Below are 72,089 nucleotides of genomic sequence, written 5' to 3'. Positions count from 1 at the left end.
CATGTTTAGTGTTAGGATGGCCCTATTGAATACAACTGTTTAAAATATGAAATAAGTGTGCGATCTGCATTACCTTCAGTGTGAGGTGAAGTACATTAAAAAAATACATGAACCTCCACTGAGGCCTGAAGAAAACCAGTAATTGCAGCAGAATGGCTAAAGATTTGTTTTACAGATAGGTAAACTGAAGGAAGTGATGTGGCTTGCCATGTCTGAAATACTTAGCTGAGGTGTCACAATTCTGCTGCAACTCTCCACTGCATATGCATTTTACATTCCTTGATGCAATACAAAATAGAGTTTATAAATATACTCAAAGAATAAATATAGATTAAAAAAGACAATTATTTGAAAATCAAATCCAAGCATTACTTGAAATTATGATAGCTAATAACTAATAATAGAATCCATCATAAGCTGTACAACTGCCACAGGAAGCCTTTCATGAGGACAAGCTGATTTGAATTAAGTATATGGGCTTAAATTGTATGGGCTTGGATTTGAATTAAATAAGTGTATGGACACATTGAAAAAGAGCTTGCACTAAATCTTTATAAATCAAAGATTAGGTCTCCTCTCAATGTTCTTTGAAGTTCATGGTGGTCACTTCAGGAAGGATGTCAAGTTGCAGAGGATTTGCTAAAATTATACCAGGGATATTGGACTTAATTTATTCAGAAAGATGGAAATGTTGGTAAGAGGCCACAAGGCATATAGATAGGTTAAATAAGCAAGCAAATCTGGCAAATGAAATGCAATGTGAGGTAATGTGAAACTGTCCACTGTGGCAGGAAAAATATAAAGTATAGATTGCAGAGTTGTGAAATGTGGAGGAATTTGGCTAACCTAGTTCATGATTCACAGTAAGAGGGTAAACAATTAATAAGAAAGCTAACAGAAGTTATCACTAATTTTTTGAAGGGAATTGAATACAAAAGTAGGGAAGTTATGCTTCAGTTGTAAATGGGAGAACACATCTGGAGTATCATGTATAGTAATTTTTTTTTAAAAAAGGGAAGGACATTAAATGCTTTGGAAGTAGTTCAAAGAAGGTTTACAGGTCCAAGGACTAATAAAAAAAATTCTGCTGGGGGAAGGAACTGATGACATTTCAGGTCAAAACCCTGCGTTTACAAGACTAATATCTGGAATGAGCAGGTTGTCTTGTGAGTGATAGGTTGGATAGGCAAGGCTTGCATCTGTAGGAGTGTAAAAGATCAAGTGATAACTTGATGAAACATATAAGATCTGGAGGGTTCTTAACAAGGTGGATATGGAGTTGACTCTTGTGGAAGAATCTGAAAGAGCTCACTGTTTAAAAAAAATACAAGTCACCTATTTAAGGCAGAGATAAATCAAAATTGTCTACAGTTATGAGCTTTTGTAACATTCTTGCTCAAAGGGTGGTGGAAGCAGAGTCTATAATACTTGTAAGTCAGAGTAGATACATTCTCGATGAAGGGTTGAAATGTTACTAAAGGTAGACAAGAATGCAGAGTGGAGATTACAGTCTCATGAGTAATTTATTGAGTGGTAGTACAGGCTCGGTCTGGAATGGACTTACTTCCTGCTTCTCATCTGCATGTTTGTAGCATTAGAGCAGAGAAGGCCAAGGCAAAATTCAAAATGGCTTGTGAAATGGTAAGGAAAGGGGAAACCATTTCCATTGATAAGGTGGTTAAGATAATTAGGAAAAGAAACAAGGGCAGATGAGAATTTTTCTGAACATATTTAACACAGTCTGTAAAAGGTATAAAGTTAACATTCAATCAGAACTTTGCAAAGAAAATTAGATAATTATTTGAGCTCAACAAAAAAAATTACCAGATTATGGGAAAGTGCAGGGGAATTAATTGGAGAATTTTTCAGAGTCAAATGGCCTATCTTGGAAGATACCATAATCTAAAATGTCAGCTGTATTGCTATCAAATTTATTGCTCTTGATTAAAAATCACAAAGCTAAAAACCATCAAATTCATTACAGAGTTTCAGTAACAAAGAAATTATCAAGCATTTCAGGTAATGATTTCATAATCAGATAAATAGACATGTCACTCAAAAGCAACTAATTCATTCACAAAATGTAAAAGGTTAGCGATGGAGTAAACTTCGCGGCATGGACTTTTGGCCGATTTATCGTAAAGACCTATTCTTATTCTAAGTCTACACCGCAAATACTTCGAAGACCCGTGATAAGTTAGAAATCTGGGTGAAACTGTTTTTGTTTTGACGAGACCAGTTCCACGTTAAACAGGCAGGCAGGGAGGGAGGGAGGATCGGTCTTTTCGGAGCAGGACTCGCTAGGCTGATCTTAGGGAGTTAACTCCGGCGCAACGGGCTGAGTAGCCCCTTCCTGAAGCCGCAACCGGAGGCACAGATCATGCGGCGTGCAAGGAATGGGTGGCGGGGGCCACTGGGTGGGTCCCGCGTTGTTGCCCTCACCCCCGGGGACAGGAGCTTCGGCCTAGCCCCGGCTCTAGCGCAGGGTCCCTCCCGCCGCGCCGCCTGCTCCAACCCCAGCGGCGGGCACCGTGAGGGGGGTGAGGGTGGGAGACACCCGGGCCGGAGAGCGCGCCGGACTGCGCCGGCCCGGCCCCTCCCAGGGCCGCCGCTCTCCAGCCCGCCGACAACCAAGGTGGCTGGCCGTCCGTCCGTCTGCACGCCCGCCGGCTGGCCAGCCCTCCCCGTTTCCCTCCGGAACCCGGAGCGGTACTGAGCGCCCAGCTGGGATCGGCGCCGCACGCCCTCCGGGACGCAGCGCCCGCCCGCCCACAGACACCACTCACCCATGCTGGCGGCCGCAGACCTGTCACAGCCCGACATTGTGCTCTACATCACCGCCCGTTGCCAGATCTCGCGACACGTCCACCGCGCGACGGGAGCTCTGCCGCGAGAGTCCGCGCTCCCGCGAGAGCCCGCGCGCGCAGGGCCTGGTGGGTAATGTAGTCATCTTCTGGCCGATGTAGCCCTCAATCCCAGCCTGCTTTGCGGCAGCCCGCCAAACTCCGTAGCTCTGCGCTTGCGCATTGACGTGGGGCACTCACCGCAAGTTGGTCCGCCGTGAGGTGGGAGTGTCCGCGGAGTGGGGTGGGGTGGGGCGGACAGGTGGCTCTTCCGGAGGGGCTGTAGCAGGTTTGCGACCGCTGTGCGCGTCGTCGCCTCAGGACAGCGCACAGCAAGATCCCATGGACAAATCGGGACCGCCGGCTCCCCACCGCGACTTTTCTTCGGCACCACCCCTCTGACGGCGCGGCGCTCCCTCGGCACTGCCCTTCCCACAGTGTTGGATCCATTTCAGATGGAACATCAAAAACTTCATACCTTCTCCAGTGGATACAGAAGCTGCAACAGCATCATTTGGGAGAAGAGCAGGGAGTTGTCCCTGTGGTGGTGGCGGCATACTTATTCCTTGGTCAAATCACTGAAGCAATATCTCGTCATTATTATATTGTTGGGATCTTGCAATTTAAAATTACATCATTATCTTTACAACACTTTGGAATACCTGACGTTGCACAAGGTACTGTAAATGCAAAGCTTTCTTCCATTTAACTCAACAGGATTGCTCTGTTGTTTGCAACACTATGTAATATCTACCTCCAAATAATCTAACTTTTTGGTGCATTTGCTGATATGTTACCATCCAATCTAACAGTCCAGGAGATATGGGATTTCCGAGCCACGTTTTCCATACTTTAATGGGTGACGATAATGCCTTATGGCAGCAGTGACAGCAAGCAGGCTGTTCTGACCTTGGTCTCACCCAGGGTAACAATCGCACACTACTTTGTCCTTGACACAACTCATTTGCACAGAATTGCCAAGTCTTCCAGCATGTTTGATGTCCAACCTGCTGAAAGATATTTGATCTCAACACTGCCTTGTTCGTTAAATGAGCCATTGGAAAGCAGGGATACCATTGGCATTATTTAACCAGTTCCTGCTGGATTAGTAAGTATGACCTCCTGCAACCCCCATTTCCCTCCCCCCAGGGTTTTTTTTAAATATCTTTGATTAGGAAATCCACTCCCTATCAATAAATCTTCCTAAATGAATGGCATCCTTCCCCCTTAATACCATCATGTGCTGATATTTGCAGAACCCTTTTTGGCATGCCAATAACAAGCTTTCTCATTAATTCTTTGCTTCACGTGTGGACTGCCACTGCAAATAGCTGCATGACATGAAATAGAATTGTACTTTTCATTGCCTTTTAAATATAGACCTCCAACACTGATGTTATCGATTGGTTGGTCAATTGAGAAATCTTGTGAAATATGTATTGTTGCAGCTTGTCACTCAAAAAATCCATGAAATCCGTTCCAATTCTGGGTTTTGTTCTTATCCACTTCCTCTGGTGTTCTGCCTTTGTGTTTGTGTCTTGCTCTCTCATTACAGTTTCTTAATACTAGAAAGTGATATTGTGGGCACCCCTGTTGGTTGTCTCAAAGTACCCAGAAGGATAATGTGACCATGCACTTCATTGCCATAGACAGAGTTATACTGCGGAGCTTTCTGTGGCTGCAGCTGTTTCTGCAGGCATGATACAACTGCTACCTGATGGCCACTTCAACACAGCATTTATTTAGCAATTTCAACATCAAGATCAGGGAGTATGATAGTTTAATTACTGGTTAGGTTACTGGACCAGCAGTCAGAGGCTCTATTGATGTGAGTTACAATATCACAGTTAAAGCTGGGGAAACTTAAATTCACACAATTAAGTATGTATTGCAATTTAAAAGACAGCAATTAGTAACAAAGGCCCCAACCCCACTGGATAATAAAAATCCACCTGGTTCACTAATGCTTTCCAGAGGAGGATACACTCAGGCCTGACTCCACATAGGCGAGGTGGTTGAATCTTAATCACTTCTTGGGTCAGGGTTAATGAGGAATTGTCAATAACCACTAGCATTTCCAACGTTCAATGAATAAGTGAATGATAATTGTGCTACTCTGGAAATTAAAAAAGCAGAATACTGCATGCATATGCCAGAAATCTGAAATGGAAACAGAAAATGCTGGTGATAGTCAGCAGGTCAAGCAGCATTTGTGGAGCGAGGTGCTCTGAAAGCTTGTTTTATGGAGTGATTTCACAATAATGTATTTTAAACAACTTCAGGAATGTGAGCATTCAGAAATACATGTCACATTATGATAAAATGGTTCCCATGTGTTAGTCTGAAGGGGAAAACCATTCTCAAATTAGTGCCAAACTCTGTAGTTTAGCATGTGGCTTTAGTTGTTCAATACAAGGCTTATTGCACAGCCTGTTACTGTGAAAGGCTTGTGCGAGCTTCTGTTCCAGCAGGTCTAGCTGGGTTTGGTTTAACTGATCGAATGGTTGAACTTTATCCCCCTCTTGTGGTCTAAGTGATATTGAAGCTGGAAGGATTCAGTGATGAATGATTTTGTTGGTATCTAAGCGATTATCTGTTGACAGTTTTACAAAGCAAATTTTTCATTGCATTGCTGTGGAGACTTTAATGTTCCAGAAGCCTGTGTAAATGAGTATAGGAGGCCAAATGTAGACAAGGTGACTTATTTGCACAGTAGCCAATAACTGGATACTGATCATTTGAATTATCCACTCTACTCTGACCTCAGCATCCCACATAATTCCATCAAAGCTCAATGGAAATTTAAGGAATAGCATTTCAACTTGTTACAGTGCTTGACAGCCTTCCAGTCTCAACAATGAATTCATCAATTTCAGGTCAAAGCCACTGCTTCCATTTTCTTGGATACCAGATGCTGGTAATTATTCTGCTGCTGTAACTATTTACACTTCCTCTGGTTTCAGATGCACATTAATGTCTCTGGCTTACCAGACCACTATTTGTGCCATTACCACTAAATTGTCTTGTGTTGTGTGCTCAGTCCCCTGCTTTACTCCTTGTATACCTATGACTGTGGCCAATGCAGTGCCAACTCAATCTTCTTTTCTCAAGTTCACCAATGACAGCACTGTTATAGGTCAGATCAACAATGATGAGACAGTACAGGAGAGAGATTGTGAACCTTGTATCATGGTGTCAGAACCACATCCTAGCCCTTATCAGCAAGGTGAAAGAGCTGTTTGTTGACCCAAGGAAGAGGGAAGGTGGTGAACACAACCCTGTTCTCATCACTGGGCTGCTGTAGAGATGGTCAACAGTTTCAAGTTCCTCAGCATCCATATCCTCAGCAACCTCTCCTGGTCTCTCCATACTGATGCAGTGATCAGGAAAGCACATCAGCATATGTACTTTCTTAGTTGTCTGAAAAGATTCAGCTTGTTCACATGGATTCTTTCAAACATCTATAGATGTGCTACAGAAAGTGTCCTGACAGGTTGCACCTCAGCCTGGTACAGCAACAGCTCTGCTCTAGACCATTGGAACCTGCAGAGATGGTAAGCACAGCCCAGTCCATCACAGGCTTGTCATTTCCTTCCATCTAGTTCATCTGCACTAGGAAAGCTAACAGGCACAAGGAAGGTCAAGGATGCCTGCCACCCTGGGCATTCCCTTTTCTGTCTTCTGGGAGAAGATAGAAGAGCTTGAAAGCCTAGATACCTAGACTCAAGAACAGCTACTTCCCCACTGCTATCAGACTTCTGAACCAATCACCTTTTTCACACCCCTTTATGGTGGTGCCACCACATTCAACCCCCTTAACTCTACTTCTTCCATTGTCATTTCAGCTTTTAGCACTTATTGCACTTCAGATTGCACTATTGTACTTTGCACAATTCTGTTTATAGCTTGCTGTATTTATTATTAGTGTATACCTTACTCTCAGCTTCACAAGCAAGGAATTTCATTGTACTCATGTATGATAATAAACTAATCTGAAATCCTTTTCAGTCATTTAATTTTTTCTACACTATTATAAACTTTTCCTTCTGCTCTTTCCTGTCTGCTTTATGCATCCCTGCTTCCTTCATGTTGACACATTAGTATAAAATCTAATTTATCTGATGTATTCCAGTTCTGAAGAAAGGCCTCGACCTGAAAATTTACTTCATTTCTTAGTCCACCATGCTCAGACCTGTTCAATTTTTCCAGCACTGACTCTTTTGCTCTGTAATATAGATCCATTTTGATCAGTCTGACCATTACCAACAGGGTGTCTCACCAAACTCCTTTCTTTACAACTTTCAAAGTCAGCAGAGTGCAGAAACATTTTCATCACAGCAGCATATGACATGGCACAGTTGTGAAGTGAAAGCAGTGTACATCAATCATGGAGACTTCAGAAATGTGATGACAGCATTGCAGAGTGATAGAAAGGGTGAGCATTGGTGCAGGAATGATGAACTGGCCTTATGCACTAATTCCATTGCTACTTATTAACTGATTCTACTAGTCTACCTTGGCATTTCATTGAAGGGAGACATCTGTGCCGTACAGAAATACTGCTACCTTTGGAATCAGATCAGCTGAATGGGGCTTGGATCTACAGCCCTCTGGCTTAGAGGCAAGCCACAGCTGATGATATAAGGGATAGGAAGGTTAAGGATCGATTGCAGAGAAACCCCATTATTATTTTGATTTTCAGAAAAGCTCTCCAACTTTGCTGCTTGCATATGGTTTTCCCTGCACCTTTTACTCCTTGAGAAACTCTGCCTTTTGACCTGAGTCTTTCCTGAGCACCACCACAATATTGCTATTTGCTACTCAATTTACTTTTCTCCATTTAGTGCTAAGTAATCAATTGTTCAAGCTAACAGTAATACACCTAATCATTTGACTTCTCTCAGGCTAGAGTTTAACATTCCAACATTGATTGATTGCATTCTGATAGGCAGAAACATTAATATGTACCTGAAGCTTTGTCCTGTCATTTCAAGTGCTATTAATCTGCTGGTGGCTAGCCAGAACACATAAGCCACCATTGCAGAGTGTGCTAAGTAGATTGGCATACTGGATGGTTTCCAGGAAGTTTATTTGACAGTCAGGCAGAGGGAAGGCCAGTTACATTGAGTTCTGATGCCCAACATAAAATATGAACGATAACAATTGGTTCAAGGAACAATCCTATCCAGTCCAGAAAGACTGAGGTGTGAGAATTGCTTGGAATGCAGACAAGAGTGGGTTCTGTCTCACCAGTGCCAAGGCCCTCACTGCCATCAGTCCAAGTGCATCAGAAAGGATGAAGTAGTCAGGGGTCAATATAGTTAAACTACATTACAACCCTTTCCTGATCTGGAACTGACAAAAACAAACTTCTCACCTGATAACTTCAACAAACTACAAATCAAAAAACTACAGCTGGTGGAAATCTGAAGTGAAATAGAAAATACTGGAAGCATCAAGTCAGGCAGCATCTGTGGAAGGAACATAGAACATTACAGCTCAGTGCAGGCCCTTCAGCCCACAACATTGTGCTGACATTTTATCCTGCTCTAAGATCTATCTAACCCTTCCCTCCCACATAGCCACTTATTTTTCTATCATTCATGTGTCTGAGTCTCTTAAATGTCCTTCATGTATCTGCCCCCATAACCCCTGCCAGCAGTGTGTTCCACACCCACCACTTTGAAGTGCTTACTCCTGACATCCCCCTTATACCTTCCTCCAATCACCTTAAAATTATGTCCCCTCATGTTAGCCATTGTCACCCCGGGGAAAAACCCAACTGTCCACTTGATCTATGCCTCTTATCTTGTACACCTCTATCAAGTTACCTCTCATCCTCCTTCAATCCAAAGATAAAAGCCCTAGCTTGCTCAATCTATCCTCATAAGACATGTTCTCCAATCCAAGAAACATCCTGGTAAATCTCCTCTGTACCCTCTAAAGCTTCCACATCCTTTCTATAAAGAGGCAACCAGAACTGAACAATACTCCAAGTGTGGTCTGACGAGCTGCAACAACACCTTGCAGCTTTTGAACTCAATACCCCAACTAATGAAGGCCAACACCCCATATGCCTTAACAACCCTAACCACCTGTTTGGCAACCTTGAGGGATTTATGGGCATGGACCCCAAGATCCCTCTGTTCCTCCACACTGCTCAGAGTCCTGCCATTAACCTTGTATTCTGCCTTCAAATTAGATCTCCCAAAGTGCATCACTTCACTTTTCCAGGTTGAACTCCATCTGCCACTTCTCAGCCCAGTTGTATTCTATCAATATCCTGTTGTAATCTACAGCAACCTTCTACCCACAGCCAAGTTTCCCTGGATCCCATGCCTCCCGACTTTCTAAATGAGCCTTCCATGAGGAGCCTTATCAAATGCCTTACTAAAATTCATGTGCACCACATCCACCAGTCTACTTTCATGAATGTGCTTTGTCACATCCTCAATACCATCAGGCTTGAGAGGCATGACATGCCCCTCAAAGTTTGCTGACTATCCCTAATCAGCCTATGCTTCTCTAAATGCCCATAAATCCTGTCTCAAAGAATCTTCCAGTAATTTGCCCACCACTGAAGTGAGACTCACTGGTCTGTAATTCCCAGGGTTATCCCTACTCCTTTCCTTAAAGGAAGGAACAAGATTTGACACCCTCCAATCATCCAGCACTACTCCTGTGGCTAATGAGGACACAAAGATAGTCGCCAAAGGCGCAGCAATCTCTTCCCAAGCTTCCCATAATTCCCATCCTGCCCCAGTGACATCTATCCTAAAGTTTTTCCAAAAGTTCCAGCACATTCTCTTTCCTCACATCAATATGCCCTAGCATATCAGTCTGTCATATGCCATCCTCACAAATGTCAAGGTCTCTCTGGTGAATACCAAAGAGAAGTATTCATTAAGGACCTCCCTACCTCTTCCAACTTCTGGCATATTTCCTCTTTTAGCTCTGATCAGTCCTACCCTCACTTGTCATCCTCCTATTCTTCACATTGATCTAGAACACCTTGGGGTTTTCCTTGTTCCTACTTGCCAAGGACTTCTCATGCCCCCTTCTAGCTCTCCCAAGTCCATTCTTAAGCTCCCTCCTGGCTATCTTGTAACCATCCAGAGCCCTGTCTGAATCATGCTTTCTAAACCTTATCCAAGCTTCTTTCTTCCTCTTGACAAGATATTCTACATGTTGTGTCAACCACAGTTCCTTCACTCCACCATCCTTACCCTGCCTCAATGGGACAAACTTATCCAGAGCCCCATGCAAGTATTCCTTAAATGACCTCCACATTTCCACTGTGCATTTCCCCAAGAACATCTGTTCCCAATTTACACTCCCAAGTTCCTGCCTAATAGCATCATAATTCCCACTCCCCCAGTTAAATACTTTCCATATTCTCTGCTCCTATCTCTCCAAGGCTATGGTCAAGGAGTTATGATCACTATCTCCAAAAATGCTCTCCCACCGAGGGATCTGAAACCTGATCAGACATTTGCCTAGTACCAGGTCCAGTACAGCCTCTCCTCTAGTCAGCCTGTCCACATACTGTGTCAAGAATCCTTCCTGGACACCGAACAAACTGTTTCATTTAGCCCCCTTACATTAAGGGGGTGCCAATCAATATTAGGGAAGTTCAAATCACCCACAACAGCAATCCTGTTATTTTTGCACCTCTCCAAAATCTGCTTCTCAGCATCTCTGCTACTATTGGGGGGGTTCTGCAGAATACTCCCAATAGAGTGATTGCTCCCTTTCTGTTTCTGACTTCCACCCACACTGACTCAGTGGACGATTGCTCCAGGACATCCTTCCTTCCTACAGCTGTGACATTGTTCCTGATCAGCAAAGCCATTCCCCCACCTCTTACCTCCACCCCTGTCCCTTTTGAAACATCTGAATCCCAGAATATCCAGCAGCCTGATTCTTCTCACATTAAAGTAGACACACTTCAGCTCATCCACTGACTGCAATTTTGCCTTTTCAGCTGCCTATCCTTCCTCAGTCTTTCTACACTCTGCATTTACTTGTACACTAAATGAACCAAGCTCTGACTTATCATTCTGGTTCCCATCCCCGGGAAACTAGTTTTAACCCTCCCCAACATTTCTAGCAAACCTACCCACCAGAATATTGGTTCCCCTCCAGTTCAGGTGCAACCTGTCCCTTTTGTACAGGTCATACCTTCCCCAGAGGAGATCCTAATGATCAACAAATCTGAAACCCTGCCCCAATTTCTCAGCCACACATTCATCTGCCAAATCATCCTAATCTTACCCTCACTGGCACATGCAGCCATCCAGAGGTCCTGCTTTTCAGCTTCCTACCTAACTCCCTATATTCCCCCTTCAGGACCTCATCTCTTTTCCTACCTATGTCATTGGTACCAATATGTACTACAACCACTGGCTGTTCACCCTCCCCCTTCAGAATGCTATGGGCACGATCTGAGACCTCCCTGACCCTGGCACCAGGGAGACAACATACCATCCAAGAGTCTTTCACATCTACAGAATCTCCTGTCTGCCGCCCTTACTATGGAATTCCCTATCACATTCCTCTTCTCCCCCTTCCCTTCTGCACCACACAACCAGGTTCAGTGCCAGAGACCTGGTCACTGCATCTTTCCTCTGGTAGGCCATTCCCCATCTCTCTCCACAAACCCCACCCCCCAACAGTATCCAAACCAGTATACCTGTTGGTGAGGGGAACAGCCACAGGGGTAGTCTGCACTATCTGCCTATTCTCCATCCTTCTTCTGACAGTTACCCAGCTACCTGCCTCCTGCAGCCTTGGAGTGACTGCCTCCCTGTAACTCTTGTCTATGTACTCCTTGGTATCCCATAGGAGCCAAAGGTCATCCAGCTGCAGCTCCTTACACACCATATTAGGCAACTGGAGCTGCAGCTGGATGCCCCTTATTGCAGATGCAGTTATCAGGGAGACTAGATGTCTCCCAGAACTCCCAGATCTCACAAGCTGAACACACCACTGACCCTGGAGCCATTCTTACTTATCTTGCATCTTACACTACAGAGAACACCAAATCAAAGAAAAAACCTTACCTTCCCCTCTTCTCACTGAAGCATCTTAAACCAAAGCCTCAGCTCACCACTCACACAATAGCCACTCTGCTTATACTTGCTTTACCTTTATTTGCTGCTGTTGATAAGCCAATCAGCAGGTAACAATTTGCAAATGTACCTCATTTAGACTCTTGCAAGGTGAAACTCACCAGCTCAGGCACAAGAGACTCACCTTTTTTCAAAGGTCCCGCTCCAAATCTTGCTCCAACTCCCAACTCTGCAAGTGAAACTCAACAGCTCAAGCATAGAGACTCACCTCTTTAAGGAGTTAATGTTACAAGTCAAAGACTGTTCATCCAAACTGGGAAAAAGAGGGTGGGTGAGAGATGGATGGGACAAAAGGAATACGAGCCCAGGGTTGGCATGGGGATAGGCTGTAAATAAGGTCTTCTGGTTGATGGGAGCAGTTAGGGAGAGGGAATTTGAACAGAGAAACATGAAAGCTATGAGGTAAGGCCAGTAAAACATAAAATGATGCTGAATCCATGGTCCTGGTCCAGTACTTAACCACTTGCACAGCAACTCTCCATCTTCATGACATTAGCTCACTTTCAAATTGCAGGCAGTAACCTGCAGCACGACCAGGGTCTCTCATTCATCCATGTATCATCACTGGTACTTTGTCACGAGAGCAGGGGATTTCATCTATTTTTGGTATAGATGATTTCTAAACAATCCAAAATTACTACTGATTTTGTTCCTTGGGGGACTGAAGATGCCATTGACACAGCAATGTGACTTCAGATGAGGATGAGCAACAACATCCCCTCCTCGCTGACCATCAACACAGGTGCACCTCAAGGCTGCATGCTTAGCCCTCTGCTCTACTCTCTACACACACATGACTGTGGCTAAGCACAGCTCCAATGCCACCTTCAAATTCACTGACGACACTACTGTGGTTGGACGAATCACAGGTGGTGACGAGTCAGCTTACCGGAGCGAGATAGGACAGCTCGTTGAGTAGTGCCGCAAAAACAACCTCTCGCTCAATGTCAGCAAAACTAAGGAGCTGATTGTTGACTTCAGGAAGGGGAAGGAAGGCGAACATGCGCCAGTCAACATTGGGAGATTGGCTGTGGAGAGAGTCAGCAGCTTTAAATTCCTGGGCGCTGACAATATCAGATGACCTGTCCTGGTCCCAGCACATAGATGCAATCATAAGGAAAGCGCGCCAGCGTCTTTCTTAGCAGGTTCAGCTCGTCATCAAACACTATAATAAACTTCTACAGATGTACTGTTGACTGGTTGTGTCATGGTCTGGTACGGCAGTTTGAATGCGCAGGAATGTAAGAGGCTGCAGAGAGTAGTGGACTCTGCCCAATACATCATGGGCACATTCCTCCCCACCATTGGTAGTATCTACAGGAGGCACTGCCTCAAGAAGGCAACATCGATCATGAAAGATCCCCACCAACCAGGCCATGCCATTTTTTCGGACCTATCATTGGGCAGGAAGTACAGGAGCCTGAAGCCCCACTATACCAGGTTCAAGAACAGCTACTTCCCTTCAATCATTCAGTTCTTCAGCCAATCAGCAAAACCCTAATCACTACAGTTTAGCAACACTTTCACCACTTTCCACTAATATGGACTTTGGTTTTTTTGGTTCTAATTGTGTTTTCTTGTAAAAATTGTGTATAATTTATGTTTTTCTTGTGAATGCTATTTATATGATGCTATGTGCCTGTAATGCTGCTGCAAATAAGTTTTTCATTGCACCTGTGCACACATGTACTTGTGCATATGACAATAAGTTTGACTTTGATCATGAGAACTGTTTCCCAGATCTGTTCAGCAAAGATAACAGCCAGTTGGGATTCCGTGTGATGATGCACTCCCCTTCCTCCCAATTAACTGACATCTGAGCCAGCCTACTCACCCAGAAGATTGTGAAGACCCTGAAGGAAAGGTTCCAGTGTCCTAACGGCAACTGCAGTAAATGACAACTGGGTATCCCACTTTGTGGGCTCTTACTGTGCCCTACAGTGCTTTGCTATTCAGAAGACACAAAGTGCAATCCTCAGGGAGGAAGGCTCAGCTCTGTAGAATTTATATTGGGAACCAACATTGAGAGGATCCTGGCTTGGCCATCCCAGTTGCAGGAAGAATACATCACTTGATTTATAGTAAAACTTGTATATCACACTCACCCATATTTGGTGCAGAATAACTGGCCTCACCATGGATAACAGCTTTTGTGGAATGCCTCGACAGCAGCTGATGCCAGAGGAGCGTCTCACTCGTGATCTGCTTCCCCAGAGTGTTGTGTGCTGCATTCTCCTGGGATAAGGATAACAACAGCAGATGATGATAATTATTTGAAGACTAGGTTCCATGCACCTGAAGGATCTGTTAGCTTTTAACATGAGGAGTTGGAGATCCAAGGAGTCATTTGCAAGAAGGGCTTCTGAGCAAATTCTCAGTAGAAAATTGAACGGCCATGGAACCATAGCAACTACTCATTCATTAAGGTCAGTTTGGAAAAAGGAAGGTAGTTCTTCACTGAGAGTGCCCTAAATCTATTATGAAGGAAGTTGTAACAGGGCATTTAGAAAACACTGATAGTTTTGGGCAGAGTTAACAGATTTATGAAGGGAATTCACTTTTGACAAATCTATGTACACAATGGCGTACTCATCCTTTGTCATCCTCTGGTTTTAACTTCCTTTGTTTGATGATGTGCCACATGATAGGCTTGTCATCAGGATAAAGCCCAGAAGGAATAAAATGAGTTGTGCACTGCAGATCGAAACTTGGTTAAGTAAAAGGAAACCTAGTAGTAGCAAATGGTTGTATTTGGTACTGGAAGGCACTGTACAGCGGAGTTTTCCAGGGCATTGGGACCACTGCTTTGCTTAAGTTTGAGTTTATTGTCATGGGCATACATTCTCAGGGTATAAACGTGATGAAAATTAGCTTTTTGCAGCAGCAGCACAGTACATTACCACCATGACAAACACAAGTTAACATAAACTTAAATTAATATACAAGTCATTGTTAATCAAAATTAATATGAATCAATGACTTGGACTTGAAAGTACCAAGCAAATTTCCAAAATTGGCCAGTTCTTATCCAGACTGGGAAAGTTGGCTTCAAATGAGCAAAATCTACAAGTTTACAATGAAAGAAAACATAAAAGGTATAATCAACTGTATGGAGGATAGTAATAGACTTCATGGAGATACTAATGGGTGAGTGGAATGGGTGGATAGGTGGCAGATTAAATGTAATGCTGAGAAATTCAATGTGTTATATGTTATTGAGAAGAATGTGAAGAAACTGGAGAGATTCTAAATGGGGTACAAGGACAGAGATTTGGTGGTGTATGCATAGATTGGTTATAAACATAGTGTCACGAACCAGCAACAAAAGAACCACACTGAGCATGATTCAGTGTTAATAACTATTTTATTAATCACTACTTATGATAATACGTAAAATAAAAGTAAAAATGTTAGTATGTTAGAATTCAAAAATGTTAAACCTCGAACGTTAACCCCAAAACTAAACTCGTCGTGTGTGTGTGGGTGGCAAAGTCCAAAACTCCCAGTTCCGGAATGGTTCTTAAAGTTCAGTTCCGCAAGCCATAAGGTGAAACATGAGCAAGGGTTTCTTCAACAACCACCGTTGTCAGAAGATAAGACGTAGATGTAGAAAAACAGAGAGAGAGTACATACGAAATCCAAATGTTCCACGATGAAACCCAAACGACACTTCAGTGTTTACTCGGTAGTGACTTCCTCACCCCGAAAAGCATCCGAATCGTGGTCGTCCACACAAATACCTGTTTCCTTCTACAGGTCAGCAACAAAGTGAACTCCACCGGATTACTTCCAACTTCCATACATGGATTTCAGTGGCAGACACAGTTAGTGTTTCTCATCCATCGATAGAGAACACTAGCAGGCTGGTGTCTCTCTCCCTTCTCTCTCTCTCTCCTTCTTCTTCTGACTTCTTCAACAACGTCATTACGTCCTTTATCTTCTATTGACGTAAGCACGCCCCACACACACATACACACACACTCTCTATCTTAAAGGGACTTTCACTGAGTCTGTAACAATAGACACAGAGTACTAGAGCAAAGGCATGATGAAGCTTTATAAAACACTAGTTGCTCTACAATTGGAGCACTATGTCCAGTTCTAGCCACCACACTTTAGGAAGATGTGAAGGTCTTGGAGAGGATGTGGAAGAGATTTACAGAATGATTCCAGGGATGAGGGACTTTAGCTGTGGGTACACTGGAGAAGCTAGGGTTGCTCTGCTTGGAATAGCAGTGATTAGGTGGGGATCTAACATAGATATTTAAAATCCTGAATGGTTTAGACAAAATAGTTAGAGAGAAGCTATTCCCATTGGCAGAGGGGTTAAGAACCAGGGGATATAACATAAAGGAGAATGGCACACAAACCAAAGGAGACTATGAAGTGGTTAGAGTCTGGAATGTATGACCTAGGGAGGAGTGAAGCAGATTCAATTGTAGTGGTCAAAAGGGAGCTGGCCAGGTATTTGAAAGGAAATATGTAACAATCGAAACTTACCAGAGCCTAAGGGCTCTGGACAGAGTGGACGTGGACAGGGTAGATGTGGAGGTGTTTCTTCCTGTGGGAGAACCTAGAATGAGGTGTAATTGTTAAAAATAAGGGGGTACCCATTCTAGATCTTTTCTCAGCAGGTTCTGTGTTTTTGGAATTCTTCCTCAATGGATGATAGTATGGTTTGAATATTTGAAGGTAGAGCAGCTCGAAACTTGATAAGTAGGAAGGTGAAACATTGGTGTCAGATTTCTACAGCACAGAAACAGGCCCTTTGGCCCCACTTGTCCATGCTAACTGAGATGCCTAGCTACGTTAATACCATTTCCCTGTATTTGACCCATATCCTTCTATTCTATTCCTATCCATATACCTGTCGAAATGCTTTTAACTGCTATAATTATACCCACCTCTACCACCTCCTCTGGCAGCTCATTACATATACCCACAATTCTTTCTGTGGAAAGCTTGTCCCTTAGATCTCCTTTAAATCTTTCCACTCTCATCTTAAACCTATGTCCTCTAGTTTTAGACTACCCTTGTAAAAAGACCATGACTATCTACCCTACCTATGCCCCTCGTAATTTTACAAGATCACCCCTCAGCCTCTGCTCCAATGAAAACAAACCAAGCCTATCCAATCTCCCCTTGTAACCACAGCCCTCCATTCCAGGCAACATCCTGGTGAATTCTTCTGCACTCTTTCTAATGCTACCATATCCTTCCTATAGTGTGGTTAGCAGAACTACACACAAAAAGCCAAGTTTGGTCTAACCAATGTCGTGTACGGCTGCAACATAATGTTCCAACACTTACATTCAGTACCCCTGCCTACGAAGGTAATCAAGCTAAGCACCTTCTTAACTACCCTGTACACCTGTGTTGCCATTTTCAAGGAGCTATGAACTTGCACTCCATGGCCCCTCTGTATATCAAGGTTTCTCAGGTCCCTGCTGTTTACTGTACACGTCCAGCCAGCATTAGACAGCCCAAAATATATTACTTCACACTTGTCTGGATTAAATTTTATCTGCCACTGCTCCGCCCAACTTTCCAGCTGATCTATGTCCCTCTGAATCCTTAGACAACCATGCTCACTATCTACAACTTCACCGATCTTTGTGTCATCAGCAAATCTACTTATCAAACCACAGACATTCTCATCCAAATCATTTACATAAATTACAATTAACAAAGATCCCAACGCTGATCCTGGTAGTCCACCACTGGTTACAGACTTCTACTTGGAGAAATAACCCTCCACCCCTACTATCTGCCTTCTAGTACCAAGCCAATTTTGGATCCCATTTGCTAAAACACCTTGGATTCCATATGCCCTAACTTTCTGGACCAGCCCACCATGTGGGACCTTGTCAAAATCCTTGCTGAAGTCCATGTATATCACCTATACTGCCTGCCTTCATTAATTTTCTTAATAACCTTCTCAAAAAACTCAATCAGATTTGTGAGGCAGGATTTCCCATGCACAAAATCATTCCAGCTGCCCCTAATCAGTCCCTGCCTTTCCAAGTGATCATAAACCCTATCCCAAAGATATGTTTCCAATAGTTCCCCCTACTACTGACAAGAGGCTTACCAACCTGTAGTTTCCTGGCTTATCACTTCTGTCTTTCTTGAATGTGGGAACAACATTAGCTACCCTCCAGTCTTCCAGTACCTCACCCGTGGCTAAAGATGATGCAAAAAATTTCGTCAGAGGCCCAGCAATCTCCTCCCTTGCTTCTCATAGCATCCTGGGATAGATTTCATCCGGCCCTGGGGATTTTTCCACCTTAATGTGTGTCAATATCTCTGACGTTTCCTCTTTACTGATACACACATGTTCCGGACTATCAGTGTACACCTCTCCTAACTCTCTGTCCTCCCTATCCTTCTCCCTCATGAATACTGAACCAAGTATTCATTCAGGACACTATATGTATCCCCTGGCTGCAGTCAAAGACTTCCATTACCACAGGTATCTGGAGCTGAGATTACAGGAGCAGGTGTGAGGGGCTGAGTGGTTTACTCCTATTAATTCATAAATAATTGGTAGGACTATTAGAAGAGGGCAGGGGAGTGGAATTAGTTGGATTCCTCTTATACAGCACAGGGAAAGTAGCCTCTTTTTATGCAGTAACCATTCCCCTGATTCTGTAAGGTGGCTCAGAGTCTTGGCTGCAACATTTGTAGCTTAGACTGAAAGAAATGGCTTCAATCTGCCCAGAGTTTCACTGGCATAAATCCAAGGCTGGATGATGGATAAGCACTCTGATTATAGATCCAGCGAAGGGGTGAAGCAAGGTGATAACAAGATAGAGCTGGGTCTCATCAGTGAAGCCTGGCCAGGTGACCACACTGCCCGCCTGCACAAAGCTCTTGAAGGCTCCTTATGTTAGGTTTGTACACATCTGAAACAGTTTGGACAAAGGAAGAGGCAGGAAATATATTGGTTTATTATTGTCACTTGTACCAAGGTACAGTGAAAAATTTGTCTTGCATGCCGTTCTTACAGATCAATACACAGTGCATTGAGGTAGTACATGGTAAAAACAATAACAGAATACAGAGGAAAGTGTCACAGCTACTGAGGAAGTGCAGTGCAGGTAGACAATAAGGTGCAAGGTCATAACAAGGTAGTTTGTGAGGTCAAGAGTCCATCTCATCATATAAGGGAACCGTTCAATAGTCTTATTACAGTGGGATAGAAGCTGTCCTTGAGCCCGATGGTATGTGCCCTCAGGCTCCTGTATCTGAGGAGAAGGGAGAATGACCTGGGTGGGCGGGGTCTTTGATTATGTTGACTGTTTCACCAAGGCAGCGAGAGGTATAGACAGAGTCCATGAAGAGGAGGCTAGTTTTCGTGGTGTGCGGGGCAGTGTTGACAACTCTCTGCAGTTTCTTGCGGTCCTGGTCAGAGCAGTTGCCGTACCAAGCTGTGATGCATCCAGATAGGATGCTTTGTATGGCACATCAATAAAAGTTGGTGAGTGTCAAAGGGGACATGCCAAATTTCTTCAGCCTCCTGAGGAAGTAGAGGTGCTGGTGAGATTTCTTGGCAGTGGTGTCTACGTGGTTGGACAGGACAGGCTATTGGTATCAACTCTCCTTTGGAGGGACATTATGGGAGGGGCCAGGGGAGCGCAGTGGTTCCTGGGGAAAATGGCAGGGTGAACGAAAACTACTTTATATTTCTTTTCTATTGTCTTTAAGCCCATGTCAAAATTCCCTTATATTATGCTTATTCACCATAAAAGATTGCCTTTAAGCACCTATTGGTCCATTGGATCTATTCACTCAAATGCCAGTGGACTTGGCATACGCTGTCTCTGTTACTTCACCAGTACATTGGGATTCTGCTCATGTCAGAAAAGGCTGCATGGCAAAACTAGTGATGCATCTGCTTTTAGGAGTTACTTGTGCAGCCTGTTTCAACAGACTATTCCAAATTGGTGGAAGCCTGTGGATCAGAGGGACATCAGACAGTATGTTGATTCTTATTACCATTCAATGTCAAGGGGATGAGATTCAGGTCAGTTGTTTGTAACCACACATGGTTTTTACCACATTAATACAACTGATGAGCTGACTAACTGGTTACTGAAGGCAGCATTGAATTTAGAAACATTGCAAAGAGGATAGCTAAATTGGAGACCATTGGCTGATCATCCTTGATGATATGTAAAAGTTATTTCTGCAAATGTTCACAAAAGCAGTGTGGGAGATACCTGGTAGTGTAATTGATGCAGTTTACCTATAAAATATTTTGAAATCCTCCTACATTTTGTTCATCCTAAGAAATCTTTCTATCCTAGAAAGGACTGTGTGTGTAACTCTGAATCCTAATGAATAAAGGAAGTCCTGTGAACATGGAGATGTGGATGTATTATTGCTATTATTGGCAGGATGGTAGACAGCAAACCCAATGAATGTGCAGTTTTCAGCCAGCTCATGCTCTGTTTATTCACCACATCACTTTGCATGGCTTAAGTTGGTATCTGGCAGGAGCAAGAGAACTAACTCATCATCAAGTATAGTGGGGAGCCTCAACATGGGACATCAATATGCTGGGCCATCTGGTGCTTGAAACTTCAAAGTGAGGTATGGCCCTGGTACATGCCCACTGTGGAATGGGGCAGGTCTGATGGGCCACATGAAACTAAAAAAAATGCAGATGCTGGAAATCTAAAATAAAAACAGAAAATGCTGAAAATACTCAGCAGGTTAGGTAGCATCTGTGGAGAGAGAGAGTTAACGTTTCATAGCTGAGACCCAGATGCTCCTTTCTTGCCCATCAGTTTTGAGTGTTGTGTATGCCTCCCCTCCAGACAACTTTGTGCATAAATGAAGAATAGATGTGGTTGCATTGAGTTGTAAATGGCTCAAGGTGCAAACTGAATCTCTTGCCTGTGTTGAATTGCTGATATTCCCTGGGGTAAACGTTAAAGCACAAATATCAGCAAGGGCTCCCACGCCTGAATGGGATCCAGCCATCCTACTGGGGATAGTAGTTTGAATGTGGACAGTAGGGCAGGACTTGTTCTCACATTATGAGAAGACTTTCAACATCTACTCTCAAAGTTCATCCAGTGGAAGGTGCCCAGTGCCTCATAAACTGTACTTCAGTTGAGGTAAAACCCTCAAAGAGAAGATTGCTATAAGGGAAACCAGAATTAGTGTAGTACTTTACTGGGCCAATTTAAGAATGTGCAGGAATGCAGCAGCAGGCAGAGGCTATTCAGACCCTGGAGGCCATTCTGTCATACAATGAGTTCAAGGTTAATATTATGCTTCGTCCTTCACCTTCTTGGATCCATGTCCCTTCGTGTTATTGGCCACAAAACATCACATTTAAGCCCATTGCTTGAGCCCCAGCATCCCCTGATCTACCGATCTACCACTCATTGTTTAAAGAAGGGTTTCCAAACTTTTCTCTTGAATGGCTTGGCTTTGAATTTAAGGTTCTTTCCCCAGGTCCATAATCAATGGAAAATGTTTCTATCCACCCAACCAATTTCCTTCAGAATGTTAAAAAAAAATTCAAGTTCCCCTATCCCTGCTCTTAATTTTCTGTTTTCCAGGGAATATAAGATTAGTTTATGTATTTTCTGATGCTAATTTAACCTTGTTGCTCTGGTAACATTCCAGGTGACAGTTTGCAGAAATATTAAAACTTGTCACAATAGTTTTCGGTGCTGTGATCAGTGATGGATGAGTCACAGGATGATACTGAGCACCCCCTGAGAAGCAATGATGAATGACCCAGCTGCACAAACCATAAACTTCTCAAAAGACAATCCTGGATCAATGTCTGTCTGCTTTGTGTTTTCTTGTGTCTAAGGGATGTGGCAATCATCGCTGACAGACAGCGAGGAGACTCATGGCAGCTAAATCCACGGAAATTATTTCTTCCCCAACTCCACACCAGGCAGTGTCTGAAGAGGTCCTAGGAAGCTGTGGCTCAATGAGATCATGATTTGAACCTGCATTTTCAAGCCACCAGGTGACACTGACGGACATCCTCTCCAGTAAACTCTACTGAAACATTCTGTTTTTAGGCAGCACAAAAAATATACATTGTCATAATTAGGGGACATCTTTGGTACCTCAGACACCATTGTTGACATCTTAGTGTGTCACATCACAGCAGAATTTCATCCACTGCATCAACCAGTTAAATAGACCTCTCGGCTTTTTCTGTGTGAAGATTACTAAGATGTTTAAAAAAGAATAGACTATCAACAGAAAAATGTTAAAGCAGGGATCCATTCAAGTGGTTCAAGTGACTACCTAAATAGTAAAAGTGAAGCCCAAGTGATGGGTTATCAGCTGACCCCTAACCTGGATTACTGAAGTATTTCCCTTCAGAATCTTTATTTCTCTAAGACCTTTCTCTGAAATCTTCCTAAAACTGCCCAATGGTTTGTAGTTCCACAGCTGCTTTTTGTCTTAAAGGTATTTCAGACGCAAGCCAGAGAGTGAGTGACAGAAAAAGGAACAGCTGTTTAAAGCTAATCCAGCACTCAATATATCCACATAAACACCTTCTGCAGGGTTGCTGGAATACACTGGAGGTAGGTGCAAAGAACATCAAACTGCAGTGCATTGACCTTGGTGGAAATGCAATCTGATCACAATGTCATAGGTCCTGATCTCCAGGGAGGAGGACCAAAACTTTTACAGATGTTGCTGATATAAACTTTAAAACCTTCTCCAAAACTATAGAGCGCAGATACAAGACAAGAGGGGCGAGATTTAAGAGAGACCTGACAGGTAACTTTTTCACACAGAGGGTAGTGAGTACCTGGAATGAGCTGCCAGAGGAAATGGTAGAGGTGGGTACAATTGCAACATTTAAGAGGCATTTGGATCGGTTCATGGAGGGGAAGTGATTGGAAGGTTATGGGCTGAACGTGGGCAACTGGGACTAGCAGGGATAATGCTGTGGTCAGCATGACCAGTTGGGCCAAAGGGCCTGTTTCCGTGCTGTATTACTCTATGAGTAAAACAGATAGATGACCAAATATTCTGATTTTCATCACTCTTTTAATTTTATTTACATATGCTCATGCATCTATTGTCGAGAAATGGCTGAGAGCACTGGAGAGAGCAAAGGCTACATCCCATTTGTAGTACAGAAAACCTGTACTCCAGAACTAGCTGTGCCTCGAGCCGAGCGGTTCCAAGACAGTTATAAATGGCATTGTGAAGACTCGAGACTGTGGATACAGGAATCTGGAGGAAAAGAAAACAATCTGTTGGAGGAACTCAGCAGATCAAGCAGCATTTATGGAGGCAAAGGGATGGTCAATGTTGCTCAAGCTTGTCCTGTTCACATAAAGCAGGACAAATGCAATCCAGTTATTTACTGTTCATTCAATCTACTCCCAATCATCAGTATGGAAGGTGTCATTGACAGTGCTATCAAGTAGTACTTACCAATAACCTGCTCACTGAAGCCCAGTTTAGGTTTTGGCTGGAGCACTCTGCTCCAGAACTCATTACAGCCTTGGTTCAAGATGAAAAACACTGTGATGCTGGAAGAACTCAGCAGGCCTGGCAGCATCCGTGGAGAAAAGCAGGCAGTCAATATTTCAGGTCAGGACCCTTCTTCAGGACTGAAGATAGGAAAAGGGGAAGCCCAATATATAGGAGGGAAAAGCAGAGCAGTGATAGGTTGACAAAAGAGGGGAGGCGGGTGGGCACAAGGTGGTGATAGGTAGATGCAGGTAAGAGGTAGTGATAGGCAGGTGCGGGGGAGGAGGGCAGAGCAGATCCACCAGGGGATGGGTCAAAGGTAAGGAGGTAAAAAGGAGGGTACAAAAAAAGAGAGAGAGGCTAGGAAAGGGAAGAATGGGGGTGGTGGGGGGGGGCATTGTGGGGATTACTTAAAGTAGGAGAATTCAATGTTCATGCCATTAGGCTGCAGGGTTCCAAGATGGAAAATGAGGTGCTGTCCCTCCAGTTTGTGCTTGGACTTCTCCTGGCAGTGTGAGGAGGCCGAGGACTGACATATCTGTGATAGTGTGGGAGAGGGAGTTGAAGTGACTGGTAACAGGGAGATGCAGATCGCAGTTAGGACAGCGCAGGTGTTCTGTGAAATGGTCACCTAGTCTGCATTTGTAGAGGAGACAAACATAGTCTTGCCAATGTAGAGGAGGCCACACTTGGAGCACTGAATGCAGTAGATGATATTAAGGGAGGTGTAGGTAAATCTCTGTCTCACCTGAAAGGACTGTTTGGGTCCCTGGATGGAGGTGATGTAGGGGCAGATGTTGCACCTATGGCAGGGGCAGTGGAAAGTCCATGAGGTGGGAGCAGGATCGGTGGGGAGGGAGGAGTGAACTAGGGAGTTGTGGAGAATGCGGTCTCTGCGAAAGGTAGAAAGACATGGAGAGGGGAAGATATGCTTGGTGGTGCAGTCCCATTGGAGATGGCAGAAGTGGCAGAGAATGATGTGTTGGATATGTAGACTGGTAGGATGAACTGTGAGGACAAGGGGGACCCTATCCCTGATGGGTCTGGAAAGGGTAAGGGTGAGAGCAGAGGTGCGGGAAATGGCAGAGATGCGGGTGCGAGCTCTCTTGACCACAGTAGGGGGGATGCCACAGTTAGTAAAGAAGGTGGACATCTCAGATGTCCTGGAGTGGAAAGCCTCACCATGGGAGCAGATGAGGCAGAGAAATTGAGGAAAAGGGATAGTGTCCTTGCAAGAGACAGGGTGGGAGGAGTTGTAATGGAGGTAGCTGTGAGTGTCAGTAGGTTTGTAGAAGATGTCGGTGGATAAGGAATCTCCTGAGATGGAGATGGAAAGATTGAGGAAAGAGAGAGAGAGAGATGACAGAGATAGTCCAAGTGAATTGGAGAGCAGGGTCAAAATTTTTTGGGAAATTTATAAAACCATCGAGTTCTGCATGGGTGCAAGAGGTGGCACCAATACAGTCATCTATACAGTGGAGAAAGGTTTGAGGAATGGGGCCAAAGTAGGCTTGGAACAGAGACTGTTCAACATAGCCAACGAAGAGGCAGGCATAACTGGGGCCCATGCAAGTGCCCATGGCTATGTCCATGGATGCTGCCTGGCCAGCTGAGTTCCTCCAGCATCATAGTGTTTCTCGTCTAGATATTCCAGCATCCGCAGTCCTTTGTTTCTCTACAGCCTTGCTTTAACAATGACCAAAGGGTTGACCTTCAGAGGTGAGGTGAGGCTCCTGCACTTCAAATCAAGGCAGCATTTGACTGGGTGTGGCATTAAGGAGCGCTGGTAAAAATGAAGACAATGGGCATCAAAGGGAAAACACCCCAATAGCAGGAGCCATACCGCTCTCAAAGGAAGATGGTTGTGCTTGTTGGAGGTCACTATCCCAGCCCTATGACTGAGATCCTTAGGGCAGTGTTCTGGGCCCAATCATGTTCAGCTCCTTCATCAATGACCTTCATCATAAGGTTGGAAATAAGAATGTTCACTAATGATTGCACAAGGTTCAGTTCCACTCACAACTCCTCAGTTAAAAAGCAGCCCATGCCTGCATACTGCAAGAACAATTACGCATGGACTGATAAGTGGCAAGCAACATTCATACCACAAAGCTGCCAGACAATGACTGTCTGCAAGAAGAGAGACACTAGTTGCCTTTCCTCGACATTTGATGGTATTGTCATTACTGAGTTCCCCACCATCAATATCCTGGGCATCACTATTGAACAGAAACTCTACAGGACCAGCCACATAAATACTGTGGCTACAAGAGCAGGTCAGAAGTTGGATATTTTCCAGTAAGTTACTCACTTCCCATCAACCCACAGTCTTTCTACATGGGCACAGACCAGGAGTGTGATGGAACACTCTCCACTTGCTTGGATGAGTTCAGTTTCAACAAGTCTCAAAAACAAATGCTTGATGACCCCCATTCACCATCCTACATAATCATTTGCTCCACCACCAGCACACAGTGGCTTCAATGTGTACCATACTCTACATGCACTGCATTTACTTGCTGAGGCTATTTCAACAGCACCTCCCAAACTGTCGGCCAAGGTCGAGGGCAGCAGCCGCTGGGGAACACCATCACCTTCAGTTTCTCCTCCGTCACACACCTTCCAGACTTGAAAATATGTCACCAGTCCTAACCTTGTTGAGACTGAGGATCAGCCACAATTGTATTGCATGGTGAAGCAGGCTCTTTGGGCCTACTCCTGCTCTTATTTTGTTTTATGTTACCGGGTCTAAATAATAGATTTCTGGCACCAACTGCCCATTGGAAGCACCTTTGCCATAAGGACTGTGATAGTTTAAGACAGCTCAGATTAGGGATGGGAAATAAATCCAGGCTTTGCCAGTGACACCCAGATTCAGAAAACTGAAAAGGTAAAAAGTCAGGTGTCACTCACTGGGCCAAAGTTCTGTACTGCTGCAAATCACACTTTTCAAAGAATGGAAAGTGTGCAGTCAATGTTTCTGAAACCCAAAGTGACATTTACAACCAATACTCAAATTTTCCTGATGTAGTACTGATGCTGCATTTACTTCACCTTATGGTAGCACTCTGACACCTTGTGACATGGTATAACAGGCCTGGTCCATTGAGATGAGACTGCAACAATTGAATGTGTTGTTGCTGTACCACGGAGAAGGGAATGAAAACAAGACTATGGAGAAATATTAGGAGGAAAATTTAAGATTGCTGTAAGCAAAAACAAGCTTGGAAGAGAAGCTGTGTGTTTATTTTTAAGCATTGTACTCATCAAAATAGGCAGTTTTCTGTAATGAAGGCAGTTTTAATGCGACAAGAGTGATTTCTGTAATGGCTGGTACAATGTAGTTGGTGCATGGAATTATTACTTTACAATGTCTAACATTCAGCTTGGATATAAATGCTGTGTACTCACAGCACATTTACAACCAACATTAAGCTGAGTGTGATACATGGGCAGAAGTCTAATTTAAAATATTTAATCCTTCTGTTACTAAGAAAGTTAGTATAATCTTAATAAATTTGTGAACATCAGGCTTTGTGTCAGCTAAGGCTCAGTGAGTAATGCTCCTGTGTCTGAATGAGCAAGTTGAGGATACAATGGCACATCGAATCTCCAGTGTTTTACTGTCTTGTGTGTTGCAGTGTTAAACTCAGGCCCTGATTGCTCTCTCAGGTGGACATAAAGATCCCATGGCACTTTTGTAAAGTTGTTCATGGCGTCAGGGCCAGTATTTACTGTTCAGTGTGTCACTGACAATTGGGTCATAACCACATTGCTGTTGGTGCTGTGCACCAGCTGACTGCTGCGATTCCTACTCAAGAACAGTGTCCACTTCTCAAAAATGCATCAGCTGAAAAGCACTTCAGGACATCCTGCAAAGAAATGATGATACACTTAATAATAAGGAAGAGAAACAGATGTTCATCTGTACAGCACTTGCAGGTTCCAGACCATCACAATGTGTCACAGCCTGTGAGTGTTGTAATGTAGGCAGTAATGTGACATTTTAAGAAATAAATACATCTATTTCATGTCTAAAATATTTAATATGGATTTATGAGGATTTTTAAGATAACTTGGATAGGAACAGTTTAAAGGGATATGGGCCAAATGTAATGCTTAGGAAAGGTTTAGAGGGATATGGGCCAAACACAGGCAAATAGGATTAGTGTAGATGGGCACCTTGCTCGGCATGGACGTGTTGGGCTGAAGGGCCTGTTTCCATGCAGTATAGCTCCATGAGTCTATAATTTGCTGAAGAACTAGAAGAGAAATGAAATGAAGTTTTTTTTTAAGTTAGGTGTCATGAAAACTTAAGAAACAGGAACAAGAGTTGGCCAGTCCAGTCAGCCCTCGAGCCTGCTCTGCCATTCAATAAGACCCTGGCTGATCCAATCATGGTCTCAACACCACTTCCCCACTCTCTCCCTACCCTGTGATTTGCTTGCAGTTCAAATGTCTGTCAATCCTGGCCTTGAATACATTCACTGACTCAGCACCACAGCTCACTGGGGTTGAGAATTCCAAACTTTCATGACCTTTAGGAGAAGAAACTCCTCCTTATCTCCATCTGAAGTGAGTGACCCCTTTATCTGAAACTGTGCACCTAGTTCTTGTTACGGACTCAGTGAAAGTCCCTTTAAGATAGAGAGTGTGTGTGTATGTGTGTGTGGGGCGTGCTTACGTCAATAGAAGATAAAGGACGTAATGACGTTGTTGAAGAAGAAGAAGAAGAAGAAGGAGAGAGAGAGAGAAGGGAGAGAGACACCAGCCTGCTTGTTTTCTCTATCGATGGATGAGAAACAATAACTGTGTTTGCCACTGAAATCCACGTATGGAAGTTGGAAGTAATCTGGTGGAGTTCACTTTGTTGCTGACCTGTAGAAGGAAACAGGTATTTGTATGTGGACAACCACGGTTCAGATGCTTTTCGGGGTGAGGAAGTCACTACCGAGTAAACACTGAAGTGTCGTTTGGGTTCCATCGTGGAACATTTGGATTTCGTATGTACTCTCTCTATGTTTTTCTACATCTACATCTTATCTTCAGACAACGGTGGTTGTTGAAGAAGCCCTTGCTCATGTTTCACCTTATGGCTTGCGGAACTGAACTTTAAGAACCATTCAGGAACTGGGAGTTTTGGACTTTGTCACACACACACACGAAGAGTTTAGTTTTGGGGTTAACGTTCGAGGTTTAACATTCTTGAATTCTAACATACTAACATTTTTACTTTTATTTTACGTATTATCATAAGTAGTGATTAATAAAATAGTTTTTAACACTGAATCATGCTCAGTGTGTTTCTTTTGTTGCTGGTTTGTGACATTCTAAACACCTCACTGGAGGAAGCATCCTCTCAACACTCTCCAGATCAATCACCTTCAGAACTTTTTATGTTCCAATGAGATCACCTCTTTTTTTAAACACCAATACAGGCCTAACCTGTTCAACCTCTCTTCATACATCATCCCCTTCATCCCAGGAATCAATTTGTTGAACCTTCACTGCACTCCAATGCGGGTATATCATTCCTTAAATTTGGAGACCAAAACTGTGGTGTTACATTAAAAATATTCTACTTTTATACTCTATACCATTAGCCTATCCATTGTACCTGTGTGCTAACCTTTTGTGTTTATGTATCAGGATAAAGGACTCTTCATACCACAACACTTTGTAGTCACATCTGTTTAAGTAATAATTTGATTTTTCATTCTTCATTCCAGAGTTCATCCTCCCACATTGTATTGCATCTGCCAACTTTTTACCCACTCTGTCTATATCCCTTTGCAGTCTCATTGTGCCCTCCTCACAACTTGCTACCCACCTTCCTTTCTACCCACCTGACTCACTGTTTTCTTTTCCTTAACCACCCCTATCCATGCCAATGTATTATCCCCAACCTTGCTCTTTCTTGTGCAGTACTCTGTATTGTGGCATCTTCTCAGATACCTCTAGGGATCCAATTATACTAGATCTACTGTGTCCCCCCCTTTGTTACACCTTGGCCCAGCCACATATCAGTTAGAGCTGCTGCTGTACTGCTCCAATGACTCAGGTTCAGTCTTAACCCCAGACACTGTCTGTGTGGAGTTTCAACGTTCTCCCTCTGTCCGTGTGGTTTCCTCCCACATCCCAAAGACATGCTGGTAGGTAAGTTACCCCTTGTATGGACAGATGGCAGGAGAACTGGGGGCAGTTGATGAGCAAATGAGAGAAAATAGGTAACAGGGAAATGAGTGACGGAATGAGACTGAAGGGAATGCTCCGAAGGTGCCATAGACCTAAAGGGTCAAATGGTTTCCTTAGATGTTGTAAGAAAATATCAAAGGACTCTAGTGAATGCATCAAATGTAGTTTCCCTTTCATAAAACCAAATTGACTTTGCTTGTCTTGGGTTTTTCTAAACATCTTACTTTTATCTCCTTATAAATGGATTTCAGCATGTTCCCAATGACAGATGGAGACACAGAGAAATGTTCGGTTAACTGGTCTACATTTTCCTGCTCCTTCTTCTTTGAATAGTATCATTATATTTTCAGTTTTCCTGTCCTCTGGGATCTCTTCAGAACCCCGGGAATTCTGGTAGATTCCAACCAGATTCCATCCACTGTCTCTGCAGCCACTTCCTTTATGACCCTAGAACACAGGCCATCAGGTCCAGGGGACTTGTCGGCCTTTAGCCTTATTACTACATTCCATATCCGCCACATTTCTTCTAGTTGTAGGAAGTGTTTTAAGTCCCACCCTCCCTTCAGCCCTCAGTTATTATGAAAGGGATGTTTTCATTGATTTCTGCTGTGAAGACCAATCCAAAATGATTATTTAGAATCTCTATAATTTATTAATTCTCAGTTTCTTCCTTGAATTTAGAAAAACAGTAATGGCTTCTACAAATTCTCTTCCTTTCTATATACTTGTAGAAGCTGTTACTGTCTTTTTTCAATCATATGCTAGTTTCCTGTCATACTCTATCTTCTTCCTCTTTATTTGTTTAGTCATCCTTTGGTAGTTTCTACAAATTTCACAAACCTCTGTCCCACTTCCAGTCTTCACAACGTTGTATACCTATCTGTTCACCATCCTTAACTTCCCTAGTTGGTCGTCCTTCTTGTAGCGCCTCTTTTGCCATAATTTATGAAATGTCTCCTTAAATATTTGTCTGTTTATTCTTTAATCTACTTTCCCAATCTGCTTTAGCCAACTCTGATGCCATTCCACTGGAATTGCCTTTATTTAAATTTCGGACACTAGTTTCATGTAAGAGTTTCTCACCCTCGCTGAATTTAACATATGGGAATGAATTTCACTTTCTCACCAGTTTCTGGATAAAGACGTTGGTTGTGGGATGAGTGCAGCCCAGGATACAGGGGTTAATTCTCCTGCTTTCCTTTGAAATAGTATCCAAAAGACAGGCTGTCTGGCAATGCAGCACTCATTCAGTACCGCACTGTACCGAATACTGGACTGCACCGAATACGAGACTGCGTCATGAACTCGCAAACTTCTCAGGAGAGGGAGTGCTGACCACTTAAATTAGTCCCATTTTCTGTTGTTTCTCCTTAACACAGAACACCCCACCACCATTTGAGTAAACAAGAACATAAACAACAGAATCAGTTGTAATTTGTTCGGCTCGTTATGCCTGCTCTGGCATTCAATATCATGCTTTTCAACTCAGTGTCATTTTCCTGCACTAATCCAGACCACTCGATTCTCCAAATATTTCTCCGTCTTGATTATACTCAACGACTGCGGCTCCACAACTCTCTGGGGTAAAGGATTACAAAGATTAACCGCCCTCCTTCCCTTCTCCAGAGTGAATGGCCGACCCCTCAGTATTTTTAGGCTGTGACAGGGGAAACATCCCCACATCAATTCCGTTTCAGGGGATACTGGACTGAGAGGCTTGGACGAGGAGAGCAAGCGTTCGCAGCAGGTGGAGAGAGGAAGACGGTAAGCAGTCCCGCAGACTTGTGGGCAGCGAAAGGAGGGAATCCTGGGCCGCCAGCCCGCCTTGCTGGTGACGTCATAGGAATCGCGGTGGGTGTCACGTGACGCTCCTGGCGTCACTCCCGCTCCGAGGGTCAGCTGACTGCGGATTGTGACGTCACGAGAAGGAAAGCAACAGGCGTGGTGGCGCGCGCGCGATTGCGCGTGTCAGAGGCGGGCGCGCGCGACGGGTAGGGACGCTCGTCACCGTGGAGACTGGAGTGGCAGAGAGGCAGAGTCGGGCGGGAGTGGGCCTGACAGGCGACAGATAGCGAGCGAGAGGCCGCGGCACCGGGCCTGGGCCCGCTGCCATGTGAGAGGGGGAGCGGAGAGTCGAGCCGAGCTATGGGGCGGAAGGCCGCTGACCGGCCTTAGTGAGGCCTCGGGGCCCAGGCCAGCGCCGTGCTCCGCTGTGGGGAGTATGCGCCATGGACCCGAGTGTGGCCGACAGCCCGGTGACGCTGGTGATCAGAGCGCCGAACCAGAAGTACGACGACCAGACGGTGTGCTGCTTCCTCGACTGGACCGTGGGCCGCCTCAAGAGCCACCTGGCGCGGGTGTACCCGAGCCGCCCGGTGAGTGTGCTCGGGGCCCGTGCCCGCGCCGCCGGTACTGAATTGTTCCCCATGTCCTGGCTTATGTTGTTTTTGGACGTCCACCCCGCCCTTCTCTATCCCTTTTCGGCGCTCCCCAGCCCCGCCCTTTGGGTGTCTCTTCCACCCCCAGCGTTTGTGCCTCCCATCCATTTGGGTGGTGTTTCCCCCCCCCCCCCCCCCCCCCCCCCCCCCCCCCCCAGTTTTGCCCTGCCTTTGGGTGGTTCCTGCTGAAACACTGCTGATGCCTTGCCAGCAGGCAGACTCATGGTCGGGACAGTCGTGTTTCCTCTCTAGAGTGGGCAGGATTCGCATTGTTTTTAGCTTTGCCGCTTGTGCTGGTACTGCATTCCTCGATACGCTCTGTGGCTGGACCCAGAGGGCAGATGAGAGGATCAGAGGTGACATCACTGCTGCTTGTGGTCTCCTATGGTTTGGATCTCTCCCTAACGAGGCTTGATGTGAGCTTGAATCCCGAGACCATGTTTCTTACTCTGACTTCAGCCTTGCCAGCTTATTCGTTTATGGATGTCTGATAAGTGGTAGGAGATTTGTTCTGCCTTCAATAATGTGAGGATTTAAATCTCTTATTTTTTAAAAAGTTTCCTTGGTGTCGATGATGTCAATGTAGAGAAATTATAATTGGGAGCTGAAGTCGGGCTTCCTTCTCGAAAGAAGTGCTTGAGTTGGAAATGTGGGGGAGACATTACAAGGAACAGGATTGCCCTATAAACTGGTACAGATGTGATAAGCTAAAATAGTCTCCATCTATGTTGTTAGGAAATATGATATAATGTTCTGGTATTATAACAGGCTTAACTAGTGTTTTGTTTTGGTTCAGTCTCTGGAAATGTATCTACTGGAGTTTAGAAGAGAGAAGTTAAAACATAAGATCCTGAGGGCCCAGACAATGTACAGAGAGGATATTTCCTCTCTTGTAAGAATCTAACACAAAAGGTGATAGTTTAAAAATAAGTGCCCTCTTATTTACAATGGAGATGAGATGTGGAGAGTATGCACCATGGATCTGAGAGTGATTGACACTCTAGTGACTTGGGTAACCATAGAACAGAACAAAAAGTACAACCGTTCGACAGTGCGCTGCTTCATGGACTGGCATTCTCAAGCTACTGGGGTGGTGGCTCTTAAGGTGGCAGCCAAGCCTTTGAATATTTTTAAGTTGGAGGTAGATGGATACTTGATAATTCAAGGTGTAGATAGGAATACGGGGCTGAAGTTGCAATCAGATCAACCCGCGATCTAATTAATTGGCAGAGCAGGCTTTGAGAGGCTGAAGGCCTATTTTCAATGCATGTGTTTATAGGCATTGCTAATGCTGCAAAAGCCTTTCTGTGGGTTGAAAATGATTGGCTTTTTCATCTTTGTTCCAAACACATTATCCTGTTGGTCTTGAATCTACTAAAGTGGGTACACTTAAAGATATTTAACTGGAAGTAAAAGGCCTGTACAAATGGAAGCCCTTTTCACTATTCTTGTCTCTTCTACACAAAGTAACCTGTCCAAGAATCTTGTGCACTGATTTACAGAAAGTTGCAGCATTGAACTGGGCAGCTCTTGGCCCATGTCTTAATATTCCTTCCACATGAAGTCCTTGCAAATTCTGTTATCGTGATTGAATCCGGTACTTATTGCTCAACTTTCTCAGTGTTGGGCAAACCTGACAACAAATACTCTGTTTTACTTGGATTCTATCTATAGGACAAACACATGCATGGCATAGTTTTGAATGTTTTTGCCAAAGAATGTTGTGTCATCAAGAATTACCATGAAATGAGTCATGTGAGGAATTGGGACAATGATTAATGGCTATAATTCAGAAGGGGTTTGCTCAAAATTTTAGTGGAAGTACACCGAGATCAAATCCAGAATACGCCTCATTTACAAGTTTTGTGGTCATGAACGATTAGTTTTCAGGTTTGGGTGCAGCTGGAAAACTGGGTTTGAAGCTGCACAGGAAGGCTAGAATTTTGCTGTTTATGACAACATTGCCTTGAGTGCAAATTCTTCTGTGAACCAATACACTCAATCCGCATTATAGAGGAGAAACATTGGCATGAGCATTTTATCCTGATTGCATTTGAGTGACAACCAGGCATAATTTTATTTACATAACTGAAAATGGGGTTATCCCAAAACATTTTTAGCATGTCTGGTCCACCTCTGAGAAACAATAAGAATTCACTGCAAATGCCATAAAAATACTGTACTGAGAGTATACTCATGGGAGTATATTACTCATGGTAAATGAAATATCCTTTGATGTTTAAGACCTTTTAAAAGATGCTTATTAATGCCTTTGGGTTCATTTTGTATAGCCTCCTTGAATAGGCAGAATCAGAGAAACTTGCTGCTTATTGCTTTGTCCACCTACAAAATTGAATATGGTCATGGCTTAAGGCAAAATGCATTTTAAACCAGTGTTAAGGATCTTTGAAGCACAGTTTGTAGTTGGCCTCACAAATTTAAGATTTTCTGTGCCAGTTGGCAGATTTCCCTTGGACTAAAATTTGTGGAACTTCTAGTGCCACGTATGCTCAATCAGGTAGAAGAATAGTTCTAAGGGTGCCTTGCAGTTTTGTGCAGAAGCTTGTAAATATTGACACGAGAATGTTCACTTCGAGCCTTGGTGTCACTTGGTGAAACCTTTGATCTTGTATCTGTTCTGTGAAAATTGAGGTGTTATTGAAATACCTGACCAATGCATGGGTTCCTATTAGATGTTTAGTTCTTGAAGTGTACTTCCTGGAAGCTTTAATAACTGAAGTTCTGATGGGTCAGAAGCATCCGATTTAAAGGACAGTGAATATGATGGTATGTGCAAATGTTCAATCTGTTTGAGAGAAATAATGTGCGAATCATTGTTTTTATAGTTTTCTCGGTGCTCATTTTGTTGAAGTCCTCACAAACAAAACATTTCTCAACCTTCCCTTAAATGCTTAAAAGCAAAGAACCTGAAAATATGTTCATTCTATCCTTGATTGGTTCCATGTGCACAATCAAGTGATTATTTAAATAATTAATTCAAGGTTGTTGCAATAACTTGTAACTCATTTTAACACTGACATATCTTGATTTCAGCACCTACCATATAATTACTTTTAATTAAGCCAGCATCACGAGCTGATGCCCCCTTGTAGTTATCATCTTGAGCTTTCCAGAATGTCTGCAGTGAAACATCTTCCCACTGTAAGACTTGCTCTTCGTTTCATTATTGTCATGGTTGTTGATCCTGTGGCTAATTTGCTGCCTTCAGCATTATCAACAGTTTGAACTGGTTTGGGTGTTTGAGTTGTCCGAATCCCTCTTTTGCATCGTCACTCTTGGCAGACTTGACAATGTCCATTCAGAGCTTCCTTAGTTTCTCAGCTTCTTGCTCCTTGTCTCCATTCTGGAAATGTGCCAAAAAGCCAAAAATTACAGTTCTCTCTCCTGGATCTCCTGTGTATATGTTGGTTCTTATCCAACCATGTTAATCTATCAGTTTGAGAATCCTGGTAAAGCCCAGTATTTCCCTCTACTTGTCAAATATTCCTTCTACATAGAATAATTCTGGAAACCCACACCCACGTCTGACATGGGCATTCTTGATCACTTTATTCTGAGCAGATTCCCTCAGTATAAACAAATTCAGTTCTGGTGATCTGACATTTTAAGTTTTGTTTGATTCCAGCTGTTCTTAGAATTCCAGTGCTTGATTGTATTTATTTTTAGTTAAGTACATGACTGAATAAGTTTTAGTGTGTTTGCTCCAATGGGATGAAGCTGCCAACCTCTCGTCTTATACCTGCTGGGCTTTCTGAAACTACACAGGGAATTCTCCCAGGCCACTCTTTTTTTTTGCTCTAGTTGAGTTGAGTAATTAGTGTTAGAAGTGACTTTGTGGGCATGTAACTTAAACCTGGAAGTTGGCCATATTCCATTCCCACAGTTGAGAACCCAATGGATTTTTCTGGCATTGGTAAATAAACGTGTTTGTTATAAGACAGTGAACACATATATTCGTCAACTAAACAAGGTGTGACTGATCTTAATCCAAGTTTTAGAAGTGTGCTGTTGGCAAGGTTGTGATATCTTTTGTTGTGACCTTGTCATTATTTATGTTTATTATGTTTATTGTCATAAACAAGTGAATATATTAAAGGGGTACTTTCTATTAAATTGGGCAGCAAGTGTAGACTTGTTTCTTTCCATCATTAGAATACAACCTGTGAGGTTGTCGGGCAGTTGAAATTGACAGTTAAGAAGATGCTGCCCTGTCACCTTTAAAACTTTAATTTGTTCCAGAATTCTAAGAGTATCTTCAACTCATTCTGTTCAACTAAATTTCCCATCATGGACGTGATGCCCCACATGAACATAATTGATGGAATCTGACATAATATTTATCAGTTCTCTTTTGTCCCTCAATCAGCTACTGTATTGAGCAAGATTGTTCACTATGCTAAGACCTGGGAAAAGTTTTGTTTTGAGAGCAGCTTTTGACAATGTTAACTGCACCAGCAGATCCCTCCATGTAAACAATGAGGAAAAATGATGCCATTTTCCTTGACTATATCTCTGCTTGAACAGACCGTTCAGAACTCTACTTTGTGATCCCCAAATCTGCCTGTCACACACCACCTAATTCCAGTTCCATACCTGTCTCTACTTCAGACCATCTGCAACTTAAAAACCTCGCTGGTCTTCCCTGATGATGATGCTCTACAATGCCTCCAAGCCCCTCAACAACTTGCACTCCAGATGTGGATCATTCAACAGCAGGATATTAAGGATCTTTTAGAGAGGGTCCTGCGCTTAATTGTTGCAAGGAAAAGGAATGTGGTCTTGTGAAACTCCCCCCTTTTAAAATTAAGACAATGCAGATTAAAGGATGAATTGACAAATATGCATCAAGATATGCAAGGATGGAGTGGAGTAGGTAGAAGCAGACTACTTCTGGTAGTTAAGGGGTCAGGTCCAAGGTCTTAGATTAAAAAGTAAGAACAGAAGGCAGAAGAGTTGCAAGGCTTTGGAATTCAGTTCCGGGCAGGGCTTGCGACATCAACAATTAGATTTCCTAGTTGGATGAGAGAAGTGGAAGATGGGCCAGTGGGTGCTGGTGCTAAATGCAGCCTAAATCTTCCTGTAAATACATAATGAATGCAAGTCAGTAATCTGGTTAGCTTGTCCTGTAGCATGACCGTTGTAACAACTATACATCATTGAAACAGTTGATAACCATTTTCTCCCTCAGAGAAAAGCACTGAAGTGAGGTTGTGCTTAGTTGCAAGGAGTTAATTTTAATATTTTTGGCTAGCTAGTTTGAAAAATTGTACAAGTGTCAAGGTATGTTGTAAGTAGGTTTATAATGCAAATGTGATGTGCAGGTTGTGGAATCCAAGTTGTAACTGAGTGCTCTAAGGCTGAAATTGAAATTCCCTTTATTTATCCTTGCCACTGAGAGAGCTGAGTAGTTGGTTATGTGATCCACATGCCCAACACCAGACTCCTGAAACACATTGCCAGAGACAAAGATTCAAGGACGTGCTCACAGATGCCTTGAAAATATGTAACATTCCCACTGATTTCTGGAAATCCCTGGCCCATGACTGCTCAGACTGGAGGAGGAGCACTCGAGATGGGATTGAGCCCCTCAAGGCCACGTAGATGGGAGCCAAAGAAGCCCTATACACACCACCTCACAGTCTATCCACCTGCTTGTCCCAGAAGGCATCTTCTGCCAACCTGTGGAAGAGTCTGCTGTTCCCACATTATCTTCATCAGACACCTTGAAACCCATAAAATCAGGGTGAAGCAGGTCAACCTCAACCCCAAGGGACAGAAGCAGAAGTGCCAAATCAGAAGGGTACTCCTGATTTTAGGAACCTTGAAAACTGGCATTGCTAAACTTTATTTCTAAAACTGCAAGTAGGTAAACAGTCCATCTTAGAAGGTCCTTTAGTTGCTGTCAGGTTCAAGGCATTTGTTTTGCTGATCAGAATAGTATCTCATTTACTCAGCAGAGTAAAAAATTAGCTAGTAAGCTGCTCACTAATTGAACCTGAGGGTAAGGGCTGTCACAGGGGAATGGGCCTTTTCTCACTCTGCTTCAGATAAACCCACAAGCCGTAACAGATAAAGTGATCCAAGCAGAATGAGATTGGGAAGATTGCCAGTGCACTGTACTGGTAAACAGTTGGACTTCAGCTGATTAGACTCGTGGATGCCTTTCTTGGTCTGTGCTTTGGACAAATATGGTACACCACAACTAACCAGATAATACAGGTGACGTAAGCAGGTCGATAATGTTATGTGTTGAGGCAGCTGGCTATTCATTAAAGGAAGTCAAAATCTAAAATAACTATCTTTATATTTCAGAATAGTAAATAATTGCAAGTAGTTTTAACTTAACCTTATGCTGAAATCCTCATATGACTTGATACTGCTTCAGTTAAGTTCCTGACTTTGGCTGTGTTATGTGACAGGGTGGAGTTAGTCACTCTGCTCTGTTGTGTGAGGGAACATTTTTGTCCAATATCTACACATGTTTTTGTTACTAATTGCTGAGGTTTGTGTCTGTGAACTGTGTGGAAATAAATGCTATCACTTGGGTATCAGTAAAGCAAAAACAAATGCACATAGAAGAGAACGGAGTTGCTTGACAAAATGGTGGACTCTTTATTTCCTAACTTGGTTAATGGTGTGGGGGGTGATGATAGACTGCCAAAGCTCAGAAGTGTGAGATAATGAGTAAGAAAAATTTATGACAGTTTCATAAAAGGGATTCTTCCTCCTCTCCTACAATGTTAAATAAAACAAAACCATGTTGTATACAAAAAAATTTAAACAGGAAATGTTGTTGACACTCAGCGGTCAGTGCAATGTTTGTGGAGAAGTGGCATTTTAGGTTGACTTTTTCATGATTTAAATATTGTCATGCATGTAATTGTTTTTATGCATTTTGGGGGGGAAAGGTGAGGTTGGGGAAGAGGGAAAACATAAGGGACAAAAGAATACAAGAAAAAGTTTCTCTCCACAGATTCTGCCTGATCTGTTGGGCATTTGTAGCATCTTCTGTTTTATATTTTAGATTTTTAGCATCTGCAGGGACTTTCTGACAATGAAAGAGATTAAACGACAATAGAGAGGGTGCTGCAAAGCAAAAGGGCATAGTAATGGGATAAGTGAAATTGCTGAAAGACATGGGAATAGCAACTTAATAATGGTGACAACAATGGACTAGTTGAATTTAATGTTGAAGCTGGAAATCTGTATCCCATGGTGGTGCTGATCTTTAAGCTTTCATTGAACTTTGAAACAGTATAAGGAAGGAGAGGTCAAACCAGGTATGGGGAGGATAATAAAAATAACAAGTAATGAGGAGCTTGCCATTTGAAACATTTCAAACCATTCTAGGCTTAGATCAGTAAACATCGTGTGATTTGAATTAAGAAAACAATGGAAGGTCTGATAGTTGTGTTATTCTATACTTCCTTACCGTTGCATCTAAATTTTCTTTAATTATGTGCTTTATTAATGTTGTGTGAAAACCTGCACCTAATATACCAAAGAAAGTCTATGCAGTTTGTCAATTGTAACTTGCATGGCATGTGTTTGATTACAGTGCAATAAGTTAATTTGATCTGGAGATAGAAGACTTCCAAATATTTGGGCAGAAAGACTCAAAGTGCCATTGAATTATCCCTTGCCATGAGCTTTGCCTGAATGCAACATTCGGTTTTGGTTCCTAATGTGCTTTGTTTTGATAGATTAACTTATGAAGAAAACAATTTTTGTAATTGAGCAAGGTGCTCGCTCTGTTGGTACTGTGATCAACAATGAGAACTAAATCAAGACAAGTTTTTGCTTATTTCCGTGAGGAAAGTTTACAACAAATGTCGCTTGTATAAATGAATTTGTACAAATCTGAACTTAATGCAATACTGATTATTTAATCATGCTTGGAGGAATCACTTGGATTTATATTTCTTTCATCACCTGAGGACATCCTAAAACACTTCAGAATCAATGAGTTACGAAGTGTGGTTGCTTTTATGTAAAATGGTGCACCGACAGTTTTTGCACGTTGGATAAATGACTGGTTGATTTTAATATTTGTGGGGGAAGACTACATTCTGGCTAAGCTACAGAGCTCGCTTGTTTATCTGAAACAGTTTCATAGGATCTTTTATCTGTAATGAATAGGCAGATTTGGGGAGGCGTCTTGATCAAATTACTCTGTATTGCCTTAGAGTATTACCCTGGAGTATGTGTTCCAGTCTACCCCAGGTGTCTGGGTTCCCAGGTGGTTTATAAGGGCCTCATGATCTGAAGGCTCTGCTTTAGTAAGATGGGTAGATAAGATGTTTAACACAATAGGCATTCCTTAACCATTTTTGCTTGGTGTTTGCCTTCTCTGGTTTAAAGGGACACAAGCTACCTAATGCCTTCTCCTATGCCTGTTCTCCATTTTAAGATGAGGATTCTCGTGACATTTTTTTTCAAGGAAGTTTTGAAGTATTTTCAGTCTTCTGGAACTCTTGCCCTGACAGAGCTCTAAGTAGAGAAGCAGTTTCAGGTGTCTAAAAGTAGGCATGGGATGATGTGGTCCAGCTGTTAGAGCTGTCTGAATGTGAGTAGGGCCTTGATGCAGGAGATGTTGTCTGGGGAGAGGACCCTGAGGTTTATTTACTTATCCTGCCAAAGGATCTTTGAAGTTTCGTAGCATTACATTGGTGGTACCTATCCAACATTCTGAGGTTCTTGCTGTAGGTTACAGGAGTGTAGGGGTCACTGCTGGCTGGTAGATCCTGTAATTGTCAGATTTGTCTTTCCAGCATTCTTCCTGAGAATGGGCTACGGCATTGTTGGTGCGTTGCAGGCAATAGTGAATGTCTGTCTTACTGAGTGATGGAGATCATGTAAACATTTTTAAAGTGTGGCCAACTAACCAGAGATTAGTGTGAATGAAGCAATGGGAACACCTACATACATACTTTTCTGACAGGAGAGGAATGAGAGGGAGTACCTCCTGCCTCTCTGAGCCCTAGAGAGTGAGAAAGTGGATAACCAGCAAGATCAACAACAAGAGATATTTTCCTTAACTCCTCCCAAATGCAGCCCCATGGACATTGTACAAATACGTTAACACAATCTCCCCAACTGCAGAATCTCATTGAAATGGACTCAATTTGTCTCAAAGCCTGCATTAACAATTTCACAGTCATTAATTCTGTGAGTGACAGTGATGGTGCTCTGGAAGTAGATGGTAGATTTCTACAGCACAAAAATTGTTTGATATTACGTCCCTCTTCTTGCATAAGTTATAAGTATTCTGTTTAGAAGAGCTGTTTACAGTGCTGTAATTGAATCTCCAAGTGCAGTTGCTGCTGAAAGTGTTCTCACACTTTTTCTCGCTTCCCTCCCCACCAACCCCACCAAAAAGTTGAATGATTCCTTTTAGTCATAGAACAAAATAAACTACACCTTGATTGTTTCAGTATGAAACTATAGAGGATGTGTGTATTGATTAGGAGCCTAATTAAACCAGATAGTTATAATTCAGTCATAGACTATGGCTGCTCAGGAAAAAAATGTCCATCATGTCTGTGCTTGATTTATTCTACACTTAATCAAATGCCAATCCTTCTCATTCTCATGTTCTCTGTTTTGAATGTTGTTCTGCACTAGAGAATGTTTCACTTAACTCTATTCTCTCTGGGATTATCCTAATCTGACAGATTTACATGAGGAAGCTTTTATGGAGGGTGAGCATAAATAGACCAATTGGGCTAAATGCCTATTTCCACATTCCACATTTAATGTAATCCAGAGCTGATTAATGTGTTGTTTTTATTCTGACTCTGATCTACTTCAGAATTAGCAATTTAATAATTTGACAATACTGACATCAATCAACATGCATTTATTGCTACCATTCATATATAAAAAAAATTGAAACCTGACTCTCCAGATTCAGCTAATGAAAATAATATATAATGAAAGTTCGTTTAGAAGTGAAGTGGATGTGCTTGTTGTTCTTGGTGTTTAAAGTTATTCATAATATTAGATACATCATTCCAGTAATCCAGCATCTGCTATCCTAATTGTATCACTACTATTACGTTTTAAATCAAATTCTAAAATTAATTTCTGTTCAGTTTTCAGAATCTTCCAGTTCTTTAAAAATCTGCAGTGAGATTGCAAATCAGATCAGAACATTGTCAAATCATTTGAGAGTGAATTTGATGTCTTTACAGTAGGGATTTATTTTGTATTTCCCTGGAGTATATTCTGTTTTTAAAAATGTACACAGCAGATGATTTGCTTTCTAATTGTTTTTCAGTTAATCTCTAGTTGCTTTTGTGAGTGCATGTATTAAGCTGCATGTATATGATGCAAATAATTAAAACTTTTGATATTTTTTTATTTCCTTTCTCTTGCAATAATTTGTACTTGAAGCTGTGAGTACATCTCACTTGTGTAATTTCAGCAGTCTTGCATTTCTTGGCACATTGCTAAATTGCTTACCAGTAGCCTAGACCACCTATAGCAAACATTCACTCCACAATCCAGACTCGTTAACAACAGTTCTGTTAGCCTTGCATGTCTGGGTGGTGAACACTGTTTATGTGTAATACTGGCATCAATATAAATATTGCATGAGGAGTCATTAAATTCCACTTGCTTACCTGCAGTATGTGTAGAGCACGACAACAAAATGCATCTGCTCCCAAAACTTGGGCATGAATTAACAGGGTGGAGGGAGGAGAGGTGAGTGCAACGTTAATGATGCCCAAACGTCTGAGCAGCCATCATTAAACTTTGGAAGAATTCCAAATGGTCAGGGTGCTTTGTTTTCGTTGACATTTGAGCCATTTGTATTCAGCCATGCCCTGTTCTACTTGGCATCAAAGACTGGCTGCTTATTTGCACTACTTAGCTGCTGAAAACCTAAAGGGAGTGCTGGAAATGCTCAGCACGCCAGACAGCAGCTGCAGAGGAACAGCAAAACAGCTGGTGTTAAAGGTTGATTTGCTTTGATCAAGACTAGCCAGTTCCGTCACAAATACCAAAGGCTGGTTTTCTCATTTTTAAAAAAATTGGCATTGGATCCTAAGGGCTTCAATGTGCTTGGTTGAAAGGTGAAAGCATAATCGCCATGTTTACACTGGGCTTTGCTGGAATGGTGCAAGAGGCCAAAGGCTGAAAGGTTGGAGTGGGAATGGCTGGAGAATTAAAGTGACAGGTAAATTGAAGCTTAGGGTCACGACTGTGGACTGGAAGGAGATGTTTGCTTAGTAGTCACCATCCATCTTTGGTTTCTCCAGTGTGGAGGAGACCACATCACGAGCACTATACACCCTTTCCATGTGAAGCAGTGATTCACTTGCACCTTCCAATTTAGTGAATTACATTTGGTACCCACAATGTGGTTTCCTCTGCATTGGATAAACTGAATGGAGATTGGGTGACCACTTTGTGGAGCACCTCCCTTCACTTGTATCATTTGCTGTCTCTTGTTCTCTATCCTTTCTTTTCCAATCTTTTTATTAATTTTCAAATTAATAAACATTACAGTAGTAATTGTACACATGATTCAAAGGGATCGGGATTACAATAATAGTTAACGTATACAGACACAGAGTAAAATGTGTAATCTGAACCTCCCAATCTCTTGATAATTGAGCATAAAAATGATTTTAAGAAATTTAATTATATGAAGAAAAACCCAAACCAAAAAAAAGAACAATAACAAACCAAAAAGTAATAATAAAAACTAACCAAAAACTAAACAAAAACTGGGCTGTCATATTTCATCGGTTAAAAGCATTATTATGTCATTAACTCTGCTCCTCTATATTCGAATAGAAAGTTATTGAAAAGGATTCAGAAAAGGTCAGCTTGCATCATATGAAAATGCTAAATAAATGGGCTCCAAGTTTCTTCAAACTTAACTGAAGGCTCAGTAGTACCACTCCTAATTTTTTTCTAAGTTTAAATATGTTATATTGGAATGTAGTAGGAGGTTTAGGATCTTTCCATTTAAATAGAATGGATCTCCTGGCTATTAATGTAACAAATGCAATCATACGACAAACTGAAGCAGATAAATGGCCAGAATTCATCACTGGTAACCCAAAAATTGCAGTAATAGGATGAGGTGGTAAATCGATACTCAATACCACTGAAATAATATCAAAAAAGTCTTTTTTCAATATTTTTCCAAAAGAGGGCAGGACCAGAACATATGTGTCAGGGAAGCCACCTCAGAATTACATCTATCACAGATAGGATTTATATGGTTATAAAAATGAGCTAACTTAACCTTAGACAAATGGGTCCTATGAACCACCTTAAACTGTATCAGTGTCTAGCGCATATTGAAGAGGTATTAACTAATTGGAGAATTTTCTTCCATGTCTCTCTAGGTAAAAGTATCTGAAGTTCTCTTTCCCATTCATTCTTAATTTTATCAGATATCCCTAAATGTATTTTCATAATCAGATCATAAATTATTGCTATCAAGCCCTTCTGATAAGGGTTAAAACCTAAAATTTTTTCTGTAATTTCAGTTTGATGTGGTATCGGAAAAGTAGGTAGAGTAACATTTAAAAAGTTTCAAATCTGTAAATATCTTTTTAAAAAAAAATGTGATCTAGGCAAATTGTATTTATTAGACAACTGTTCAAAGGACAAGAAACAGTTATCAATGAATAGATCACAAAAACATGTTATTCCCTTCATTTTCCATTTAAAAAAAAGGCTAGATCAATTCTAGATGGTTGAAAGAAAAAATTGAATAGAATAGGACTTGATGAGATAAATTTATTCGATCCAAAAAATTTATGAAATTGAAACCATGTTCATATTGCGTGTTTAGTTATTGGATTAATCATTTGTTTATTCAATTTAGTAAGTGCAAAGGGGAGCGAGGCCCCTAAAATAGAAGCCAATGAAAACCCTTGCACTGAATCACACTCAAGATACACCCATCATGGACATTGAATTACATCTAAACTTTGTGTCCAAAAAATTAGATACCGAATATTAATTGCCCAATAGTAAAATCTAAAGTTAGGCAAAGCTATACTGCCATCCTTTTTAATTTCTGTAAATATTTTTTACTTAACCTTGGGTTTTTATTTTGCCATATATATGAAAGAATTTTAAAATCAATAATATCAAAAAAGGATTTAGAGATAAAGTTTGGAATCGCCTGAAATAGATACAGAAATTTAGGTTAAAATAGTCATCTTAACAGCATCGATTTGACCAATCAATGATGGGGACAACGCGGACCATTTAGTAAGCAATTGTTTAACGTGATCAATTAAAGGTAAAAAGTTAACTTTAAGTCCTTCTATTTCTTGGTAATTTTAACACCCAAATAAGTAAAATAATCAGTCACTAATCTGAATGGTGATTGCCTATAGATTGGAACTTGCATATTTAATGGGAAAAGCTCACTCTTATTAAGATTTAATTTAGAGCCAGAAAAAACACTAAACTCAGCAAGCACTGATAATACTGCAGGAATGGATTTCTCAGGATTAGAAATATAAAGTAACAGGTCATCTGCATATAATGATACCTTATACGTCCCATCTCCATGAATAATGCCAAATATATTGGAAGAGTCTTGTTCTCTATCCTGACAGATTTTCCCTTCGTTCTCTCCTCCCCTGCCCCTTGTGTGCAAGTTAAAACATAACTTGTGTTTTTCTATTTTTTCCTAGTTCTAATGAAATGAAATCAAGCTGAAATGTTGGTTCTTTCTCCAAAGACCTGCATTTTTCCAGCATTTCCTGTTTTGTTGTCGTAAAGAGTAAACTGACTAGACAACAAATAGAGTTGATTACTACAACTAGTTCTGTACCATAATGACAAGTGAGCCAGACAGGATATCAAACAGCATAATCTTCATGTTCTCGCCATTTCTGTGCTGTCATACAGAAACAGTTCATATCTTCTGGAGATATCATCCCTGACATTGTTCCCTTGCCACTGAGTCCATCCTTTCCCCAGCCTTGCTGTCAGGCTAAATCAAATTTCTTGGAACCTTAGCTTCTGTTTCCCCCAGAGCCTCAAGCCCAACATTGTTTGTTATCAGGAGTGCTTATTTCTATATCTGTCACATTATCCACACCTGCTTTGTCCAAAACTCAGGGCCTTGCCTATGTCATTAAGAAAGTTGTGGATTAATCCGGGACAGTCGGCGTGTTAACCCTCCTGAGGGGCTACCTCTGTCATCTTCCATTGGCTGCAGTGTATCCAGAACTCTTCAGAGCACGGCTCTTTACTGGTGTTGGTTGCTTCTCGCATGTGTATTTTCTGATTTCTGGAATTCAAAAGTTAATTTTCCTTGGCACTGTGCCTAGACCAATAAGACTTTTGTTTTCCAGATGTCAATAATTTAGAACATGAAGCCCTTATAGAAACAGGAGAAAAATATAAAACAGTTTACCATTAGTTCACAGTGAACTATTTCATCTTTTGCTAATGTCCAGAGAACAAAAGCCCCTTTGGCTCAGGAAGTATGCTGTCTTAATTTGCAGAATGAAAGGAAACCTAGTTTTACAATTCCAGAAATCAGAGGGAGAAGCTCAACACTAGTAAACACAATTGTTTTCATTTTGCATGTATAATAATCTTGTTATTTTTTCCACTTTAAATGGCAGTGATTGATCCCAGGGATAGAACCACAAATCCATTTAGGATATGATGCGGAGGTGGTGTAAAAAGCATCATTTAAAACATTATGTATAAATGTTGTATGCATGGGCCCTCTCTTTGGTTATTATATGGCATCATACAGCTTTCTCTACATTTTCCCCAGATTTTTAAACCCAGTGCCTGATGAAAAGACAATAGGCAAAAGGATTAATTCTGGTATAAGTGAAAGGGCACTTAATTCTTAGGCATAAGGAATACATGGCTATATTCCATTGCATTTCACCTGTTAGAATAGTTGTTCTTTCCAATATCAAGACCAGAAATTATTGTTGCTTTTTAAAGAAATGAATATAGGTGTTAAAAGTAGGTGACTTTGCATGCCATTTTATTTCTACTGGAAGCATGTTTTTCTAAGTGAGAAGGATGAATTCAAGCCATCACAGCCACTTGAGTAGTTAGTTAATTGAGGCAATGTTACCTTGTTGGAGTTGTTTGAAGGAGATGTTAAGCCTCTTGGCCTTCTCTTGGTTTTCTGACCAACATTGAACTCCACCTGCTTTACCTGTGCTCAAATTGGGTGCTAATTTTGCTTGGATTACTGTAGTGGTTACTCTTTAAGTAACTAACTGTTTGTGAATAAGAATGGGAAAAGTTTTACAGAAAAGTAACTTCTTTAGGATTTGCAGTGTGGCTGCCACCAGTAATGAATTCACCCTGTCCACTCTCTTCACAGTCTACCAAGGATCAGAGGCTCGTCTATTCTGGCAAGCTTCTCCCTGATCACTTGCAGCTGAAGGACATTTTCAGAAAGGTAATTTTAAACCTCTCTTTTGATGGCTTTGGGGTTGGTAAATATTCTGTGAATGTGATTAATAGATGGTCACCAAATTGAAATAAAACAGAGGTCCATCTTGGTTTGTCAGCAGTTAAAGATGTTGCAGCACTCATTCTTATGCCTGCATTTTTAAATTGTGCTTTCACATCGTGATAACTAATATACCATTCAGTATTCTCAATGCAAGTGACTGAGCAGACAACAAGGGAATGGATCCAATTGGCTCCACCCCTGCTTAGTGGCTGTAGTTCTCAGATTTGACAACAAAAATGTCTCTTCACATTGTTTTTTCTTCTTTCTTTTCACCACTCTCCCCTTTCCACCCACGTGCGTGCTGCAGCAAGATGAGTATCACATGGTTCACCTAGTCTGCTCTTCAAGGACTCCTTCAGGATCACCAAAACCCAACAACAGGAACAATGGAATGGCAGCAACCAACAATGGCACCACGGTAAGGTAGCTGCAGCAATCAGAACTGCTTCACCTTCAGCTCATGGTACTTGGCTTAGAAGTTGGTATGAGTTTCATGTTTTGGTAGTCCAATTCTGTGGTTCCATGAAGTAACTAAATGTCACTTAACTTGCAGGAAACCACAATTTAAGATAGTAAGGCACAGCAGCTAATGCACATATTTTAAAAACTGGGTGTTTTCATAATCACAGATGGAATTTAATCCTGATAAGTGTGAGGTGTGCATTTTGGAGGGAACTACACTATGAATGATAGGGCCTTAAGGCATATGGAGGAACAGAGAGATCTTGGTGAACAAGTCCAAGGATCCCTGGAGTTTGCAGAACAGGTAGATAAGGTGGTGAAGAAGCATTTGGATATTTGTCTTGATTAGCTCTGGCAGTGAATACAAGAGCAGGGTGATATTTTAAGAACCATAAAATATTGGTTAGGCCACAGCTGGAGTAATGTGTACAGTTCTGGTTGCCACACAAGAAGGATGTGATTGTACTGGAGAGAGTGCAGATGAGATTCACCAGGATTTGCCTGGGATGGAGAACCTCAGTTATGAGAGTCTGCAAAAGCTGGATTTGTTTTCCTAGGAGCAGGGAAGGCCAAGGGGTGACCTGACAGATTTCTACAATCATAAGTGCATAGATAGGGAGAGGGGTAGAAAAACAGGGTGTAGGTTTAGGGAAAGGGGTAGGGGATCTGAGGAAGAATATTTCATCCAGAGGATGGTTGGAATCTGGAACGAACTGCCTGAGAAGTGGCGGAGACAGGGACGTGCAACATTTAAGACTTTTCTTGAAGAGCTAGAAGGCGTAGGCTATAGGTCAAGTCCTGGAAAATGGGATTAATATTGATGGATACTTGATGGTCAAAGAGCCTGTTTGTGTTATATCACTGACTGTGTTTTTATATGGGAAAGTTTAACAATAAAAAAGCAAAAGCTGGTGATACTCGGTAGATCAGGCAACCTCTGGGAAGTTGACATTTCAGTGTGATGAACTGTCATCAAAACTAGGAAATGTTTGAAAGCGAACCTGCTTTAACTTGGAAAGAAGCAGAATAAATGGAAAGAACAAAGGGAATGTAGTAGGATAGACATCAAGAGAAAACTGGATGATGTCTATGGTGTTGGTAGCAGCTGACAGAAGGTAGTGAAGACCTGTTCATCGGAGCTAAACCATCAGCAGGAGGTGTGAGTAGAGAGAGAGGAATGAGAACAAAGGAGAGAACATGAAAATGTGCTGGACCGGTGAGGTAGAGAACACAGTTGCTGGGAATCCAAATAAAAGATAACAAGCAATATCTGGTAGGCCAGGCAGCATCTGGAGTGAGAAAATTAATGTTACAGGTGAATGACCTTGAATCTGAAATGGCCAAATCTGGCACAAACTGGGAAGGCTGCTTATTTGAAATTGTTGAATTCATTGAGTCTGGGCTATAATTGCCCAGACAGAAGGTGAGATGCTTTTCGTCAAGTTGACATTGGGCTTTGTTAGTGCAGTGTGAGAGGTCAGAGTTGAGTCGGATGGAGAACTAAAGTGACGGGCAACCAGAAGCTCAAGGTCATCCTTGCAGGCTGAGAAAGGCAATTTGCAAAGCAGTCACACAATTTGTTTGGTTTCTCCAATGCAGAGGAAGTCACATTGTGAGCACCAAGTTTAGTACACTAAACTGGAAGAAAGATCAGTGAATCACTGCTCTGCTTGGAAGGTGTGTTTGTGTTTTTTGGATTGTGGAAAAGGAAGGGATAAAAAGATGTTGGGTCTCTTGTGATTGCTGTGAGAAAAGTGGCTTTTTGTCTAGATAGAGTGAATCAGTGTTGTGGAGGGAAAAGTCCATTGAAACTGGCAGAAATTGTGGAGGATGCTTTGTTGAATGTGGAGGCTGGTGGGGTGGATGGTAAGGACAAGGGGAATCCTATTCCTGCTCAGAGAAGAACATGAGTGGGAAAAAGCAGAAGCATGGAAAATAGAACAGACACATTTAGGAACCTATCAATGACAGAGGGGAAACCAGGGTGAAGGAAAAAAAATCTGAGCATTAGTGTGGGAAGTGTTGTCATCAGAACAGATACAGGGGAGCTGGAGAAACTGGGAAAATGGAATGAAGTCCTTATAGGAGGCAGGGTGGGAAGAGATGTCATCAAGATAGCTGTGCAGTTCTTTTGGATATTGGTCGCTAACTTATGCTCTGAGATGGCAATAAATAAGTCAGAAAAGAGAAAGGAAGCATCAGAGATGGAGCACGTGAAAGTGAGAACAAGGTGGAAATTGGCAGCAAACATGATGAAACTTTCTAATTCTGTATGAGAGCAGGAAGCAGCACTAATACAGTTACCAGTGTATTAAAGTAAGAGGTGAAGACTGGCCTCAATACGACCTGGAACAAGTACTTCCATGTCACCCACAGGCCCTATGAAATCTTTAGCTACACATTTTAATTTGGAGGGAATACATGGAGTTTAAAGAATTTCTTCAATGTGAGGAGTTCAGCCGGATGGAAGGGAACTGGTTGGAAGAAACAAAGGGCCCTTGCTATCTGTTGTGAGATGGAGGTGCAGAGTGATTGGATATGCATGCTGAAAATTTTAGGAAATTGGAGACTGTCAAAGTTGTGGAGGGCATCAGAGGTGCTACAGATGTTAGTAGGAAGAAACTGGGCAAGGCAAGAAAGAATAGAGTTCAGGTGGGAAGAAATAAGTTCTGTAGGGTTTAAAAACAGGCTGAAACAGAAGGTCTACCAGAACAGTCCTGCTTGTGGATCTTGGGGAGGAGGTGAAAGTGGATTATAAGGCAGGAAGCTGTGAAGGAAAGATAGGAGGAAATGAGGTCAGTGACCTTCTAGGGGACAATGCTCTGATGTTCAGTGGTGGGATCCTGGTCCAGAGAGAGGTATATGGGGTTATCTGAGAGCTGGCATTTGGCCTCTCAGGTTGAGGTCTGTTTGCCAAGTAATAACCCTATGCTTGTTATCAGGCTTGATGACGCTGGGTTGCTCATTACTGAGTGGAAGCTCGGAGATCGTATGGAAATCTTGAGATGGCCAGTGTCATGTTGGCAGTTGGTGATGGAAAGATCTAGACGTAGTACCAGGCCAGAGAGAATTCCGAAGGTGGGAGAAGGTCTACAGTCTAGGGTAGGGACTTCTGGCCAAAGAAATAGGCTTGGAGGTGAAGGCAACAGCAAAAGTGATGGTGTTGGTTGCTTCAATATACTTCACTGACTTTAGGCTAGGTTCTTTGAACTTGTTATTTATGTAGGAAGTGTTGCCAAGTTTTCATTGTATGAAATACATAATGGGCAACATAGTGCTGCAGGTAGTACTTCTACCTCAGCTCTGGTGACCCAGGGTTCAAAACTGATCTCTGGTGCTGTCTCTGTGGAGTTTGGCCTGTGACTATATGGGTTTGCCCCAGGTTTTCCCTTTTCCTCCCATAACCCAACCTGGATGGTGGGTTAATTGGCTACCATAAATTGTCCCTAGTGTGTTGGTGAATGAATGACAGGAGAATCAAGGGGGCATTGACAGGCACATGAGAGAGAGAATGTGTTAGAGGTAAGTGGGGGAATGGGACTGAGGGACCAGCATAGACTTGATGGGTTGAATCTGCATCATATGAAATATGAAACATCAATAAAAGTGTTTTAATGATCTGTGCTTCTGTGGAGGTAAAATGTAAAGGCACATTTACCTGCTGTGCTTCTGGAAGAGCTTTATCCATGCAGCATATTCATATTTTTAAGAAACAGTATGGTGGAGGAACTGAGTTTTTACTTCATGAAATATCCATTGGGTAAGTGAGGAGTGTGGAGACGATGATCAGTCTCCTACCATCTAGCCTGAAGAAACAACAGGTGTAAAACCCCTTGAATGTTGAGGTTAACGAGGGTGACTGACTCATTTTAGTGTTGCACCTGTCAAAGGTTAATGGCTGACTGATCTCCAGCATTTTGCCCTTATTCCTGTTTGCCTAGGCAATGTTGCTGGGTGGGAGTTGGGCATATTTGTCAGTTTATGAAGGAAACATTAAGCTTGAGCTTTAGAGTTTTTGGCTGAAGGCTGAGATATGGTTGTGGAATAAGAAGGAAATTTGGATTCAGTCTCGTTTGTAGGGAGAGAAAAGTTTATTCTTTCAGCTCAATAAATGTTAATGGACAGAGTGTGTGATGGGATAATTCCTGTTCTGTTCTTTAAGTTATTTACAAGTTTTACTTCTCTTCAGAGTTCTGAAAATTCAAGTACCACAACACCCTCTCCATCTTCAAGTCAAGAATCCATGACTGGACCCCCAGCTTCCAATCTTGCTGGTCTAAGGCATCGTAGCCTCTCTCAGGTTCCTTTAAACCATGCACAGAGCCAAAGACTCCAACATGTGATCCAAGGGTAGGTAGATTGTCAAAAGAAGATGGCACTAACTTCCAGATTATTTGCAGGATGTGACTGATCTTGAAGAGCATGTGGGAGGCGTTGCTTTGTTTTCTTGAACCACTGTAGTAGGTTTTAGTGTTGATGCTCCCACAGTGATCTGTAGGAAGGAATACCAAGCTGATGATGGAATAGTATTGTGTGTCCAGATAATGATTGTGACATGTGGGAACTTGAAAGTGAATCCTCTGGCTGTACTAAATTGTTCACCCTCTGTTCCACTTTGGCCCCATACAGAGCTTCAAACCTACATCCTCTCTGTCTCAAAAACATTGATTACTACGTACCCAGCTAATCTACCACAGAAATGCATGTATTTTCTTGTCACTGCTAGTCTGGAATAGTTCAATCCTGTTCTAGCCGTTGCCACATCTCCCATAAGCTATATAAGATGCTGATGTTCATACCCACATTTATTCATAAGTAAAGATCTTGTATTTAGTTAGATTTGGTCATCACTGCACTAGCATTAGATGGGCCTTGTATACCCTAATGGTTTAATTTAAAGTTTTCACTCTCTACAACACAACCCATTTAAGTTCTATCTCTGACCATTTTTTGTGGGTTATTTCCCTGGTCTCTCTCGCTTGACACCTGTCAGGTCTGTGTCTGGCTCTTGGGATATTTTATGTTACAATTGCACTTTCATTGCAAATTATTGACGCACTTGGTGTTGATGATAATCTTGGCAAAGTAATGCGTACACTTGCAGTTATCACTGGCTGAAGGATGTGGAAACATTGGGAACTGAGGTTTGGCTCTGGCAAGAGATGAAGCAAGATTTGGCATGCTGGATCTGAGTGAAGGTGAAAGTCACAAGGTGCTCTTTTGATGGTGACCATACATCCTACATTAGGATTGGAGTTGCATATTTGAATGTTGTCTACAAAACTTGCTATAAAATGTTTTATGTATGATTAGATTTTAAGATTAAGAATGGAATGCTAAGTGGAGTTATCCATTGCAAAATACAACAAATCTGTCAGAATGCCACCTTGCCAATCCTGTTTAGATCAAGGACTCATAAGTGATCATTCTTTTTCGTCTCCCTTCTCTGCTAAACTGTGACACCTGATTCCTTTCAGACATGGAGGTGGCCAGGTTCCTATGCAGCCAGTGATTCCAGTTGGCTTTCCAGTGTATCCCATGTACAGTCCACAGCATGTGCTCTGGTGGCAGCAGATGTATGCCCGACAGTACTACTTGCAGTAGTAAGTATTCTGTTACTCTGACACGATACAAGGTGGGTTATGCAGAAATGTAACTGGTTCATATTGTCAGGAAAATGAAATTAGTATTAGAATTTGGCCTGTCATTTCTCATTTATAATCCTGGTACTGTTGGAAGAATGTAATAGAATAATCTGTTATGTTTTAGCCCAGTTTACAGGACAGATGCAGACACCATTGTATTCTCTATATTGAACAAGTTCTATACTGTTATCCAACAGCCACTGTTGACTCCTGCAGCAAAGATGGCATTAATCTAAACTTTCTTATCAACATGTATGGTTATTTTTTTCAATTAGCAAAGTAAAATTACTCTATAATCTTCATGGGGGGGAGGGGAGGAACTGAACAAGTTCCTATGGGAAGCCTTGATCAGCTCAGATTTGCATTTTGAAAGCAATTACAATTTAACTTGTACTATTTGTGTAATTAAACTATTCCAAATGTTTTGGAAATATAATATAGCAAACCTCTGAACAGTTCAGAGGTTTCCACATCTTCCAGTGTGGTTGTGATGTTGAGCCTGGATCCTTGGCGCCACTTGCTGGACAGAGTTTGTAATTACACCGACAATTCATGCAGTCATAGAACATCGAACATTACAGCACAGTACAGGCCCTTCATCCCACAATGTTGTGCCAACATTTTATCCTGCTCTAAGATCTTATCTAACCCTTCCCTCCCACATAGCTCCCCATTTCTCTATCATTGATGTGGCTATCTAAGAGTCTCTTGTGTCGCTGATGTATCTGCCTCCACCACCTCTGCCGGCAGTGCGTTCCACGCACCCACCACTGTGTGTGTGTGTGTGTGTATTATTTATGTGTATATATAGAAAAAAAAGCTTACCTCTGACATTCCCCTTGTATGTTCCTCCAATCACCTTAAAATGATGCCCTCTTGTGTTAGCCATTTTCATCCTGGGGGGAGGAAAGGTATCTGACTGTCCACTCGATCTGTGCCTCTTATCATCTTGTACACCTCTATCAAGTCACCTCTCATCCTCCTTCACTCAAAAGAGAAAAGCCCAAGCTCGCTCAACCTATCCACATAAAGACATGCTCTCCGATCCAGGCAGCATCCTGGTAAATCTCCTCTGCACCTTCTCCAGAGCTTCCACATCCTTCCTATAATGAGGCGACCAGAACCCTGGGTAATTTGTCTGCCAGTCGCAAGCTTTCTAACCTCATCCCACTTCCCACGCTGAATCCATAGTCCCTCAGGTCATGGCTCTTCAAGTACACAATCTAATACTGTTCAAATGTGATAAGGATTTCTGCCTCCCACACTTTTGGCAAGTGAAACCCCACTACCTTCTGAGTGGGGGGAAGAAAATGTTTCCTCAATTCCCTTCTAATTTTTCTACCAAATACTTTATATTCCTGTTCTTTTGGTTTTACAACTGTGATAAGGGAAATGGGTCCTTCCTACTTGCCCTACTGCTCATAATTACCGGCACTTCAATAGAACCTCTCCTTGGCTGCCTCAGCTCCAAACAGAATAACCCCAGCTTATCCAATCTTTTGTCGTTGCTGGAAACATTCCTTAAATCTCTAGTGTAGTTAAATATCTCCTATAATATGATGACCAGAAATGTACACATTTCTCAGGCTGTGACCTAACTAGTTTTGTACACACTTCTAGCATAACATCCCTGCTCTTTTGGTTCTGTGTTGGCTGATAAAAGAAAGCAATCCCAAATGCCTCCTTAACCAGATTATCAACCTGTCCTGCTATATGCAAGGATCTATGGACTTGCACTCCAAAGTGCCTTTGTTCCTGCACACCTCTCAACAAGACATCCCTTACCTTGTTGCACCTCCCCAAGTGCATTACCCCAGGCACACTCTGGATTAAAATCATTTGCCACCTTCCTGCCCAACGGACCAGTTCACCTATATTTGTGTAGTTTCTCTTCCACAGACGATTTTTGCGTCAATTGTAAGCTGCTTTATCACGTCCCTTGCATTTGACCATAAGACAGAGTAGAAGAATTACGCCATTCGGTCCATCAAGTCTGCTCCGCCATTTGATCATGGTTGATTTATTTTTCTCAACCCCATTCTCCTGCCTTCTCCCCGTAACCTTTGTCCTTACTAATCAAGAACCTATCAACTTCTGCTTTAAATATACCCAATGACTTGGCCTCCCCAGCCGTCTGTGGCAATGAATTCCACAAATTCACCACGCTCTGGCTAAAGAAATTCGTCCATATCTGTTCTGAAGGAACATCCTTCTTTTCTGAGGCTGTGCCCTTGGGTCCTAGACTCTCCCACTACTGGAAAAGTCTTCTCCATGTCCATTCTATCCAGGCATTTCAATACTCGGTAGGTTTCAATGAGATCCCCCATCATCCTTCTAAATGTCAGTGAGTACAGGCCCAGAGCCATCAAATGTTCCTCGTACATTAACCCTTTCATTCCCAGGATCATTCTTGTAAACATCTTCTGGAACCTGTCCAATGCCAGCACATCCTTCCTTGGATATGAGGCCCAAAACTGCTCAATACTCCAAATGCGGTCTGACCAATGCCTTATAAAGCCCCAGCATTACATCCTTGCTTTTATATTCTAGTCCCCTCAAAATGAATACTAACATTGCATTTGCCTTCCTTACTACCGACTCAACCTGCAAATTAACCTTTAGGGAATCCTGCACTAGGACTCCCAAGTCCCTTTGTACCTCCAATTTCTGAATTCGCTCCCCGTTTAGAAAATAGTCCTCGCCTTTATTCCTTCTATCAAAGTGCATGACCATATACTTCCCTACGCTGCCACTTCTTTGCCCATTCTACCAACCTGTCCAAGTCCTTCTGCAGACTCCCTGCTTCCTCAACACTACCTGCCCCTCCAGCTATCTTTGTATCATCTGCAAACTTGGCCACAAAGCCATCAATTTTGTCATCCAGATCATTAACATAACATGAAAAGTAGCAGATCCAACACCGACCCCCGCGGAATGCCACTAGTCACCGGCAGCCAACCAGAAAAGATTCCCTTTATTTCCACTCTTTGCCTTCTGTCAGTCAGCCAATCTTCTATCTATGCTAGTACCTTCCCTGTAATACCATGGGCTCCTATCTTGTTTAGCAGCCTGATGCACGATAGAAAGCATCTTATCTGGATGTATCACGGCTTGGTACAGCAACTGCTCTGCCCAGGACCGCAAGAAGCTGCGGAGAGTTGTGGACACAGCCCAGCACATCACGGAAACCAGCCTCCCCTCCTTGGACTCTGTCTTTACCTCTCGTTGTCTTGGTGAAGCAGCCAGCATAATCAAAGACCCCACCCACCCGGGTCATTCTCTCTCCTCTCCTCTTCCATCGGGTAGAAGATACAGGAGCCTGAGGGCACGTACCACCAGGCTTAAGGACAGCTTCTACCCCACTGTGATAAGACTATTGAATGGTTCCCTTATATGATAAGATGGACTCTGACCTCATGATCTACCTTGTTGTGACCTTGCACCTTATTGCACTGCACTTGCTCTGTTACTGTGACACTTTACTCTGTACTGTTATTGTTTTTACCTGTACTACCTCAATGCACTCTGTACTAACTCAATGTAACTGCACTGTGTAAGGAATTGACCTGTACGATTGGTATGCAAGACAAGTTTTTCACTGTACCTTGGTACAAGTGACAATAATAAACCAATACCAACACCTTGTTAAAGGCCTTCTGAAAATCCAAGTAAACAACAGCCTCTGACTCTCCTTTGTCTGTTCTGCCTGTTACTTCCTCAAGGAATTCCAACAGATTTGTCAGGCAAGATTTCCCCTTAAGGAAACCATGCTGACTTTGGCCTATTTTATCATGTGCTTCCAAGTACCCCAAGACCTCATCCTTAATAATGGATTCTAACATCTTACCAACCACTGAAGTCAGGCCTATAATTTCCTGTCTTTTGCCTCCTTCCCTTAGAGTGGATCTAAATCCACTCTTTAAGAAGGGTCTAAGTCATTAATATATATCGCAAAACTCTGAATGCTGAGCCCAGTGAACTTCCCTGATAACAGCCCTCCCATTACAAAAATAGCTGTTGACTATTCCCCTCTGTTTCCAGGCACTGAGACACTTGGTCCCATGGGCTTTTTGACCACCCTACTGTTTGGAACCTTGTCAAAAACCTTGCTAAAGTCAAACACAATGCCACCTTTATGACCTCCTCAAAGTATTCATTTGTTGAATTCATGCTGACCCACATTAATCTGTACCTTAGGATGGATTCCAATAATTTCCCCACTACCATATTTAAACTAACTGCCCCGTCCTTGATTGGCCACCTTGGGTCTGTTCACCAGCAAACTCTTTGGTCCTGCCATTCTTCACCCTGACTGACGTATTCAAAAGCCACTGAACTCTGGAAAAACCGACTGAAAAACAAGAAGCCAGCAGTAGCAGTCGGTATCCCTGCTGAATCTCCAAACCCTGGCAGAAAGAAACATCAGCTACAAATTTATATCCACATCTCCCACATCTGGGAAGAGAAGGGTGTGAATAATGGTGACCATCTTCAAGAAAGGAGACAAATCCAATTGCAATAAAACGAGGTCTCCCCGCAAGCTGCCAACAGGAAAGTCCTCCACCCACTGGCTGCTCAGCTGCTCCCTGTATTATGTGTGAATTCCATCCCTCTGGAGACTTGGTGAGCAGGATTTTCACATCACCAGCAACAAAAGTCCAGGACATAACCCATTATCTTGAAAGCCACAGCTCTGCACGAACCAAGAGTGTGACAGCACAGCTTTGGTTGTCTAAGGAAAAGTATTTGAAGATCACAATCAATCCCAGCACAAAGCAACTGATCTACCCTGTCTTCCTGTGTGCTTTTAAGATGTGGGCGACCTACAGCAGGCACCCAAAAGGGTCAGGGAGATTTCACCAATGCTGTCAGTGTCCTTTGACAGGGCACATCCTTGGGATTGAAGCTGTAAATACGCTCAGCTTGCCACATCGCTCATGCCTGACACAGGACTCCCGAAACACACACATTATTGGAGCTCCATCCCAGTAGGAGATTACCAGTTGGACAAAAAAAATGAGTTAAGGATGTTCTCAAAGCCTCCTTGAAAGAATATAGCATCCCAACTGACCTGTGGAAATCCCTGGTCCATTGCTGCTCATTAAGGCTGGTGTACAGGACCTCGAGTCTAATCATTGGGAGCACGTGGAAGCTCAGCGGAAGGTGCCTACTGCCTTCCAAAATACCCACCTATCTGTCCCATTAAATACCTTCTGCCTCATCTGTTCTACCTTTTTCCATTACTGCTTTTTCCTCCTCTTACCATTGCTCAGCTTCCCATCTCTTACCAAGTTAATTTAAACCCTCCCTAATTGCCATCAATTCACAGTGGTAGCTGCTGGCAGAAAACCTAATGAAACATCATGACTGTGATTCACGGGTGCAAAGATTACGCCTTCTGGACAAAATATTTTGCTGGTTTGTGAATGTCTCTCGCTTTTTATGCTTTGTTGTAATGCTAGTGGCAGCGCTTCCAATTGTGGAGGACACAACATCTCCCTGCCGACCAACACAAGCCCCTCACTGGAGGTCACCGAGATCAGCAGTGAGACCCCCGAGCTGACCATGAATTTTCATCGCCCTCTGGTTTTTGTGTAGCACAGTAACTCAGCTACGACTATCTTACTTGGGCCCTTTTAGTTACAGTTCCCAGGACAATGCAGGTAGTGTCTGCCTTTTAGGTGCTCTCCTCTTACTTTCCTGAAAGGAGGAAGAAGTTGAGAATGTACTGGAAAATAACTAGAATATCTATCCCATGCTCAAGAAGCCCTTCTGAGTGCCTCCAACCTGCACTTCAGTTCAGTGACTCTGAGCGTGAACGATTCAGGCTGGAGACGACATCTGCCGATGCATTTGCTCAAACCAGTTTCATTGTCCACAAACTCCCAAGTACTGCTGTCCAGATGTATACACCTGCTCTTCCGTATCTTAAATTAACTTTTTTAATTCGATAAAGTCTTTACTCAATGATTATTTGTAGTTGTATTTAAATAATTTAATTCCTTATGTTGTAATATAAACCACCGTTCAGGTTTAGAGAAATAAAAGGCTCTCTCACTAGCCAGCTATCTACCTATTAAACTAAAATACAAACACATCATCTCTTTTCCTCCACCCCACCTCAGCAGATCCTCTTTCCAAAGTCCCGAATTTCTTACACTGTAGACCCAGTACTCCATGAACTTGGACTCTGTGCTACTACTCTTTGTGGCCAAAAGGTGGAGAATGTTTGGGTCTGGTTGTGTGATTTAATGTTTTCCTCGATGGTGCAGAGCTTTCACTTCTGGTTTCTTTCCCCTTTCCTTCCCAGCCAAGCAGCAGCCAGGCTTTCGGGTCCAGCCGGTGCTCAGGCCTCGGGTCCAGCAGCCTCTGAGCCAGTGAACCCAGAGCCTCATCAGCCAGATGATGCCCCAGCTGCTCCTATTGCAGCTGCCCCAGAGAACAGGCCCTTGAACCAGAACATTCAGATGAATGCACAGGGGGGCCCAGTGCTGAATGAAGAGGACTTGAATCGAGACTGGTTGGACTGGATGTACACCGTGTCCCGAGCAGGCATCCTGCTGAGTATCGTCTACTTCTACTCCTCTTTCAGTCGTTTTGTCATGGTGATGGGAGCAATCCTGCTTGTTTATTTGTAAGTATTATCACAAGTACTTTGCTTTTATTGTCTACCTGCACTGTACTTTCTCTGTAGCTATGACACTTTACTCTGCATTCTGTCTTGATTTACCCTGTAGTACTTCAATGCACTGTGTAATGAATTGATCTGTATGAATAGTATGCAAGACAAGTTTTTCACTGTACCTTGGTACAAGTGACAGTAATAAACCAATTCCAGTCCTAATCGTGAGTGACTGCCCCATGATTTAAAAAGAGTAATAGCCCATTCCCAACTTCTGTTTTGTCTTTTTGGTGTGTGGAGACCAAGTGGAGCTGAATATGTGGTACAACCCTTTGGTTTTGAAAGGCAACAGATTTGTTTTCCTAGCTAGCAAAGAGATGGTTTTATTCTTTGAATTAATTTGCAGGAAATGCATGTTTTCTTTAGGGTATACTCCTATTCCTGGTATGGTTCTGACATTGTCTTCAAACTGAACATCAAGCATACCAAGTATTCTATAGTCTGGGCAGTGATTTGAGTTACAACGGCAGTTTGAATCTATTGGAATGTCTGGCTTTTATGCTATAATAAAAGGGTGTTCTTTGGAGCATCCAGGTGAAGGCAGTGGTCATAAAACTGGTGCTGCCCTCTCCCTTGTAGGAGGAGCTTAAAACTCCGAGGATCCACTATCCCCATTGTTGCGACGTGTGGGCCCCGGTTCCTGCGCTCCCCTTGACCTCACTAGGTTTGCTGAAAACTTTAATAACTGCTTTGTAACATCTTGGGGGTGGGGAAGAGAATTAAGTGTGTAAGACTATTAACTGGAATAATGTCAATAGTCCAGAAAATATGCCAGTCCAGTGCCAGTAAAGTCCCAAGCCTGCCAGATTAAAGGAGTTTTACTCTAACAGTGATAGGTGATGAGGTGGAACATGATGAGAATGGGTTCAATAGTAAACTCTAAATGATGTATTTAGAGCAGTTTCTTTAAGACTGGAATTCAGTGATTCAGACACTTGATTTGTGATTATTTTAGAGATAATAATTGATGCAAGCTTCCTCTGGGCATTTGTATTGAATGAAAACCTCCCCTTCCTCGCATCCCCAACCATTGCCCATCGTTTACTGTAACGTGCTCCCCCAGCTGCTTGGTTACTGATGTTGTGGTCCAAATGTGTTCTTGGGGGCTGTTAATGTGCTCATGGACAACAATGAGAAAATGGGGACTACAGACTGTGAACCAAAACGTCAGTGCTGAAGAAAGCTTAAATCTCCAGTAAAGGGTGTAATAACAGAACACCTTGAGAAAGACAAGCTGAATGAGTGGGCAAGAACATGGCAAGTGCAATACAATATGAAAAAATGAGGTCTTTCACTTTGGTCAGAGTCATAGAGACATACAGCATGGAAACAGGTCCTTCAGCCCATTGAGTCCACCCCAACTATCAACCACCCATTTACACTGATCCCATTTTATTCTCCTCACATTCTCATCAACCCCCCCATCCCCACCAACAGTAGGAGCAATTTACAGTGGCCAATTAACCCACCCACCTGTATGTCTTTGGGATATGAGGGGAAACCAGAGCACCTGGAGGGAACCCACATAGTCATAGAAATGACATGCAAACTCCACACAGACAGTACCAGATGTCAGGATTGACCCCAGATCTCTGGTGCTATGAGCAGGGTATTTTTTATATGATGATATTGGTTAGTGTTAATATTCAAAGGGATTAGAGTATGATTGCAACAAGCCATTGAAAGCCAAGGTGCAGGTGTCACAAACAGTTAGGAAGTAAATGATACGTTGGCCTTTATTGTGAGACAATTTGCGTCCAGGGGTCCAACTGCAAGTGTGTAAGGCTTTGGTGAGACTGCATCTGACAAAGTGTATTATTTTAGTCTTTTACCCAAAAGGATATACTTACCATAGAGGGAGTGTCGAGAGATTCACGAGACCAGTTCCAAGGAAAGTGGGTTTGTTGTACAAGGAGACTGGGTTTGTATTTTCAGGAATTTAGGAGACCTCATTGAATTTTTAAAAATTCTGATGGGTCAATGGGCTGGATGCAAGGAGGAACCAGGGATCAGCTGTTTGGTACTGATATCAGGAGAAATTTCTTCATCCAGAGTGTGGTAAGTCTTTGGAATTCTCTACCCCAGAGGGCTGAGGTAGTTCAAAACGGTTGAATGGATTTCTGGATATTAAAGGAATCGGTACGTGGGGATAGTGTAGGAAGATGGTGAGTGAGTGGTGGAGCAGGATGACTGACTCCTGGTTTTTATGCTCAGGTGTCTATTGTCCAGCTGGTTCAGTGATGGAGGTGTGGGACCACAGGTGCAGTTAGGCACGGGTGTTAGTTCCCAAGGATTATCTGAACTATTAACTGTTTCTCACTTTCCATATACACTGCCTGGCTTGTCATGTGTTTCCATCCATCTGTTTTTATTTCAGATTTGCAGCATTTTGCTTTTGTACCTAATTCTGTTGAGCATGTTGTCAGTTTTCTCACAGATTGGTGTGTTTCTGCAACTTAATTATCAGTTATAATCAGTGGCTACTGCTAATGTAAAAAAAAACTCCAGTTGAATTAACTGGAGCTCTCTGCAATCCAATGTTGTTTTTCAAATATTGTGGTTTTGAGTGGTTTGAGCTGTTATCTGTGGACTTTAGCTCTAAGTAACTATGATAATTGTAAAACACCAGGCATCAAGCTGGATGGTTCCCATTCAGGCAGGATGCACCAAATGGGCGCCCAGCAAATCAACCAGCAGACTTCAACCAGGAAGCACAAGAGGATAATGCCCTTGAAGTCCATGAAATGGTGAGTTTGAACCATGTGTCTCAGTGTAGCAGTCATAAATCCCAAACATTACTGTGTGAATTCATAGCACATGCATCTCATCACTTTACTGTTTCTTTAACCGTGGAACCCAGAGACTAGTTTGTAAATATCATGAGTACACTGGATACCCAAGGTGATGTGTGACAGATATATTACAAAGAATGTGCCTAAAGCATTGCAAGTTAGCTGAAACTGATACCTCACTTCCCCAAGTGTGGATGCTGTATACAATCTCTGGATAAATTTGTATTTGTGGCATATGCATGCTGATGGATTAAAAAATCTACAAAAAAAAACTGGATGTGAGGCTTTAATCCAAAACTACTAAAACATATCACAGAGAATTTAGAAGGAAAAAGGGGAAAAGACCCAGAATTTTTGTGGTCTGTGTGAGGCTTGTGTTTATGAGGTAGAAACAGAGGTGTTTTATAATTACACTTAATAAGAGGTGGTGAAATTGGCCCAGAGTGTTTAAAGCAGGAAAAGGCATCTCCTAATGACACTTCCGTGACCGGCATATATACAGTATATCTCGCTCTCTTACTCCTGCTAAACCATCGTTAGAGTTGGTGGATCTGCATTTGAACTACGTCACCGTTAAACCTTCACAGGCCAGTGTTGTTGGCTTGTTTTGGGAGTTTCCTGGGGTGGGGGTGGGCTGACAAGTGCACAACCCTCTGAACATTGTGGGTCAGCACCCTCAGGGTACAGGCAATGCTGCACTCATTGCAACAAGCTGTGGTTTATTTTCCAGGAGCGGCTCATGGATGAAGGTCTGGATGACGATAGCGGGGAGAGTGGTGAGAGCGGTGACAGTGGAGACGACACCACGGAAAGCACAGGAGGGGCAGAGCCCCCTGGCTTCATGGCTTCGGCATGGTCATTTGTTACCACCTTCTTCACCTCTCTCATCCCTGAAGGCCCCCCTCAAGTTGGCAACTAGGACAAGCAGTGGACTTTTCAACTTTTCTGCTCCCTACGGTTGTATATTTGAGTGACATTTACTGAAAAGAAACCCCAAACGTCTCAAGTGTGGGAGTGTGCCTAACCCTTTATTGCGTTGCCACTGCTGCTGCAATCCCCATGGGTTCAGTGTGTTGAGTCGTTCTCCTGATCATGCCATCCTTTGATTACACCCAACATCTGGCACGCACTAAATGGAAAACCCTGCTCTCCTTGCTTTAGTTTTCATTGCTGTACATGAGGAAAAAATGAAATTGAAAAATTGCCTATTTTCCCTGATTTTGTTATAACTGCCACCAGCTGTTACTTTGGAGGTGCTGGTGATGGAGTTACATAAATGGAACTGGCCTTGGTGGTCTACACTTGGGTAAGGAGGAATCCATTTGGTTCACACCACTATTTCTTTCCAGCTGACTTGTAATGGTGTACATGCAATCTGAATTTGCTAGCATGTCAGTCACACATCACGTTACTTTTCTTAGCTTCTGCATTTTTCATTGGTTGCCAGCCCAATACTCCGATTAGAACAGTTTCCTGACGCAGTGTTGCTGGCTGTTGACTGGTTAGTTTGGATTATGAAGCCAGGCTGGTAGTTTGGGGTTGGCTTCATTTGTATTTTGAGCTGGGTGTATGAGATAATTAATCCCCTGGAATATTTAACCTGAACCCTGGGCTTCTCTGCTAACCAGGTAGAGGTGAACAGACAGCTTCACCTCGCCTTCAATCACAAGAACACTCTGGAGCTTTCATGAAACTTGTGAGCTGTAGTTTGGGATTTGAGAGACAGAACTCCAATGTAATTTGTACTTGTTATATACATACTTTTTAAAATTGCTTTTACATTTTAAAAACTCATTTTAGAATTGTATATTTTACTGCCTCGTCTTTTGGGCATTGAAGACATAACTTTGAGGATCATAACTGGTCAATTGGCAGTTTTCATTTGGAGATGGTGATGTGACTCGTGCATATGTACTGATATAGTGGAAATGTGAGAGCATAGCGGTGTAAATAACATGGTCTGTTTGAGAGCTTTCCTAGCCTGAACAGCAATAAATGCTACATATAGAATTAGCAGCACTGTTTGGTACTTTAGAAGGCCAAATAAACTCAGTGTCTGCAGCATGCTAACATACTTTTAACAATACTGTCACAATATATTACTGATTGTTAGAAAAAAAATAAAGCAAATAATGATTTATTTGAATAAACATTGACACATGCATTTGGTACTACATGGAGGGACTACATGGCCTCAAATGATTTTCTGCAACTGAAATTCATGACCTTATTACCAAGACCAATCTCCCCAAACTTTGCAGGATCTTTCTCTATTCGGCCTGTGAAGTGTACTAATTGTACTAGGTGTGGTACACAGGGCATTTAGGGGTACCTAGCATTGTTAATAAATTGCTGGATTAGTAACCGCATACCTGAATTATTCATCAAAGAGCACAACTTTGGACTACACTGTGGCAGCAGGGAGTTTAAATACAAGTCATTAAAGCTAGAGTAAAGCTGCCATCAGGTAATTGTGACCATGAAACTGGTGAATTGTTGTGAAAACACATCTGTCTCACTAATAATCTGAGAAAAGAAAATATGCCGCCCTTACCTGTTCTGGTTCTGAGTTACTTTAAACACTCCAGTATAGATGTCTGTCAACTGTCCTGAGTTCACCTGATGTCACTGTTCAGGGGCCAGCTGGAGATGGGCGAAGGTGCCAGTGTGGTCCACATCCTGATGAATAAAAACAAATTTCAAATTAATATCTTTGATCCCTCAGATTTTCTCTGAAGGCTAGGTGCACCTTGGATGTCTTGGGCATTTTTTTTTGGTGCCTGTGACCTGTTTCTACTGTTGCTCAGTGTCAAGGTTCCAAATCCACTTCAGTCTCCTCCTTTGACAGCTGGCGGGCAGAAAGCTTTCATTTCACCCCATGTGTTTGATTACCAAGTGACATGAAGGTAAGATCTCAATCCCTGTTCACAGACACCAGTTGTGCCTGCTCTGCGGTTTTACAGTCAGTGGATGAGTGAAATTCTGTTGCTTCTGTGATTTATCATAATTGTAAATAAATTCAACTTAATTTTAGTCCGCTGTAATGTTTGACAGCATAATGGCATTTTATATCTGAGTTTTTAATCACTGTACTAAGTTTTGTAGCACTATTCTTATGCCAAATTTCAATTCCACACATGCGACCTGTTTGAGGAACTGATGGTGGGAAAAGCCCTCCTCTTCCATATTATCGATTGTGGCCTTTAACCTCCTAAAATGAGGTTGGCGAGAATACATCAACTTCTGTGAGGGTAATATCCTTATGCGGAGGTAAAACAAATACGTGCCTTTTTTTAACCATGTCCCTTTTGTAGCTATAAAGGTAGCTGTGCGATATTTTGGGAAAGCCAAAGGTTTGTATTTCTTTCATTATTTCCAGTATTTTGCAGGAAACTTTTGACATGTAGTTACAGGTGCATTTTCCCTATAATGTGTACAGCCAACTCCCATAAGCCGGAAGATGACGATGACCAGACAGTTTATCAGTTGAAGGATAAATATTGGTGTCATTGGAACTTTGACATGAGAGTGTAGACAGAGATTCAGTTCCTCATCCCCTGCCACAGCAGCACGCTTTCAGCACTCCATACAAATCCAGGTTGTTGGTAGTAGTCTATCTGTCACAGAAAGATCCTCAAACAAAATTTGACAATAAACCAAAGGAGGCACCAGGCTGTGAAAAATCAAAAACTGCAGATGCTCAAAACACCATATCAGTATCAGTGAGAGGAGAAACGGTTAACTTTCAGGTCAAAGACCTTTGGCCAGAATTGGGAAGGAGAAAAAAAGCTTGGAATCAGATGGTAGGTGGTGTGTGGCTCATAGAGCCACTGCCTCATAGTGTCAGAGACCTGGGTTTAATCCTAATCTCAGGTGCTGGCTGGAGTTTGCATGTTCTCCCTGTGACTGCATGGGTTTCTTGGGTGCACCAGTTTCCTTCCACATCCCAAAAACATGGGTTGGTGAGTTAATTGGCCACTAAATTGCCCCCAGTGTGTGGGTGAGGGGTAGAATGGGGGGAGAATAAAATGGCATCAGTGTAAATGGGTGGTTGGTGGTCAGCATGGACTCAATGGGGCAAAGGCCCTGTTTCTGTGCTGTATCTCTCTTTGACAAATCTAATTCTCTCCAACTCTTTCTTAACTAATGAAGTAAGCCCAGGGCTTGGGTCCTAGGCAGTTAGTTGTAGGCATGACTGCCAAAGGGCAGGTGATAGACCAACAGCCCATCGCTTAGTCCAGCTCCTGTTATTATCAGCCCCTTGTGTCTGTTCTGTCACTAGATAGGGTCACAGCCTCGTCTACTTACCTGCCATGTCCCCTTACACATGTAGGTTAAAAATCTGACTACTTCAGCTCTGAACATATTAAAGGATGATGCAAGGAATTCCAAAGAGACTCAACCCTTTCAGAGTAGAAATTCTTTCTCATCCCCTTCTCAAATGGGCGCCTCTATTCTGAGACCATGAGCCCTGCTCCTAGATTCCCATGAGAAGAAATGTCCTCACAGCATTTACTGTCAAACCCCCTAAGACCCTTGTGTTTCAATACAATTACCTCTCATTCTCAACTCCTTTGACCCAACTTGGTCAACCTTTCCCTGTAAAACAATCCCTGTCTACCCAGGATCACCCCCATTAACCTTTCCCAAATTGCTTCCACTGACAATAAAGCTTTCCTTAAGAAAGGGGACCAAAGTTGTTCACAGTACACTAGATGTGTCTTGCAAGTACCTTGTACAGTTGCAGAAATTCCCTACTGCCACACTCCAAACCCCTTGAAGTGAAAGCCTTCCTGATTTGTTCTGCACCTTGCACAGGTTATCTGAGTTCCCTGTAATACAAGATGTGAACCTGCCACAGAAAAAGTGGAGTGCAGAGACTGGTGAGGGAGGTAGGGCTGGCCAGAATGGGATGAATGACAACATGGTGGACTTGGAAGCAATGGGGATTTTAACATTGGAAACCTGTGCAGCACAAGAAGCTTAGAGATGATGAACAAACCTTGTGAGAGATAGGAGTAGCAGAGGTTTCGTGGGAGACCAGCCAGGAGTGCATTGGCTATTTTAATCTGGAGGTAACAAAGGCATGAATGACTGTCTCTGCAGCAGATGTGAGGTGGATAGGGTTGGTGAGGCAGTTGGTAATGGAGCTGACACAATGTCCTGCTGACAGAGAGAAACAGTCCAGATGAAGCATCTCAACCCAACATGTCTAGTGTCCATTTCTGCAGACGCTGCCTGACCCGCTGAGTTCCTCCAGTAGTATTTTTTGCTCCAGAAATTTGGTGTCTCCAGACAGAACTATCTGCCTGCAGTAACTATTGCTCCCAGTGGAGGGCAGTGTGGGTGTAAGAAACAGATTTCCTGGTATGTATTGAAAGTGATTGGAAAGATCAGCACCATTAGTCAAGGCAACTCAGCCAACAGGACATGAGAATAAGGCCAAAACTCAGAGTCATAGAGCAATACAGCACAGATAGCCCTTCGGCCCAACAAATCCATGGTGCCCACCCAGCTAGTCCCAATTTCCTGCGTTCAACCCATATCCCTCTAAGCCCCGCCTATCCAATTGCTTCTTAAATGATACTATTGTACCTGCCTCAACCACTTCCTCTGGCAGCTCATTCCATATACTCACCACCCTCTGTGTGGAAAAAGTTGCCCTTCAGGTCGCTTTTAAATCTTTCCCCTCTCACTCTAAATCTATGCCCCCTAGTTTTGGACTCCCCTACCCTGGGGAAAAGACTGTTACCATCCACCTTATCTATGCCTCTCATAATTTTAAACACCCCTCATTCTCCTACACTCCAAGGAATAAAGACCTAGCCCACCTCTCCCTATTACTCAGGCCCTTCAGTCCTGCCAACATCCTCAAATCTTTTCTGAACTCTTTCCAGTTTAATCACATCCTTCCCATAATAAAGTGACCAAAACTGTACACAGTACTCCAAGTGCAGTCTCACCAATGACTTATTCAACTGCAACATAATGTCCCAACTCCTATACTCAATGGCCTGACTGATGAAGACCAGCATGCTAAACACCTTTTTCACCACCTTTGTCTACCTGTGATGTCACTTTCAATGAACTAAGCCCTTGTACTCCTAGGCCCCTCTGTTCCAGTACACTCCCCAGTGCCCTACCATTCATAGTATAAGCCCTACTCTGGTTTGACTTTCCAAAATGCATCACCTCACACTTACCTGTACTGAAAGCCTTTTGCCACTTCATGGCCCACTTCCCTAACTGATCAAGATCCCCCTGTAATTTACGAAAACTTTCTTCACTATCATCAACACCGCCTAATTTTGTGTCATCTGTAAACTTACTGATTGAGCCTTGTACCTTGGCATCCAAATCATTGAAATGTTAAGGGTCCCAACACTGACCCTTACAGCATACCACTCATCACTGGCCTCCATTCCAAGAAACAACCTTCAACCACCAACCTCTGAGCCAATTTTGAATCCACCTAACTAGTTCTCCCTGTATTCCTAACCTTCCAGACCAGCCTACCGTGCAGGACCTCATCGAAGGCTTTGCTGAAGTCCAAATAGACAACATCTGTTGCCCTACTGTCGTTTAGCCTTTCATTACCTCAAAAAAAAGCTCTAAAAGGTTCTTCAAACATGACTTTCCATGCACAAAGCCATGCTGACTCCTCCTCATCAGACTCTGCCTATCCAAATGCTAGTAGATCCTGTTCCTCAGAATTCCCTCCAGCTGACTGGCCTGTAGTTCCCTGGCTTGTCCTTGCTGCCCTTCTTAAACAATGGAACAACATTAGCCACCTTCCAGTCTTTGAGAACCTCACCAGTGGCTAATAATGAAGCAAATATCTCCACAAGGGCCTCAGCAATTTCATCTCTCGCCTCCCACAAAGTCCGAGGATGCACTCGGTCAGGCGCTGAGGATTTATCCACCTTAATGCGATGCAAGGCTGCAAATGCCTCCTCCCTGGAATACGAATGTCCTCTAAATAATCACCATTTGTTTCCCTTATCTCTTGAGCAACCATGATTTTCTCCTCAATAAACACAGGAGAAATATTCATTAAATATTCCACCCATCTTCTGCAGCTCAAGATGTAGGTGGCCCTGCTCATCTCCAAGGGGACCACTCTCTCCTCAGCCACCCTTTTACTCTTAATATGGCTACAGAACCTCTTGGGATTTTCCTTAACCCTATCTGCCAGATTCATCTCATACCCTCTCTTTGCCATCCTGATTTCCCTCTTAAGAGTATTCTTAATCTTTTTATTATCATCAAAGGATTCGCTCGTCCCCTACCACCTAAACCCAATGTATGCTTCCTTCTATTTCTTGACTAGAGCCTCAATATTTCTTGTCAGCCAGGGTTCCCTAAATTTGCCAGGTTTACCCTTCACCCTAACCCTAACAGTAACATGCTGCTTCTGGACTCTTGATATCACACTCTTAAAAGCCTCCCACTTGCTATTCGTTCGTTTCCCTTCAAACACGTTCATCCAATCAACCTCTGTTAGATCCTGCCTAAATCCCCCAAAATTAGCCCTGCTCCAGTTTAAGATCCTAAAATGTGGACCTGTCCTATCCTTTTCCATCTCTATCTTAAAACTAATAGAATTATGGTTACTAGAGCCTAACTGCTCTCTGACTGCCACTTTTGTTACCTGTATTGGTCCAGTATTGCACTCTCCTGAGTAGGGCCTGCTATATATTGAGTCAGGGATCTTTCATGGATACACTTCACAAATTCCACGCTGTCCAGGCCCTTAACACTCTGGGTAGTCCATTCAATACCAGGGAAATTAAAATCTCCCACTAATGCAACTCTATTATTCTTAGCAATTTCTCTACACACCTGCTCCTCAAGTTCCCACTGGTGGGGGTGTCTATAATACAGCCCCATTAGTGTGACCCTCCCCTACTTGTTTCTAGGTAGTACCCATAAGGCCTCACTGGATGATCCCCCAAGAATGTCATCTCTAAGTACTGCTGTTGTGTTCTCCCTTATCAAAAAGTCAACACACCTCCTTGCTTACCTGTACCTCTGTCACACCTGAAGCATTTGTATCCCAGAATATTGAATATTGAATCCTGCAATTATCTCAGCCATGTTTCTGTTATGGCTATAACATCCCAGTCCTCAGAGCTAATCCACACTCTGAGTGTGTCTGCCTTACCTGTTAAACTTTGTGCACTGAAATAAAACAGTTTGATTCAGTATTCCTTTCCCTGCCTTTACTGTGCCCCTGGCTGTCCTGATTACTAAATTTGCTCTCACTGGCTACTGCTTTATCCCATGACTTGCTCCTGCTCAGAGCCCAACACCCTGCTAATCTAGTTTAAACCCTCCCATGCAGCATTACCAAATTTCCCTGCAAGGATATTGGTCCCTCTGTGGTTCAAGTGAAACCCATTCCTCTTGTACAGGTCACCTCTACCCTAGAAGAGATCCCAATGGTCTAAGACTCTGAATCCCTGTCCCCTGCACTAGCTCCTCAGCCATGAATTCATCTGGCCTATCCTTCTATTTCTAACCTCGCTAGCATGTAGCCCTGGGAGTAATCTGGAAATCACTACCCTTGAGGTCTACTTCTTAACTGCCATTGGTCGACCTATATTGTTTGTACCAACATGTAAAATGACCTCTGGCTGTTCACCCTACCCTCAAGAATTTTCTGCAGCTGGTCAGAGACATCCTTGACCCTGGCATCCGGGAGGCAATACGCCATCCTGGTGTCTCTTCTGCAGCCACAGAATCTCTTATCTGCCCCTCTCACTATCACCCTGTCTGATTGCACCCTTTCCCTCTGAGCCAGTCACAATGCAGAGACCTGACTACTGCTGCTAATCCCTGAAAGAGCATCCCCCACTGACTGCCTACTTCCCTTACTTTTCCTGGTGGTCACCCATCTATCTGAAGTCTGCACCTTGGGTGTACTCAGT

The 72,089-nt window shown here is 42.7% G+C and overlaps 1 protein-coding gene across 1 annotated transcript; it reads left to right on the top strand.

The window, feature by feature from the left end:
- Window positions 1–31,543: 31,543 nt before the first annotated feature.
- herpud2 (HERPUD family member 2) lies at window positions 31,544–65,335 on the top strand. Its single transcript, XM_052023581.1, has 8 exons — window positions 31,544–32,016; window positions 47,444–47,521; window positions 47,886–47,996; window positions 52,230–52,390; window positions 53,518–53,643; window positions 59,996–60,319; window positions 62,997–63,114; window positions 63,890–65,335. The coding sequence occupies exons 1-8, from the start codon at window positions 31,870–31,872 to the stop codon at window positions 64,076–64,078; spliced, it is 1,254 nt and encodes a 417-aa protein (XP_051879541.1). The 5' UTR covers window positions 31,544–31,869; the 3' UTR covers window positions 64,079–65,335.
- The last annotated feature ends 6,754 nt before the right edge of the window (window positions 65,336–72,089 follow it).

This window comes from Pristis pectinata, chromosome 9 (assembly GCF_009764475.1).
Source record: "Pristis pectinata isolate sPriPec2 chromosome 9, sPriPec2.1.pri, whole genome shotgun sequence".
NCBI classification, from domain to species: domain Eukaryota; kingdom Metazoa; phylum Chordata; class Chondrichthyes; order Rhinopristiformes; family Pristidae; genus Pristis; species Pristis pectinata.
This window is presented reverse-complemented; position numbering and strand designations above follow the sequence as displayed.

Bases quoted from the DNA above. Each gene is read 5' to 3' on its own strand.
- herpud2 (XM_052023581.1), top strand. From the start codon at position 31,870: ATGGACCCGAGTGTGGCCGACAGCCCGGTGACGCTGGTGATCAGAGCG. The intron at 53,644-59,995 runs GTAAGTATTCTG...TTTCCTTCCCAG, and splicing joins CGACAGTACTACTTGCAGTA to CCAAGCAGCAGCCAGGCTTT. The intron at 60,320-62,996 runs GTAAGTATTATC...GTAAAACACCAG, and splicing joins GCAATCCTGCTTGTTTATTT to GCATCAAGCTGGATGGTTCC.